This window comes from Pleurodeles waltl, chromosome 6 (assembly GCF_031143425.1).
Source record: "Pleurodeles waltl isolate 20211129_DDA chromosome 6, aPleWal1.hap1.20221129, whole genome shotgun sequence".
NCBI lineage: Eukaryota > Metazoa > Chordata > Amphibia > Caudata > Salamandridae > Pleurodeles > Pleurodeles waltl.
This window is the reverse complement of record NC_090445.1, coordinates 136,759,161-136,831,057: the sequence shown is the minus strand read 5'-3', so window position 1 is coordinate 136,831,057 and position 71,897 is coordinate 136,759,161. Positions and strand designations below refer to the sequence as shown.

Below are 71,897 nucleotides of genomic sequence, written 5' to 3'. Positions count from 1 at the left end.
TTCATGTGGTGCAACACAAGAGTTGAGTAAAATGATGTTTCCATCAACGAATGTCCACATGTGATCTGGTGTGTGTACACCTATACGTGACAGCTCACACCGTAGCATTGAGGTGTTCAATGCAGATAAGCAATGCAAAAGCAAACTCACCAGCTCAAACCACAGTTCAATTTGGTATTGTCACCCCTGTTGTCAGCTGCTAAACCTGGCTCCTTGAGTGTGCAGCAGACGATGTGGTCCTCGATCCAGGAGCTTGAGAAGGAAGTGACACCATACTAAATTTTCGGCATGAATTATATATGGACATACATACTTTACAGACACATCACTGATTATGTTGCAAACATTTTACACACTAAGTTCAGATGCTATGCAAAAGTGGGTATATCTGCTAATATCCTTCCACAAGAATTTGGTTATGGGTTATGATTTGGGATTCAACACCTTATGGCACGCTTACCTGATGAACGAATGTTAGTGGGTTTGACAGCTGCAGCCACGATGTCTCCCAAACCCATTGGATGGTGTCTTTGGGATTATTGAGGAGCTCCTGACAGCAGCTGTAATGTGACATACATGTCCATATTTAAGTGCAAGGTGTGATGGTAATTATTTTACATGTACATGTCATAGGCAGGGGCATAGCTTGGTCAGTATGATTGGGGGAGGGTGAGCTTAAGATGTCCTGACAATCAGGCTGGTACATCTTGTTAAAACACATATGAGCAGCAGGACATGACGGGGCTCAAATGGCAGAGGAAAGAAGGAGGTCTGTGTATTGTTAGACATACTCAAAATTCATTTTTTTTAACTAATAAACATTTTTTAAGTTTTTGTCAGTGTGGGTACGTAATAATTACAGGGGAAATCCAACAGACACTTTACATTAACCAACACAAAGCACTTGTACCCAACTATTCAGTAAAGAATACATTTTTATGGGGGTGTAACACCCCAAACACCCCCCTGGAGCTATTTCTATGGTCATAGGTATAGACCAGTGATCTGCAATTTATTGGCGGGGCTGCATGTGGCTCTCCTGACCTTCACATGTGGCCCCCTGGTCAACAGCAGCACTGGGCAGGTGTTGACTCAACACGGCAGTGACATCAACCAGATATCACATTTATAGGCAAATGTGTATGTGAGGGTTACTGATAGTTAAAGGAAAAAACTAACTAGGGTGTCCTGCACTGACTACCTTTGGATACACCTTCATTTTTAGGGGCATCATGCATCACTAGTATGATGTGGTCTCTTCAAAATTCTAAAGGGGTGTTCCTCAACATGCAGAACTGCTGTTTCACCTTTGCACATCAGACCTTGTCAGTGCTTTGCAGATTAATATGGCTCTGTATAATTGTCAGCCAAGATTTGGGTAACATTCATTCTTCCCCCCAAACCACCCCCCCAAGGACAAAAATGCCCATCATAGACAGGGAGATCAAACATTTGTGTTGTGCGCTTTTTGTATGGCCTGTATTTCTCCTACACATGGACAACAGCACACATTCTGAAGTCATGTATGTCAGGGTTCCCTTTTATGTGATTATGGAGGTAGCGAGGGCTGAGTGAAAATCAACAGTTGTCTAGGATCACACATTTTGGTCAAGTGGAGAGATGCTGGGATGATCCTGGCCTTTACTTGTGCAGTTTCGCCACCAGATATATAAGTTTCACTTCCTCTATACCCACCTTACCAGCCCCAACCACCCCCCTCCCCAAACGCAACCCTGCTGGCATCACTGCGGCCCTCATACACATCATTTACCATACATTTTGGGCCCTTGGATTATGTTAACAAGTATCCATGTAATGATCTTTCAAATCATTTGTTTCTACTCCTTTCCTTTTCATAATGGACAATATGAGCAATTAGGTAAGCGCTATACTCACTTACTATACATTATGAGTCATCCTTTTATTGGGCAACATGTTCTGAAGTGGCATACTGTTATGAGCTGAATGTGAGCATATGGAGATGACAGACATCAGTGATATTAGACACACACCACATACATCTGACATCTGGTCCACTTTTTAGGAGCATTTGGTAAAGTCATTATTATGTATACTTACCAGGGGCACACAGCCGCCCAGTAGCTACTGACCAGATTTCACATCTGTACGTGTAGCAGAGATCGCTGTGTGCTGTGGTTTTCTGGACAGCGTCACAGGGCCTACAATGATATGTGTGTTTTCGTTTTACATTCGAGTTGACACATTTGATGCACAGTGTTACCTAGTTCAGTTAGAAGGTTCCGGATTGTTGATAGATTCTATATATTATTTCTATGGGGTATCTGATCACAATATAGAGGTCTTGAACATCCCCTGGCCTTATTTACCTACCGGTTTGTGCTGGTGATATGGGTTGATGTGTCCCATGACTTTGCCTCCCTGCTGGGGCAGGGACCTCTGCTGCCTGCAGTGGGTGGCTGTACTCTGTCTGTATGTGGCAATAGAAGGGATAAGTCACCAGACATAACCAAAACATGTTGAGTGTGTGCAACTTGTCACACATTTACACACTTGCATCAACATGCCAAACGTAATGGTAAGTGAATAAGGAATGGTATCTACTGCCATTTACCAATGGTATGTGAATACACCAGCAGTGATGGGCCACTGTTTTGGACTGAGGAATTTGAAGTTGTCATTTCCATCACATAGGATTGTGAGACTTGTAGTGCAATGGACTAAATGAGACCCATGAGGGTCAGACTCACTATGCTATTTATACATTTTGGGGCAACATCCATAGCCACATATGTAGTGCATCACAGACAATTATCATTTAGTGTTACTGTTAGATTCATCACATATTACGGTGCACCACATTGAGGTCATCACTCACAGGCAGCCAATGGAGCAGGTGGGCGTGGATGGTGGTGAGGACATCCCTCTCAAGTGGGGTGAGAAGGAGGTGGGCTCCAGTTGATCCAGCAGCAAGATTTCCGGCCACATCTATCCTGCTGTACTTCTCTTTCACCCACCTCTTCTCATCCTGCTACTTCTTCTTGGGGTCTGTGACCATACGGACATCCACACCCAATGCAGTAACTGCAGTAGCCAAATGCTGCCATAGGGTTGCCTTCTGTGTGGCACTGCTGCTGTAGGGGGAGAGATCATGCAGTCTTTTGTTGTGCCTCACTATGACATTGAGTAGCATGGTGACCTCCTCCTCAGTATAATTCTTCTTCCTCCTCGAAGGTAGCATTTTGTCAGATGTTCCAGGCACAGGGCAGGCAGGTGCAGTGCCAGTGTGGAAAGACCAGAGCCTTAAATGTGTGCTGCTTTTATATGGTTTGTAGTGCAGGGGTACAGGTGGCATTAAGGGGGTCATTCCGACCCCGGCGGGCGGCTGAAGCCGCCCGCCTGGCGGGAACCGCCAGAAGACCGTACCGCGGTCAAATGACCGCGGCGGTCATTCTGACTTTCCCGCTGGGCCGGCGGGCGACCGCCAGAAGGCCGCCCGCCGGCCCAGCGGGAAAGCCCCTTCAACAATGAAGCCGGCTCCGAATGGAGCCGGCGGAGTTGAAGGGGTGCGACGGGTGCAGTGGCACCCGTCGCGATTTTCAGTGTCTGCTAGGCAGACACTGAAAATCATTATGGGGCCCTGTTAGGGGGCCCCTGCACTGCCCATGCCTGTGGCATGGGCAGTGCAGGGGCCCCCAGGGGCCCCACAACACCCATTCCCACCATCCTGTTCCTGGCGGTTTTTACCGCCAGGACCAGGATGGCGGGAAGGGGGTCGGAATCCCCATGGCGGTGCTGCGAGCAGCGCCGCCATGGAGGATTCTTTGGGGCAGGGGTAAACCGGCGGGAAACCGCCTGTTGCCCTTTTCTGACCGCGGCTTTACCGCCGCGGTCAGAATTGCCCATGAAGCACCGCCAGCCCGTTGGCGGTGCTTCCTCCGTCCCCGGCCCTGGCGGTCCATGACCGCCAGGATCGGAATGAGGCCCTAAGTGTCTGCATGTGTATGAACTTACAATTACTCTGCCCCGAGTGCGGAGATTCTGCCCTTAGTGCGGAGAATCTACCTTGAGTGCTGATGTAAAGATACTACTCGCAAATGCCCTTTGTGAATACCGAAAGTCATAAAGTTAGACTTTTGGTCAAAGTCTACCTTTGTGAATCAGGCCCTCAGGTGTTTAAGTTAAATCACAAGATTCAGGAGTTCAGTTGTTCCCAGTTCTCCTTAAAAAATTATTTGCCTCTGGATTTAGGACATACTGTCAAAGAAGAGGTATGGGATTTCACAGGAAAAGAAATGAGACTGATAAAAAGTGCAACCCTGTTAAGATTAATGTGAAACCCAATGTAGTTTTACCAAAAATTAGGCAATATAGACTTTCAAAAGAGGCAGAAGAAGTGATGAAGCCTCTCATTGAAAAATTATTGAACAAGGAATTTTGCTGGAAGTGCTTTGTAGTCCTTACAATTCTTATGTGGCAGGCATTAAAAAACAGAGGGGCACACAGAGAATAATGCTTTGAAAAAATATATAGTGATTCCATGTTGTCCATTGGTACTGAATGCTGCAGAAATTTTGTTCCAGATTCCAACAGATGCAGAATGGTGTAAAGTTACTAACTTATGTCAAGTGATCTCCATTCCTCTTCACAAGGACAGTCAATTTCATTTCACATTTTGGTTAGAAAATAAGGTTCTCATTTGGTGCTGAATTCCTCAGGGATAATCTGAAAGTCCTTCAATTTGTAGTCAGATTCTAAAGGAAGATTTGGAAAGTTTGCAGTTGCCCTATAATTCAGTCCTGGTGCAATACATAGATTACTTTTTAGTAACATCTAAGACAAAAGAAGATTGTAAACTTTACTACTGCACTACTGAATCACTTAGCTGACAATGGTCATAAGGTTACCCCTACAAAGATGCAGTACTGTAAAAAAAAAAGTGATTTATCTTGGTCATCACATTGAGAAACGGGCAAGGAAAATCTAAAAAATGGTTCTGCAATTTGGAAGACAACCAATACAGCCAAGACATAGATGAGGATGATCCAAGGAATTGTTGGCTACTGTTGCCAGTGGATTTCAAACTTTTCCTTGATTCCAAAGTCTTTAATAGTGATTTCAGAGACTCTCTACCATTTGATGACAATTTATTAGAAGCCTTGCGAGGTTTGAGGGAAACATAATGTAATGCATCAGCTCCTGAAATACTTTGTTATAATAAAGAGTTCTGCCTCTTCTGCCATGAGAAAGGTCGGTGTACATTGTCTATTTTGACCCATAAACAGGTGGGGGATCATGAGGGCAATGGCCTATATGTCAGATGTGCTGGATTACGAAGCTGTAGCTCTTCCTGGTTGTCTGAAAGCGGTTCCAGCTGTTTGCATTGCAAATTAGCAAAGTGAAAGAATTGTGATGTGACATATTATTTGTGTTTGTTGCAAATTCACTTGAGATTTTACTGAGCCATACTCAACTCAGCACACGAAAAACAGTCATCCTACCAATATAAGCAAGTCAAACTGGCAGCTTATAACATCTATATCAGAATGTGTAATTTTCTAAACTCTACAGCGCTGCTTCCTGTTTCTAACTGCAATTAAGACAAAAGCAAGAATGCTGATGATGATGATGATAAACCAGAGCACAACTGCATAAATGCCACTGAGTTAATTACCAAAGCCCGACTAGACATCAAAGAAATTCTCCTTGAAGTGGCTGATATAATTCTGTTTGTAGATGGTCCTTGTTTCAGAAACCATTGTGAAGCAATGTAGGCAGCCTTTGCAGTATGTTCCATTTCTTAAATTCTTGAAGCATCGGCATCACCTAATGTACCTTTAACACAAGTGACAGAGCTGATCGCATTAGTAAGAGCTTGTTACCTTGCAGAAAATTTGAATGTGATGATCTCTACAGACAGCCAGTATGGTTTGGGAGTGGTCCATGACTTTGGGCAGTTGTGGTCACAAAGGGGTTTTATGACCTCCTCTGGAACTCCCATCAGGAATGGTTCCTACATTCTTTATTTGTTGGAAGCCATACAACTATCAAAAAATTGCAGTGGTCAAGGGTACTGCCCATAGGGTTGAAAATATATGGTCACATTTGAAAATTAGAATGCTGATCAAATAGTGAGATACTGTGCACTTGAGAATGAAGCTGTAAGATTGAATGACCAAATTACGATTCAAGAGATAGGACAGAATGAATCAAGTGAGAGTTCTGTTGAAAATGCAGAAAATGTTAATTGTTCTTATTGAATCTAATACAGGCTTTTTTGAGTGAATTGAGGGGTCTTCAGGAGGAAATGCAAGAGAATGAGAAAAGAAGGTGGGAAATGTAGGGTTGCAAAAAGAATTACCAAAATGTGTGGCTCACTCCGAAGTACAAATATACCCTACCACACGCAGTTTTGAATTGCATGGCCAGATATTTTCATAGTCAGTCACATGCAGGAAGGCATGCTGTAGGAAGTTGGCTCTGTATATACTATTTCAAAGTAAGAAATAGTGTGCACAGAGTCCAAGGGTTCCCCTTAGAGGTACGATAGTGGCAAAAAGAGATAATTCCAATGCTCTATTTTGTGGTAAAGAGGTCGAGCAGTAGGCTTATCAGAGGGTAGTGTTAAGCATTTGTTGTACACACACAGGCAGTAAATGAGGAACACACACTAAGACTGATTCCAGGCCAATAGGTTTTTATATAGAAAAATATATTTTCTTAGTTTATTTTAAGAACCACAGGTTCAAGATTTACAAGTAATACTTCCAATGAAAGGTATGTCACTCAGGTATTCTAGGAACTTTGAATAATCACAATATCATGTACAGTTTTGACAAAAATGGCAATTAGCTATTTAAAAAGTGGACACTGCAAAAATCAACAGTTCCTGGGGGAGGTAAGTAATTGTTAAGTTCACAGGTAAGTAAAACACTTACAGGGTTCAAAGTTGGGTCCAAGATAGCCCACCGTTGGGGGTTCAAGGCAACCCCAAATTTACCACACCAGCAGCTCAGGGCCGGTCAGGTGCAGAGGCCAAAGTGGTGCCCAAAACACATAGACTTCAATGGAAATAGGGGTGGTCCGGTTCCAGTCTGCCAGCAGGTAAGTACCCGCGTCCTCGGAGGGCATACCAGGGGGGTTTTGTAGGGCACCGTGGGGGGGGGGACACAAGCAGGCACAGAAAGTACGCCCTCAGCGGCACAGGGGCGGCCGGGTGCAGAGTGCAAACAGGCGTCGGGTTTCAGATAGGAATCAATGGGGAGACCCGGGGGTCTCTTCAATGATGCAGGCAGGCACAGGGGGGGGCTCCTCGGGGTAGCCACCACCTGGGCTAGGCAGAGGGTCACCTGGGGTTTGCTCTTGCACTGGAGTTCGGTTCCTTCAGGTCCTGGGGGCTGCGGGAACAGTGCTGGTTCCAGGCGTCGGGTTCCTTGTTACAGGCAGTCGCGGTCAGGGGGAGGCTCTGGATTTCCTCTGCAGGCCTCGCTGTGGGGGTTCAGGGGGGTCAACTCTGGCTACTCATGGGCTCGCAGTCGACGGGGAATCCTCCCTGTAGTGTTAGTTTTCTGCAGGTCGAGCCGGGGGCGTCGGGTGCAGAGTGGAAAGTCTCACGCTTCCGGCTGGAAACGTGTGGTCTTTAAAAGTTGCTTCTTTGTTGCAGAAAGTTGCAATTTCTTGAACAGGGCTGCTGTTCTCGGGAGCTTCTTGGTCTTTTAGCTGCAGGGTAGTCCTCTGAGGCTTCAGAGGTCGCTGGACCTTGTAGGATGCGTCGCTGTTGCAGTTTTCTTCGAAGTAGGGAGACAGGCCGGTGGGGCTGGGGCCAAATCAGTTGTCGTCTCCGTCTTCAATGCAGGGCTTCATGTAACCAGTACTTCTTCTTCTTTAGGTTGCAAGAATCTGTCTTCTTTGGTTCTGGGAGCCCCTAAATACTGAATTTAGGGGTGTGTTTAGGTCTTGGAGGGCAGTAGCCAAAGCTACTGTCCTTGAGGGTGGCTACACCCTCTTTGTGCCTCCTCCCTGTGGGGAGGGGGGGCACATCCTTAATCCTATTGGGGGAATCCTCAAAAATCAAGATGGAGGATTTCTAAAGGCAGGGGTCACCTCAGCTCAGGACACCTTAGGGGCTGTCCTGACTGGTGGGTGACTCCTCCTTGTTTTTCTCATTATCTCCCCTGGACTTGCCGCCAAAAGTGGGGGCTGTGTCCAGGGGGCGGGCATCTCCACTAGCTGGAGTGCCCTGGGGCATTGTAGCATGAAGCCTGAGCCTTTGAGGCTCACTGCTAGGTGTTACAGTTCCTGCAGGGGGGGAGGTGTTAAGCACCTCCACCCAGAGCAGGGTTTTGTTCCTGTCCTCAGAGAGCACAAAGGCTCTCACCCCAGGGGGGTCAGAAACTCGTCTCTCAGCAGCAGGCTGACACAGTCCAGTCAGTCCTGCACTGAAGGATTGGGTTAAATACAGGGGGCATCTCTAAGATGCCCTCTGTGTGCATTTTTTTAATAAATCCAACACTGGCATCAGTGTGGGTTTCTTATTCTGAGAAGTTTGATAACAAACTTCCCAGTATTCAGTGTAGCCATTATGGAGCTGTGGAGTTCGTTTTGACAAACTCCCAGACCATATACTTAATATGGCCACACTGTACTTACAATGTCTAAGAATAGACTTAGACACTGTAGGGGCATATTGCTCATGCAGCTATGCCCTCACCTGTGGTATAGTGCACCCTGCCTTAGGGGAGTAAGGCCTGCTAGAGGGGTGACTTACCTATGCCACAGGCAGTATTTTGTGGGCATGGCATCCTGAGGGGGATGCCATGTCGACGTTGCCTTTTTCTCCCCACCAACACACACAATCTGCAATGGCAGTGTGCATGTGTTAGGTGAGGGGTCCCTTAGGGTGGCACAACATATTCTGCAGCCCTTAGGGACCTTCCCTGGTCACAGGGCCCTTGGTACCACTGGTACCTTTTACAAGGGACTTATCTCTGTGCTAGGGGTGTGCCAATTTTGGAAACAATGGTACGTTTTAGGTGAAAGAACACTGGTGCTGGGGCCTGGTTAGCAGGGTCCCAGCACACTTCTCAGTCAAGTCAGCATCAGTATCAGGCAAAAAGTGGGGGGTAACTGCAACAGGGAGCCATTTCCTTACACATGCCACAACCAGAACTTTTAATAAGTATTGGTTGAATTCTAAATTTAGAAATGTTGTAGACAATTTGTGTCAAAGGTGCCTCATTTGTCAGAGAACGGGAAAGAAGGCTATAGTGTTCTTGACCCACACTAGCAAATCAGAGGGCCCATTTTCAAGACTTCAAGCAGACTTCATAGAAATGTCCGTTTACAATGGCCTTAATCCTATTCTTGTGACTGTCAGTTTATTCTCTAAATGGGTTGAGGTCTTTCCCACTCAGAGGTCAGACAGCATGACAGTTTCCAAGCTTTGTTGAGAGAGGTGATACCTGTTTTAGCCTGATGACCTTTGTTGAGATGAATCATGATTCTCATTTAAATAATGAACATTTGAAATTGATTTGTCTAGCTCTCCATGCCAATCAAGGGTTCAGTTGAAGTTATTGTCCTAAACCATTTTGTATTGAGAAGAGGATGAATAGGACAATCAAAAACAAGGTTGCTAAAGAGTGTGCATTTACAAGTTTGAAGTTGCCAGATGCTCCTCCTCTTGCCCTGATGAGCATTGACAGTACTCAAGATTGGAAGTGCCCACAATTCACTTCATGAATTGTTAATGGGGAGAGCTATGAGACTGGCCTACATTCCACCACCTACACTTGTTTCAATGATTGATGACATCATACTAGATTACTTCAAAGGTATGGCTGATGTGGTGACATCTGCTTCTCATCAGTTGAATTTTTCAACAGCATCATCAAACGAAGCTTGGTACCATCCCTTGAATCAAGGAGATTGAGTTCTCATGAACAAACATGTCTGCATGAATTGTCTTGCAGACATGAACACTGGCAAGGCACTTTCCAAGCCATGTTTGTGACTAACACTGTTGTGAAGTGTGCCGGAGTCCCACCATTGATTCCACACTGCTCACATGAAGGAGTGAAGGCAGCAGATAAAGAGGTGGTGATAACAACCACTAATTCACAGAGTCATGCTCAGGTTTGCCCCATGGAGCTAGAGTAGGGTGAAGAAGTTTTTGAAACTGGTGAAATTGCTGATGAAAGTCTTCGTGAATATCCTGGTGAAGGCACCAGTACCAGTGGTCAGTTTCAGTTCGAGGGTTAGAGTGAAGAGCTGTTGCAAAGTCAATAGTGGCAGCAAGAAGAAATAGTCTCTCATCCGCCCATTGAAAGGACTAAGTTGAAAATTCAAGTTTCGATAACCTTCAGCATTAAAAAGCAGTTTCCAGTGAGTCAGGTTGCTGATGCTGATAGAAACCCAGTGAATGAAGAAGATTCAGCAGTAGCCACAAGTGAGGAGTGAGTGTTGAAATACCTAAGGCAATTAAGAGAACCTGCAAAAGAAAGCACGAGCAGAATGAAAAGTTAGTTTATCAAGGAAGAAACAAGCAATTGAAATAGAACAGTGAAAGTGAGTCTCCTGTTGCTAAAAAGCCAGCATGAAAGAGAGTTCCAAACAGAAAGTACACTTCACCTGAATGGCCGTATCTTGCATCTGCACCTGAAGAAGGTTTGTTTCTGTGTCCTTCCACCCTATTTAGAGTGGGCAAACACATGACCAGTTTTCACTGTCAGTCACTGCTGGGTAAAACTTGGGGGTACAGACAGTGAAAATTACAAAATTCCCCCTTGCCATTGGAGAAATATCCCATGTGAAGAGGGGTTGGAGGGGCATTGTTTTTTTTATTTTCCAAAACAAAATCCCAATATGTTTTGTTTTTTTGGGAAAATAAAAAACATGGTAAATTTGCCATGCAGCTCTTTCATGTTTGTGGAACTATTCGTCAAAATTAGGATGCATTGACAGAAACTGCTGTGATTGCAACTCCTATCAATGCTAGAGATGCTTGCTGGGCTCGCAGACACCTCAGAATTTGACAGGTGAGGACTCCGTGAGGTTGACGGAGTAAATTACTGCATCACCCGGATGGAGTAAAAGCCCATCTGCCAAAGTCTAAATCAGCCCATTAGTTGGCTTATTGTTGTGCCTTATTTCCCCAGTGGGATATGACTCCATAGAGGTTGAATTACCTAAAGTATATGATGAAGTTAGATCTAATAAATTGACACATATGGGAAGTTTAGTAAGTGGAGTTAATGACAATATGCATAGTAAAATTGTGGGTGAATATATGGACATAATGGGGTTAAGAATTTCTTGGAGTGTACTTTGCTCCTTTCTTCTGCAGGTGAAAATGCAACCTACTTACAGCTTCCTGTTTCTTGCAAATAGCATGCAATGTGTTTGTTGCCATATTTAATAAGCATCAGTTTTACCCCTTATCTGTTGGATTCCAACGTTCCACCGAAGAATCTTCCTGTTTTAAAATTTTAAAGATGGAGTAAAATACAGTACAGCGTGAATACAGTTGCGCAAACCAACTATAACACTAAACTGGAGTATGTGTGTAGTTTGAATAAAGAGGAGTGTAAACTTGTTAAAGAATATAATGAGGAAAAAGTGAAAATGTGGGAGATTGAAAAGATTAAAATAAGGTAAGAGAGCAGATTATGGCAAAGGAAGAATTTAGGCTTTCGAATTTGCATCCAAGATTGAGAATAGAGCATGAGTGAAAGGGTGAGTTGTGTATGGTACAATGTGAGCTGAAAGGAGTTAGTTCAATAGAATATGTAGGTAAGAGTGAGTGTGAAAGAAGTTATGTTGCTAATGGTAATTTTCTGGTTGACAAAGAAATAATTCTGAGAGGGTTTTGTTATGTGTGTAATAAGACTGCTTATTTCATCCTTCCTTGTAATAGGGTGGGTTTGTGTTATGTAGTTTTAATGTTTCTTATAGTCTATCATGTGAGTAAAATGAATGATTATGTTAGTTTAAAGAGACTGAAATGTGGCTTTGGGCAGATAGTATTAGATATGTTAGAAGCTATGATTCCATCTATAGGTATGGCTATGAATTATATTAAAATTAGAAGATTAGCTACATTTCTGGACTGGCTTGCTTCTAACACTGCTGGGACCATAACTCAGATTAATTCTGAACTAATAGCAATGCATGTAATGATTATGCAAAGCTGCTCAGCCCTAGGTATCCTTCTCATGAAGGGAAGGCAGTGGTTGTACAGTTTTGAAGGTTAGGAAGTGCAGTACCTTCCTACCCAGTAACAGCAGGGTTATTAACACCGATGTTCAAAATATACCTAATATGTCTTATAAGGTCCAAGCTTTGGAGATGCATGGCTTGTGGGAAACAGTAGGTTTCTGGGTTAGTGAGATACGAAAGGGGTTTAGCAAGGTTTGTGAATTATGGTTCGATAGTGCAGGAGTTGGTATGTTTAGGTTAGTTGATTTGTGAAATTGTTTTATTTCTCTTGTTCAAATTTTCTGAGTTGCTATTTCTAAATTGTGGTTATAAGGAGAAAAAAGGATTGTCAAAGAAGAAGGGTCACGGGATGGAGGATGCCAGAAATCATGTTTATCGTCAGCTGAAATTGATGGAAGAATGAGCTTGAGAGAAGTAGAAAGTGATGCAGACTGCATTATGATTGTTAGAATAGTTGGAATAATTGTAGGTTTTAGTGATTATAGAATACTAAGAGAGTGAAAGTTGTTGGGTTTTGTGCATTTATATTTTTGTGCATCATTTACTATGAGCAGAATGTAGTTTTACTCCTGATTTTACATGCATACACTGATATTGTGATATTGTCCTTGAAACAAATTTCATATGGCATGTAGAAGTGTGTTTTCTTAATTCAGGTTAACTAGGCCTCAATTTGGGCCTGTTAGACATCTTTATCAAAATTGATGTTTGCCCCTGTACATTTGACTGTTCGCTATTCCTGCAGTACACAGTTAAGCAGCCATGTTTCTTTTTCCCATTGACATTTTATTACTATTCTCAATTAAATCTTAGTAGCTTAGTCAGAATACTGCATCTTTCAAAAGGACATTCCACCAGCTCACTGTACCCTATACATCATCACAGCTTGAAGTTGTTCATGTAACCAGTCTGTCCTGCCAACTGTGATGACATTAGCATAGAGTGAGCAGAATCAATATCTGTGTAGTGGGATAGTGTTTAAGTGCTAAGGCTATATGACATTTCATACAACGGTGCTCTGATTTGCTAAGTATGTAATACTTTTGATCATACCATGATGATGTAGCAGTTTTAGTGATTAAATGTACAAAAATTGTGTACATCAACCCTCAATTTTTGGGGTGAGACAGATTCTTTCCTAAGGCATACAGCACATTCCTGTCTGTCTGCACTGGCACACAAATTGATGCCTGGCACCAATGCAGTGCCATTGAGCAAGATTGTCTGCATTGTTGGCACAACTGTTTTTGTGCAGTAAGGATCATCTTCCTGCACAAAAACAATCAATGGAGGTGTTTTCCTCTTTCTATGTGTGCTGCAAAATGCAATACTTGTAAAAAGAAGAAATACAGAGTGGGGAGACATAAGATTTTGACACATTCCCAGCTTTACAGATTTTTGTAAAAGTGACGCATTGGCAGCACAAGCCGCTTGCAAATATGTCCCCCTTTTTTTTTGATTGAAGACAATGGGCAAAGCCACTTTTCAGGGCTTTTCATGGCCTTGTAGATTTGGAACAAGGCAACGCAGCTCAAGTTGCTGTGTTGCCTTACTCTGCGCCGGGGTGGGGGTGTTCCCTGGGTGTTGCGATGGGTTTTCCCACGCAACACCCAAGGTTTTTGACGCATTCACAGATTAACAAGAATCTGTAAAGCTGGGAATGTTTCAAAGTTCTTATGGGGAGGCGGAACAAGGAGGAATATCTTTACTTCTCATTTTTTCACCTTTCTATGGGTCCTGCATCACACAAAAAAATAGGAAAACGCCTCCATTGATAGTTCATCGTTGGAACAACGCATACACCCTTGCTCCAGTGCTAGGGTGCCTGCGTTGGCACTAGGCACCAATTTGTGCGCCAGGGCATGCAGAAAGGACAGGAACGCTCAGTATGTCATAAATAAGGGGCATTCCTGCCCTTTTTTTTTTTTTTACAAACGGCAGCGCAGCATGAAGCCTTGCAGCACTGTCCTGCGCCAAAATTTGGTAAATAAGCCCCAATGTTCAATGGCTATATCCTCATTTAAACATGTCAACACAGGTTCTCGTAGGAGACTACAATTTTTTAAAGCAAAAAAGGAGTACGTTTGGCATAATGATACCTAAAACTGTGTCCTGTTCAGTGTGAGAAATAAAAACCCCAAATTTGTTTTTCTAAATATCCCTCCTTTCTGATTCCAGATATTGACAGAAATGACAGAGTATTTTGGGCATTAGTGGCTGCACAGACTAAGTGATACACACAAATGTAAGCACACCCTTGTGGGGTGAGTGAGCAGTCGAGTATGAGGGGACGGCGCCTTTAAGCATCGTGCACTTTCTGCAAACAAATATCATTGGCAGTTTTAGATGCGAATCCCAACCTACTCCTCCGGCTTTAACCGTGCGTTTAATTACGTTAAATACGTTAAATACGTTTGATTTCCAATAGAATGTGAGATCTTATGTGTCCCCTTTATCGGTCTCATGGAGCTGACGTCAGAAAAAGCGCATTCATTATGTTTTTTCCAGCAAAACAACTTCGGACTTCCTAAAGAAAGATATCCGCCCAGAAGGTGGAATTGAACCACTCTGTCGCTAAACAGCTACAGGTTTGAAGCCTGCACCCCAGACCACTGAGGTTCATCCGGGCAGATTTAAAGTCCTGTCCGAGACCTATATATATCACGAAAATACAAAATATTTCACTAATAGTACGAGTTCAATAAAGTAGTATGTAATCCATTCCTTTCATCTCTTTACTCACCCTGCTGCTAGCATATAAATTTGACCATTAGCTTTACTGCTTGAAGCCAACAGAGGATACTCCTCTTAATTTATGTAAATCAGACCAAAGCTTTCTGGGTACACGAGACTCGTCTGCTGCCAATGTGGCCAATGAGCAGCCACTAGGAGCACAACTTGTACTAGCAACGGTCACCCGATGTAACAGCACTTGAAAATGCTGATCACGACAAATAGAAACGAAACTGAAAAATCTGCTAGTGTTCTCTCTCACATCATACGCGCAGTCCTTTTTAGTCCTATGTTTTGGAAGTGGCCATTTGGAAAGATGTATGTTTAAAGAATCGAATTGTGTAACGAGCACCTTAATTTAAGCATCCCCATTAGTTCCTAGAGAAAATGGCATTTCATAGCGTTACTTGCTAAATAGGCAGAACCAGACTGGGTACCACCGTTGAAATGAGAGAATGGCAGCTGGGGGAGAGCATCTCAGGGGATCTGTAAAGTGTCAAAAGGGGGCACAGGAAACGGTGGGCGGGACTTTGAGAGAGTGACGTTTGAGAGATGATCTTGACTGTCAAAGACAGTTGGATGGAAATACAGGAGGGGCTATTTGTGTTCTAAACATATTGGGCTCAATGAAAGACTTCACGGCATATACCTTTAAACGTTTGGTGCCTTTTCTGGACATTTATAAGATTCAAAGGACTGTGATGGAAAGTATACAGCTATACTCAAACTGAGCCAGCCGCTCGGCAAGTAATCCTCTCACTGTAAATTTAAAGAACGAAAAAATAATAGGTGCTGTTAGTCCCTCTTCTGTGTTACCGGCCGCGCGGCTGTCATCAAATACCAACATTTAAAAGGCAAAGATAGTAACGCGCCTCGCTTATCATTCGCTCGTGAGCTTGTCCATCGTACTGGGCCTGCTCCTGAGTGGTTCAAATTTGAAAAAAAATCCATTGGGGACCAACTGTAAATTCCCCCCTCCCTCACTTCCTCTTTCGTCGGGTGGTAGCGGATTGGTCAGTTCGTATTTCGGAGTCTGCGTCTGATTCGTTCCTTTTCCCGTTAGGCGGTAGTCTATTGGCTTAGGACCGGGGGGGCGGGTTGTAGTTTGAAAGTTTTGAAAGAGGCTTCTGGCGCCCGCGCCTCATTCATCGGTCGGCTGTCATCAGCGCTAGCACTGGGCCAGTGCGTCTGCTTCTCGCCGCCCTCGGTTTCATCGTTCTTGCGTTAGTTTTCCACTCTTTGTTCGCGCCATGGAGGAATCTGGAGAGACCGTGCCCCTGCGGGTGAGTCTGAGCTAAAATAAATTGGGGATGTACAAGAGGTTTGGGGGTGATCTCGTTACCCCGGATGCATCTTCATTAGGGGACGCTTAATCTGTGACGTTAAGGTTCGGGTAGTTTTCCTAGAAAACGATACTCTGAGAGGGGCTGTGCGGTAGGGTTCATTATATGGCTCTCAGTGTTCTTTGTGGGGTTCGGCTCGGGGGTGCTGTGTGAGACAGTGACTTTGGTGGCCTAACACTGACATTTTGGCGGGAGGGGCCAAGCCTGGCCTGATGGTGTGTGCAAGCGACACCGAGGGCAAACCGTGGCTTTGGGTGCAGGCCTGCTAGTTAGGATGAGGTTGTAGGTCCGTCCCCGAGCGAGGCCAGTGGTGGTCATGTTTCAATTAGTCGAGGGGGGGCACAGTGTTTCTGGGGGGAGTTTTTTTCCGTTGAGATGTATGCGTGTTTCTGCGGACGAGGCTGCAGTGGGAGACGCGTGGCTATGCAGTGACTGACGTTAGTTGTGCTTCTTGTGAGACCGCGGAAAGGGATCTCTCAGCCGATGATGCTTCGGTGTGGGGTGCAGGTCTAAGCAGGCGAGGCTCCGGTGGGAATCATAGATCTCTGCATGTGACTGGTGTGGAGTGAATGTCTGCGGGTGAGGCTGCGGTGTGGGATGCGTGCCTGCCGATGAGATTGGGGTGCGGGGTACAGTGCCTGCCGATGAGATTGGGGTGCGGGGTACAGTGCCTGCCGATGAGATTGAGGTGCGGGGTACAGTGCCTGCCGATGAGATTGAGGTGCGGGGTACAGTGCCTGCCGATGAGATTGAGGTGCGGGGTACAGTGCCTGCCGATGAGATTGAGGTGCGGGGTACAGTGCCTGCCGGTGAGATTGGGGTGCAGTGTCTGCAGGGGAGGGGGTGTGGGGTGCAGTGTCTGCAGGGGAGGGGGTGTGGGGTGCAGTGTCTGCAGGGGAGGGGGTGTGGGGTGCAGTGTCTGCAGGGGAGGGGGTGTGGGTGCAGTGTCTGCAGGGGAGGGGGTGTGGGGTGCGGGGCTGCAGTTAGTGGGAGTACCTGTCTGTAGGTGAGACTGGTAGAAGATGCATCTGAGCTGAAAAGGCTGTTGGGAAGTTCCTCTGGGTACGAGGCTGTGAAGGAACATGCTTAGTTGCTGTGGACGCGGAGGATGGGCGTAAATGGCTACGGTGGATTTAATTTCTCTTTGGGTGTAATTTTGCTCCATCTTTGTATTTTCGGGTGCCTACATGGGTTGATACCTTGTTTTGAGATCCCTGGTTACCTCTGGCCCCGTGGGGGCGCTGGGAGGCCGTTAGTCTAGACGTCGAGCTGTGCATGAGTTGGGTAAGTGGGTGACTGGAGGCGCGTCATGGTCGCCATCCTCTTAATGTACTTACCAGTGAACGTCACTTCTGGATTTAGGCTGGTTCGTTGAGTAGTCGTTGGTTCTGGAATTTGATCTTCTTTTATGTAGCGCTTACTACCCCTGACGAGGTTGTAACGGCGCACTTGGTGGTCGTTCCTAGCCGATGATGCTCAGCACAGTGAGCGGTGGTAGTTGGCGCACCAAAACTACCGGTTCTTTAATTTTCTCACTGTCTAATTTTGAGAAGTGCTTGATGTTTTACTTTTCTAGAATGAAAAGTTTGGTTTTAATACGTGTAGTCGGTGCATTCAGCTTAACTGCACAAAACCGTCGTATTCGAGGTGCACTTTCCTAAGCTGTCTGCTTAACGTTGTAGCTAAAAGGGCATATTTCCCGATGGTGTATGAAAACGATTATTTTAACACTTAAGTTTAACAGTACGTCTATCTTGTTTTTAATCGATTTGAGTCGATTCCTTTAATAGATACACTTAACCGTATGTGTTTGCTATGTGTCTATTCTGTATCTTGAACAATTCAAAACTTTCACTAGTTGCCCAATTCACAAAGTCAAAGTATTAAATTATTGGTGAAATGTGCGACACGCGCTTGAAACATTCTGTTTCTATCGGGCAGCAGGCTTGCTGTTAGAAGTCACACGCTTTTTTGGTGTTCCCGGTTTAGCAAGTGTTTGACAGTGAAAATGACTCATGTATCGCCCTTGCTCTTTTTGAGCGTTTTACACTTGTTTTAACTTACATTTAGTTATAAGCAGGATTGCTAAATCCAAGCAATACGCTGTTGCAGTCTTCGAGTGTCATTGTAAGCATTGCACCTGAATCGTTCACACTGCCCCATGAGGTTTCTGGAGTAGATTACTTAATGCGCGTGCAAAACAGTGCTCAGACACATTACTTGTAGCGTGTTTCACTCATTTGTGTTTGCTTATATCTCAGGCAATTGAGAACACGCCCGTCCTGAAAGTGAAGAAAAGCAGTGATGCCGACAGGAGGTTATCTGTCGAAAGAATCTACCAGAAGAAGACGCAGTTGGAGCATATTTTGCTCCGACCGGACACGTACATTGGTTCTGTGGAACCGGTGACACAGGTAAGGGGTTGGAGGGGTCTTTACTGACAATATTCAGTAGCCCCCCTTAGATCAATTTACATCAAAACTATCAAAGGACTGTACTTAAAATTGTTCATGCTTACTTTGGGAACATTGGTGCCCACTTGTGAACACTGAGCTATGTAGATATATATTCGATAGCCGTCTCAAAGCCTCAAATATCCAATTCCCTGTCTGGAGGAACGGAACTCAATCTTTAAATTTCCTTTTTTTTCTTTCAGCAAATGTGGGTGTACGATGAATCTGTTGGGATGAACTGCAGAGATGTGACATTTGTTCCTGGGTTGTACAAAATTTTTGATGAAATTTTAGGTATGTTAAATGTGTACACATTATCCCACTAGAAAAACTAAAATTGCATATATCTATGATTAAATCATGAGATGTCAGAGGTGGGGGCAGAATACAGAAAATCGTGACTGCTTGTTTTTCAGCTTGAGCTACTAGATGGTTTGTCATGTTGTTGCTTACCAAGAGCATGAGCTTGAGTGTGCCCTTCGCTTGTCATTGGTTAGCTTTCATGTCACTTTCATTTGACTGTTTCTTATTCATGTCCTCGCTTGTCAGTCTTTTCGTCCCTCCCATGATAATGCCTCTTTACAACTCATGGCTGACATATGCGTCCACTGATTGTTTTCAAGCACTCCTTTTGTGTTGAGCACTCCACGAGTGTGTATTTTGTGGAGCTGTCTACCCGCGTGCTTCTCTCCCCTCTGATGCCCCCTCGCCCGTGTGCTCTCTAGACCTTCCCCCACCGGTGACGATTTCCTCACCGTTTTTACATTTCCATAAAGCAAAAAAAAAAACGGCGGTGACACGGGCTGTCGCGTCTGAAGGTTTATTATTGTTTTTAAGCTTTAACCACGCTGCACAACTTTTTCGAAGTTTATGCCGTAGGGCAGTCACAGTAGCTCTGACAAAGGCCGGGATTTGAGGGTGTGTGAAGCAGCTTTATATTGTGCAGTGTGTGTAGAACTGCACTGTGTACCTGTGTATACCCCAAGTGAGCATGCACCTTGCAGTGACTACCTGTCTGGTCCCGTTTATGTTCTTATTGAGTAGGGCCTGCCTGTTGCATTAAAGGCGCTAAGCATCTCTTCTCTTTCAGTGAACGCTGCTGATAACAAGCAGAGGGACAGCAGCATGACCTGCATCAAGATTGATATTGACCCGTAAGTAATCTTGCGCACTCCCTCTAAATCTGTCTTGTATCGCCCAAGTTAAAATACCTGAGGTCAGCTCAGGGTTTCATCCTTAAGCCTTGGGTGCAGCTAGTACTTGTGGGTAACAAAAATGGCTGTTGAAAGACCACTAGAAAGATGTAGTCGGTTGTTTTTATTATTTATTGACTTGTACGTAGGGCCACTGGAATTATGCAACAGGGGAGGACCAAGTTGTCAGGTTTGACTAAATTATGTAGCACTTTTTGGTCAAAGGTTTCACATATGTAGTACCAATTCAACATCCAAACACAGCAATACCCAACTGGAAGGTAACCAGGCATCCTTTGCATAGCGCTTCCACTGCGCGGCCAAATGGGTCACTCCACTTAAAGGTCTGATGGTCTGTCTCAGTGATATAAAAAGAGCATAGTGTTTTGTGCTATAATCTGAGCTTGTTTTACCGTCTCTATACAGACAGTCTTAGAATTTTGTTTCCAGGCGATAATGAGATGCAGTAGAGCGCCCACTTATCGTGGAAAATACATTGCCACTCACTTCCCATTGTGTCGGAAAGTTTAAAGCCTTGTAATTACCTTCATGACTGAAGGCATGACCTTTGCTGCCACCATGTGTCAATTGTTGGCATTGCAGGCATCCAAGCATTGATATGGTAATTCTTGGGTTTTTATAAACACACAAATCAAATCATTATCATTTATAAAGCGCGCTACTCACCCGTGCGGGTCTCAAGGCTATGCAGGTCTCTGTTCTGCTTATTTAAAAATAAAATAAAAACCTCTTGTCCTATTAGTGCTGGGTATAAACAAAGGTAGTGCGTCGTGTTCGAATACTTCGATGATTCTGTGTGAAGCTATCAGACCATCGAGCTCCCTGGGCTGGTCTAGTGGGTGTGTATATTTTTGTAGAACTAAACCTCGTGTCCTTTGACTGATGCATTTGTTTGCCATTTTTCAGAGGTAACAACACGATCAGCGTGTGGAATAATGGGAAAGGTATCCCAGTGGTAGAACATAAAGTGGAAAAGGTCTACGTACCTGCGCTCATATTTGGACAGCTATTAACTTCCAGTAACTATGATGACGACCAGAAGAAAGTTACAGGTAAGCCCTTTTGGCAAATGGTGTACGCAGTAGTTCGTGGCCAACATGACGCCTTTGACAATGTTTTTTTGCGAGGCGCTGGCTTTCATCTGTTTAATATAAAAGTAACCTGATTCAACGCTGGCGTGGTTTTCAGGTGGAAGAAACGGCTATGGAGCCAAATTGTGCAACATCTTCAGCAACAAATTTACAGTGGAGACTGCATGTCGGGAGTACAAGAAAACGTTCAAACAGGTACAGAGCAGTGTGTTTGAAACTAACTAAATGTAGTGTCCTGGACTACACCTTATTAGGCAGTATTTGCGTGCCCCCTGTTGGGTACGTCGTTAATACATTATGCCACACGCCTCTACAGTAAAATGGAAGCTGGTTATGTCAGTGCTGTTGCATCTTCTGAAACTTACTTTCGCTGCTTGTGTTCTTTGTTAGACTTGGACCAATAATATGTCAAATGCAGCGGATGCCAAGCTGAAGCACTTTGATGGCGATGATTACACCTGCATCACCTTCCAACCTGATCTGAGCAAATTCAAGATGGACATCCTGGATGCGGACATCGTGGCCCTAATGTCTCGTAGAGCTTATGACATTGCTGGCGCCGCCAAGGGTGTGAAAGTCTTCCTCAACGGCAAGAAGCTGCCGGTGAGTATTAAAGGAGGCCGCTCGAGTCGCGCTTTCTTTCTCCATTTGAGAACTGTATCCACAGCTCACTTGACCACTCGTTAATTTTTGTTCAACGGTGGAACTTGTTTTCTGGTCTGTTAGATGTACACTGCTTCTCCTGCATTGGGTCATTCAGAGATGTGCCCGTCTTGACTGACTACCTGTCAAGTTGTGAATTCCCAGAAAGATGATACTCAGCAGTATTAGATCATATTTCCTGCCGTGGGGCTTATTAGCCCATTATCTCGTCGTTTGCATTATGCGCTAGGACTGCTGCCAAACCATTTTATCCTAGGTTGTCTACTGTCGTGTGGGGAATCGTCCAGGTTCGGCCATTCTGCATTTTTATACTGGTGGCAGACACTGATGGTTAGTGTTTCATATCCTGTAAGTAAGTTACAATATATCCTCGCACAGCAGGCTTCTCGCCCTGTTGCACATAGTCATGTCAATGTTCCCACGACGGATCCCACATACTGCACTTATTTATGCAGCTTCTTGGTTTGTATAGTTACCTTTAGAGCAGTAGTTCCTGCCTAAGTCACTCTCGCGGGGCTTTTTTGCTCCTCCAGCGACGTGCAGGGTCCCTCTTGGCACCAACAAGCCCACTTCTGAGCATTAGGAGCTAATGGAGCCCACAACTTTCCATTATGTGAACAACTTTTGGGGGGTCTGGTTCAATGGAGCAATCCACCACCTTCCCTGCGTTTGTATTTGCCCTCAGCGTAGTGCAATTATTGGGCACTAAGTTCGCTTTTAGGGCCCAGGCATAGTCATATATCCGCAAGATTTGAACCAATCTTGTTTCATTTATCAGACTTTTGGGAGGTGAGTATTACGCCAGCATATAAGGGCATCTATCTCCTAACCATTGCTTAAGTAAGATACCATCACCTCAGCCATTCTGCAAAGGAGTTCATAACCAACGACCTGGACGGTGCCCTCTCCAGTTTCTAAATCTTGTAAAATTTGGTCATCAGTATTGACGTTAACTTTATCAGGATGTGTGACAGCACCAAATTCTCAATGTGCATTGTCGCAAAGATATGAGGGTTCACGCTTTGTGGGTTCTGAGTGACTTTAGTGTTCCAGGAGCTTCACTAATTGAAAATAGTTATTCTGAAAAATACTTATGTACCAGCTGCTGAAAGACAACGGAATGGACATGGAGCCCCTTTTATGCTGCCATCCAAGACTTGTTCGCCAGGGCTGCAATATGTGCCAGTCTTGCTAAAACCGAGAAGAGAGCAGCCTTTTCTGAGTTGCTTACCACTGATGGATATCCATAATTCTTTTGCTGTCTCTTTCCACTCCACCCCCTCAGGTCAATGGATTCCGTAGCTACGTGGAGATGTATGTGAAGGACAAGATAGATGAGACTGGCAACCCCCTGAAAGTTATCCATGAAGTAGTGAATGATCGGTGGGAGGTGTGCCTGACGATGAGCGAGAAGGGCTTCCAGCAGATCAGCTTTGTGAACAGCATCGCCACCACCAAGGTACCTCGTGTTTTCGCTAACGTTTGCCTCAATTTACCATTAGTCTAAATATAAAGTGAGCTCTCTAAACCGGTTTACATGTTGGAACCCAGCCTCGCCCCTCTTTGTGGTCTTCTAAAAGGTGATTAATTAACCAATGCCAAAGTAGAAGAATGTTGCAAAAAAACCTACAAATTGGTAACCACAGTAGTATTTGGTTGAACATATAGGTTTTTCCGTTTGTGCTCAGCGCTTTATTCTGAAACATGGCCACTTGTTTCCATTTCTTTCTGAGATGGACAAGGGGGCTCCATCGAAGGGAGTGGACAATGCTAAATTGCTGCTCTGCAGTAGTGATGATGCAGAGAGCCCCTCCAGTGTGCCAGGCATCTGGGTTTGACCTCGTTGCATGCTTTTAGGTGGTAACATTCTATTTTAACTAACTTTCTCCTCTTCAGGGCGGTCGGCACGTTGACTTCGTTGCTGACCAGATCATTGCCAAACTGATTGAAGTTGTGAAGAGGAAGAACAAAGGTGGCGTTGCAGTGAAGCCATTTCAGGTATGTCCCACTCACTGGTCACAGGTGAGGCTTCTGCCTCGCTGCATTAATGGAATTGACTGTGGGTGGTGGTGCTGCCTCCCAACCTCTCACACTTTCTCACAGCTTGGTTAAGTTTTTTTAAGTTGGTGCATAAATCTGTTTGAAAATGAATAGTAGGCCTATGTTTGGTGTTTCCCGATAGAAGACCTAACACATTTCCTACTCCTTTGCAGGTGAAGAACCACATGTGGATCTTTGTGAACTCCCTGATTGAAAACCCAACCTTTGACTCCCAGACCAAGGAGAACATGACTCTTCAAGCCAAAAGCTTTGGATCCAAGTGTCCATTGTCTGAAAAGTTTGTTAAAGCTGTAAGTGGAGTTTTCAGTTAACACTAAAATCAGTTCTTGATCATGTAATGAGCAGTGAGGCACCTGCTCAAAAAGTAGTTTTATTCGTACGGTCGCATTCCTCCCCATCTGCCTGAATATTCATGCTCATATGAACTTTACTTCTCTTTCGGCCTCTGTGGTCAGAGGATTAGTTTCCCTCTTCATGCTAAAATTTAAATTCATTCAACTAACTTTGGTTGTGAGCTGAAAGGGAAGTCTAGATGGATGGTGATTGTGGCTAGGGAACTTGTCTGTTTTTTCTCCCCTATGTCGAGCTGAGAGCATGAAAACCCTTTGACCAAGTAAAGTACTGTTTCGTTTTAGGCTGTTAGTTGCGGAATTGTTGAAAGCATCCTGAACTGGGTGAAGTTCAAAGCCCAGTCCCAGCTGAATAAGAAATGTTCTGCAGTGAAGCACACAAAAATCAAGGGCATTCCTAAGCTGGATGATGCCAACGATGCAGGTTAGTTTTGTTCAGTGCTGCGTGCAGGGCTATTACCTTTCTGCATTGAGATTCAGCAGTGGAGCTGGCGTGCGAGGCCCCACTGCATGTCTGAAGACAGCTACTAGTTTCCCTCGCACATGAGCACTAGAAAATAAGTTGGGACTGAGTTAGATATTTTCCAGTGTGTCTTGTGAGTTGTAATGGTTTGTGTGTCTGGGGGCAAGGGAGTTGCTGTATTAAAGTGAAATTAAGCACTTTTTAGGTTTGTTACTGGGTCTCTGTCCCTCAGCTTCAGAAAGTAACTACTTGCCTCCGAGTACAAGTTTAATGCCGTTTCTTTGTTAATCTATCCTTTGTAGGAAGCAAAAATTCCCAGCAGTGCACACTCATTCTGACTGAAGGAGACTCAGCCAAGACATTGGCTGTGTCTGGTCTTGGAGTAGTTGGAAGGGACAGATATGGTGTGTTCCCCTTAAGAGGAAAATTGCTCAACGTTCGTGAAGCTTCTCATAAACAGGTAGGTGACTTTTGTTTTTTTCGTTCAATCTTGATGTCTGGTTTGCGTACAGTAAATCTCAAACTTGCGAACCGCCCAGTCTGTGGGGCTTCTAGACATAGGAGTACCTTGGCTGTTTTTTAATGATTGTGATTGTACTAGCCTGCACCCGTACATTGTGCAGCACTCTGTATAAGTCACTTGTCTCTCCTTTTACAATCTGTCGCTAGTGCTAACTTTGCTCTAAATTGTCTCAAATAGGCCTAGATTGTAAGTCCTATCCCTCCTTGCTTAATGGCTGTATGATGGTCTGTGTGGCTCTGTTATGAGACGGTGTAGATTGTAACCTGCTCAAGGATGTATGGTGGTGCTCGCTTTGCACAATTAGGCCATGGACTTATGGGTACCAATTGTGAGGCCATTTCTCTTTCTGAATTATCCATAAACTAGATGGTTTCTTGGGGTTTGATGGTTCTCTTAAAATATTGGTCAATATGTGAAACAACTTCCCATAGTCCATTAGAGAATCAAACTTGCTCGCGGAGTCCTGCCTAGCGGTCTACTTCTCTCAGCACGCTTAGGCTTTCTCTCGCTCTCAATGCAGAGGTTCTTTACAGGGACATACAAGGTGTAGGAGTCACACGTCACCCAAACTGGTCGGCATTTTCTAAGATTCAGAACATAACCCCATGGTTAGCGTTGACTTTAATAAAGAGAACGTATTTCTGGGCAAGCAAACCCTTTTTAGCAGGAAAAGGAAGATGAGACTGCATTGGGAGACATAACTTTCTAATTTGTGCCATGCAGTTTGCATGCAGATCTGACAGTTCATAGCTCACTGTGCTAATTACAGTTGTAACTTAACTGCACAGTAACAGAAGAATCTGACAAAAGCAGTAATCCACTGTGCTAGGCACATACATATATATATATATATATATATATATATATATATATATATATATATATATATATATATATATATACTGTTCTTTGCATGATACACATTCTTTGCAGCAGGCATAACTAACCACCTGCTCTACCTTAGGTGAGTCAAAACTGCCACCTCTCCAGGTGGTGCATTAATCACCAGAGTTGTCTGGACAACGTTAGATTTGCCTAAAAGTTGCTGGATGTACAAGGAACTTTGCAGTGCCTTAAACTGCTGCACAAAGGAAGTAATAAACATAAAAACCCGCACATGCTTGTCAGACGGCCCCAGCTGGCCCAGGCTTGCAGACTCCCTGGGAATATGTCACAGACCCCAGGAGTTAGATGAATTATAGGAATTTGCTGTGAATGTGTCAATTTCTTTGTTTTCGATTGGTCATAAATGTGGTTGGTTTGCAGGGAACCCTTCACTGTTTCTGTACTTTTTCTGGTCCTTTCCCTTAAAATGACCTTTTTGTGTCTTTTTAGATCATGGAAAATGCTGAAATCAACAACATCATTAAGATAATGGGGCTTCAATACAAGAAAAAGTATGATGATGACGAGTCTCTGCGATCACTGCGTTACGGAAGACTGATGATCATGACCGATCAGGTGGGGCTTTACTCTGGAAATGAAGTTAAGGCATATTACACAGTTTATGGCCTTTAAGCCATATAATCTGGAAGTTCTGTGGGCTAGGATTCCCGGTTTCAAGAACAATTTGACTCAGTGAGCAGCCTTATGCTATGCTGTGAATGTCCAATTCCCACTTGAAATAACTAGTCCTCAGCCAACTGGGTACAGAGTAAGAGTCTGAAGGCAAAGCTGGAATTCCCTGTGCAGTTTAAAAAAACACAATTCAAAGCAGTGTTTTGGCAGATACTTTGCTTACATGTAAAGGGAATGTCTGCCCCCATGGCAGCAGCTTATTTTGAACTGTGCTGCAAACTGCAGAGGATGAAGTGTGGCTGGCATGATGGTCATTGAGTGAGATAGTAGACATGCATGATAGGATCATGCAGGAACAATGTTCTTGTAACTGGAATGGAAGTACTTCTGTACATTCAGAGTTTGTAAATCTTCGTTCTGCTGCATTTTGGTGCAACATGGAGATGCCGTCATTGCAAAGGTTTCCAGTGATCTAGTTCCAGGAACAATATTAGTTTAACGTTGGTGCTTTGGATGCCTTTTCTCATTAAATTAACTTACCTTGCAGGATCAAGATGGCTCTCACATCAAAGGTTTGCTGATTAATTTCATCCATCACAACTGGCCTTCTCTACTGCGACACAAGTTCCTCGAAGAGTTTATCACTCCCATTGTGAAGGTAACTATAACATATTCACATTTGCTTTTAGCTACACCTGTAGACCGATTGGATATAGTTTTAAGCATTATCAATGGGAAGCCTCATGCTAGAAGTGTATTTTAGTTATGCTAAGGAACTTAGTGACACCACACCTGTACCCATCATGCTATATGAACACCTTTTTATCCTGCCTCTTCTAGGTAGGTCAAATATGGAATCGGTCTGGAAGATGAGTGGGGGAGTTCCTGTGTAGTGAATATGTGCATGGGTTGATCTTTCAAATGAGTGGTGTTTGTAAGGTCCTAGGAATAGGTATGGTGTTAGTTGCAAGCGGCAAATCTAAGAAGATGCTCCCTTACATTGTGACAGCTAAAAAGTAAGATGCTGCTATTATGAGATTGGGGGGTTTAATGTTTGGGTTTGTTTTTTGCCGTAGGTTTCAAAAAACAAGAAAGAGTTGTCATTCTACAGTATCCCTGAATTTGAAGAGTGGAAGAACTCGACAGACTCCCATAAAAACTGGAAGATCAAGTACTACAAAGGTTTGTTATAAACCCTGTGTGGTAGTGCTCACGACGAGCCAAGTAAGCCATTTTTGTTCTGTTACTGCTATTTGGGGTATGCCCAGACATTGCATCAGTACTGATGTAATTTGGGGTAATTTACAGTTCTGGTCGAAGATCACAGGTGTATTGGTGAACTTATTTTATGTGCATTATGGTATTTTAATATGGTGCTAGCAGCATACATTGATTTGTTGGCCAGGTATTCTTTGCCCTTTGATACCAATATCTAGCACACCGTTGATGGTGCTTGGCTGCCACCTGGACTTTGCATGTAGATATTCTCCTGACAGTTTTTGGCTATTTAGCTAACAGCATACTAGACTGGTAGGGTCATACTTATACTCGGAAAGGAAAGTTCCAACATGAAGAATAACATTTGCAAAAACTGGACTTTGCTCAAAGGTAATCCTCTTGACATGGAGCCAAGAGCTGTAACTCACAATAAAATCCACTTTAAAAGTGCTCTTATCCAAGTTCCAGTTCAGTGTCTGGGGAGAGAAATGCCCTTGCTGCCTGAAAAGTTGCTCCATGTAAGTCTTGAACCTGTAAGAGAACCATAGAGCAGATATTTTTTCTTGCAGTCATCTTGAGCCCATAACAAGCATCACTACAGAGCTGTGTGCGGGTCATTGTAACTAGAAAATTGCACATGCAATTGATTCCTCTTAAACCCATAGGACTAAGATGCATCTACCAGCAGTAGATGTTCTAAATGTCAGTCCTGATGGTGAAAGTTAAACTAATGTCTGCAGTGAGGTGTGTGCAGTGATTTCTTGGTATCCTAATTGGACGTTTGGCCCCTAAGCAAGTGAATAGACCAGAACAAGTTTTTGTGGTAACACAAGGTAATGTTATCCTTTCTGAAGAGCACAGGACTGCATGGTGAATGCACCCAAAGAAAGTGTGATTCTCCTGTAAAGAATGTCACTAATGGTATCATCACTCAGTGATAACACAGCTCCATTGCCTGCAGTACTGAAGGCAAACAATACAAGTGTACCCTAAATTAAAAAGTGTGTGTATATGTGTGTGTGTGTGTGTATATATATATATATATATATATATATATATATATATATATATATATATATATATATATATAATATACACACACGTTGACCTCCTCAGTAAGTGTGTACACATAGTGAGCGTCATGATGAAACTATTGAACCAGCTATTACTAAACAAGTGATGTGCCATGGCCTGAGATGGGACTGTCGTGATTTGCCCAGAGCTTTCATGCGCATGTAAAGAAAATGCATTTCTACATGGAAATACCAAAATGGCATATGAGAGCCATGGTCCTCTTTTGAGCCTATTCGTGAAGGACCCTAATAGAGGTATTAAACTGCAACAGTAACATTTTTCTCACCCAGCTTGGTACGCAACTAGAGAGAATGCCGTGAGGAAGCCACAGGTGCATCGCGGCACACCAAACTATGACCTGTCATTCACTTGCCTCAGTGCCCACTCAGCATCTCATTAGACAATGCTTTTGTGCTCCCATTTCACTGCAAGCCTTAACAGAGGAGGCTTTCTTGCCAGATAACCCAGAGTCTCTTCCAGTGGCAGAATTTGCACTTGACAATACCTGACTGGTTACTTTACGTAGCGGCCCGTATCCTGCATCGGGCCTTACCCTCAGCACTGCAGTTTATTTCTGCACGAACTCATCCCTCCACCCCCAAAAATCCATTGTTCTACCTTACGTTTGCCAGCTCTTTACAGAGCAGCCTTGGGTTCTCTTCCTGGCAATACAAATGTATGGTGCCAGGTTCTGGAGGTTGTTCATGGAACCCCTACCATGTTACTAGTAGTTACGACACATGTAAAAGGAGTGGGCCTGGGAGAGAATTGACTTGCCCGTGACATGAAGTACTGCGGTGTGCATAGCTTAACCGAGCAAAAATTGGCTTTTTCAGGTTTGGGTACGAGCACATCTAAAGAGGCTAAAGAATACTTTGCCGATATGAGTCGGCATCGCATCCCATTCAAGTATGCGGGCCCCGAGGATGATGCTGCGATATCCTTGGTAATGTATTCTAATACTTCCTTTTCTACCCAGCCATTGTAGAGATTTTATAAACCATCTTCTTGCCCACTGAACAGGTTGTTGCTGAAATCTGGTTGTCATCCAGTTTGGTGACATTCAATGTCCTGGTATCCGATCTAGTTTTACTGCAGTTGGGTTGTACCATGAGTCAGATTTTCCAAATAATGATGCGCGTCAAACACATTTTAATTTAGAATGTATATGCTTACCCTAATAACTAAACAATATCGCAGCAAAACTGATATCTGCTTAACTTGATCCCTCCCGGCCCAAAATGTCCCGAATATGTGGTGTATACATTTTACTTTAAAAGCAGTCATCTATTTGGAGGTGGTAATGCTAGTTAAGGTACAGGTACCTCATCCAGTATGACTTCATGGAGTAGTTTACAAATGTCATACAGTAATTGTGGTACTGCCCACCTGACTGTTGATGGTGGCCAAGTTACTAGGTGGTACTGAAAGTGATCATTTTTACCCCTTCAGAGGTTTGTACCTTTACTTCCCACTCCAGCCCACAATACCCCATCTCATCCCAGTGACACTGTTTTACAAGACACTCCGACCCTCATAGCTGCAGACTGACTCCTGTTCAGTCGATACTTGAACTTTTGCTCAGACCAATGCAGATTGTTAGTTTAATATAGTTTCTACAAATTGAATGTGGTTTCCAGTGTTTTAATTGTCCTTTTTGGTCTTGTAGGCCTTTAGTAAGAAGCAGGTTGATGACCGCAAAGAATGGCTGACTAACTTCATGGTAGACCGCAGGCAGCGCAGGTTACTTGGCCTACCAGAGGTGAGTATTTTTATTTTAACCTTGTTTAGTATTTTGGGTTGTCCGCTGCTTTGCTCAGAATTCAAATGATGTAAGCAGGACCTTGATTGGCTTAAAACTTAAAACAAAGTCTTTTTTAACAGGATTACTTGTACGGATCAGCCACAAAGCAGCTGACTTACAATGAATTCATCAACAAGGAGCTGATCCTGTTCTCCAACTCTGACAACGAGCGCTCCATCCCATCGCTTGTGGACGGTGAGTTAATATCACCCTGGCAGCCTCTACGCCTAAGAGGAGCTTGAGTTTGGAAATTCATTTTGGAAATATTTGTTTTTTATGTCATCGATAACAGGCTTGAAGCCCGGGCAGAGGAAAGTTCTATTTACCTGCTTCAAAAGAAATGACAAGCGGGAGGTTAAGGTGGCTCAGCTGGCTGGTTCTGTGGCAGAGATGTCTGCTTATCACCATGGTGAGGTAAGTGAGAAACTGCCAAATCTGCAGGTAGATTGATTCACCTTTTGTCCCAGATATTGTTTCCATACCTTGGAATGAAGGAGACTCCCATTCTCGCCTACTCCTATCATGTAATTTCCCAAACATAAGTTGTTCGGGTGTAGTTAAAGCATGTTTTACCAAGCCAGATACCACTGTGGTAGTTATGATTGTTCACTGCCTGTGGATGCTTTCAAAGAAGTGCAGCTCACAGGATGGGGCCTAAACAACTCCAACCTGCATTGAATGGCTACAGAGCTTGAACTGGGATGGTTTGTAGCTAGTGCACAATGTGGTTGGTCCTAATCCTAAGTGACCACACTGCTCATGTGGCAAGAAAAGAAATCTTGAAGCAAGTGTGCTTCAGGTGTGGGTACAGCTACAAGTCACGATTGTCACTCTCAAGGGTGCCAGTCGACAGCTGCTTTTGCCATTCTCTGTGGTCTCTGCCACGCATTCATGGTGGTGGTGTTTTTTCCTTTCAGACTTCCCTGATGGCCACCATTATTAATTTGGCACAGAACTTTGTGGGTAGCAACAATATCAACCTTCTGCAGCCCATTGGTCAGTTTGGTACGCGGCTGCATGGTGGTAAAGATGCTGCCAGCCCCCGATATATCTTCACAATGCTCAGGTAAGTCTGCTTTTTATGGTCCATTTGAGCTTTTAAATCCACTTTTCATCACAGTCCTGAATACGGATCAATCTTTCTTTTGGTTTTCTACCACCATACTCTAGTAAATTAAACTGCTTGCTTGTTAGTGACCTTCTATGCAAGCTCTGAATGCCAGCTCATGCGGTTGTCCTTCTTGTAGTACTGTGGCCCGACTGCTGTTCCCAGCGATGGACGACAATGTTCTGAAGTTTATCCGTGATGATAATCAGCGGGTGGAGCCCGAGTGGTACATGCCCATCATTCCAATGGTGTTGGTTAATGGTGCTGAGGGTATTGGAACTGGCTGGGCATGTAGGATTCCCAACTATGATGTCCGCGAAGTCATAAACAATATCCGCCGAATGCTGGAAGGAGAGGAGCCTCTACTTATGGTGAGTTGGTGGTCTTCTCAGTCATGGGTGGAGCTGCTCTAAGATGGACAGACGCTTAGTTTTCTTTTGTTCTTTCATTAGCTTCCAAGCTACAAGAATTTCAAAGGGGTTATTCAAGAATTGGGTCCATCCCAGTACGTTGTGAATGGTGAAGTGGCAGTTATCGATGAAACAACAATTGAGATTTCGGAGCTTCCAGTCCGGACGTGGACTCAGGTAAGCATGCGCTGCTCTGCTTTCTTACTCTTGGCCAAAGACAATGGAATTAAAGTAGGTGAATTTGTCTGGCAATATGTCTCAAGGTTTGTTGTTTAGAGTTGAAGCATCTAGACACAAGTGGAAAGGAATGAGCTGCTAACTAGGTCCCAGGATACCTGATCGCTTTGCACAAGCAGACCAAGATATGTCAAAACACTGACCTAGATATTTAAGCATGACTATCTTTAACGTGAGAGTGGCTTAATAGACCATCTAAAACATGCAAGGACCCTAAACACAATCTACTAGAAAAAATGTTTACATGGTCAAACTTTCAGTAGGAGCACTTGGAGGCTAAAGTCAAAATGGTCTCCCAGGCAGTTTTCACATTTGGCAAATGTAAAACCAAATGGGTGGGCATAGCCATTACCAGAAGAGCAAACTTCAACCTTGCTTACAAATATGTGGATAAAGCATGAAGGTGGCTTTTGCTGAATGGGTCAATGTGTACTAGGTAAAACAAGCAGATAATTTGGCATTATTTCAGTCCTTTCTAATGGGTGCAAAAACTGAATGGAAGAGGGTCTTATAAATGCCTGATGGGGGAATTACACCTGCATAGGAAAGACCACCCTTACAGCTCTCAAATCTTACGCATGAATCCACAGGCGGCTGATAGATCATATCCATACACATTAATTGGGGGAGGTGGTGCACAGGACTTTTTTTCTTCTTTCAAAGCATCCCATGGTAGTGGGTAGGTTTAATTGGATAAGAAATCACCACCAGCACAGGCATGGTGAATTAATTAAATCATTTTTGGGGATCAGTTGGAAAGAAACAGTGAACCAAAAAAGTCCTAGTGCTAAGGAGCAATTCAGACTGACTTAAACCGAATATACAGAAGCAAAAATACTTTGAAGGAGGCGATTAAGCCAGGAAAATCCTTATAACCAATTTATAAACCGATCTATACCCAATTTAAAAACTACAGGGTTGCATAATATTTAAATGTTAAGCAGCTTTATATTAAACCAGTTCAAGAATACATAGTCTGCTAAATCTTACAGGTTTGCTTGGGACTAAATTGAAGAGTTAAAACCAATTTAGAAAGAAAGGTTGTGCCTGCAGTAAAAACCACCAGAACTGGATGGGCAAGCATCTTTGTGAACATGGTACCCTAGAGCTTCCAGCTTTTGCTGTGTATGCAGAAGGTGCCCATGGCCCAATCGTACGTGTTGCAGAGCAGTCTGGCTCCTAGCCCCATTGAGGTGAAGGAAGTGGACTAAGTGCATAGGGTCTGGAACAATGTGTTTAGCAGGGTTAGCCGCCTACACAAGCTGGTAACATGGCCCAGTATGTAGTACTGTCTTACAAGTGTTCCACTTGTGGTGTGGAGCTGTTTGAAATTTAAGTCTAGGGTGCCAAGTGGCTTAATGTGCTCTAAAAATCATTTGTGGCAGATGAGGATAAGTTTGACGTACCAAATGTGTAATTTGTGGAACTTACAGCAGCTTTTCCTCTTCAGCTTAGGTGGCAATGGGATGGCCCATTTGAAAGTAATGGGAGAATGTGCAAAGTCAATTATGCCCCCTTGCTTTTAAGTTGCAGTGATAGAATGTGAAGTGTTAAGATCTGTAATGTATTGAATGCAGATCTATAAGTACTTGGGTATCCGAGCACAGAACTACGTTGTGCCTATGAGAAGTTCAATGTGTGCAACACGTCTCCCCTTCATCTTCGCAGGCATACAAAGAGCAGGTGCTGGAGCCCATGATGAATGGTACTGACAAGACTCCGCCGCTTATCCAGGACTACAGGGAGTACCACACGGACACCACCGTGCGCTTCGTGATTACTATGACCGAGCAGAAGTTGGCTGAGGCAGAGGCTGCGGGGCTGCACAAGGTTTTCAAGCTACAGACGCCACTCACCTGTAACTCCATGGTACGATTCAGTTATACAAATCTTTTTACGTTGTGAATCCGCACAGCTGAACGGAATGGGTTGTGATGTACTCTAGGTTGGATACCTGAAGCAAGGTTTTCATTTCCTTTGAGCTGAGGACCAGGCCTTCGACAAGTTATTTTGCGTCCTTTTTAACAGATAATTTAGCATACTTGTGTATTTAGTCTGTAGTCAATGTGAAAGTACATTTGATTCCTTTTCAATTTTCAGTAAGCAGTGTTATTTCCAGTGCCACCAGAGGTTGACATGTGCATGTCCAATATTTTGCAATCTTTTTTTTATTGGTCACTTTCAGCTTGTACTCAAAGGCATCAGTCCTCCACAACCTCTTTTTAACTTGTCCCAATTGTGTCCCTAGTAATCAGACACTCTGAAACCTATTCAGTTTAAACCGCAGCAGGAATCTCATTAATGCAACCAGGTAACAATTGGCAAAAAGTTGTGGAGGTGGCAGTTTTGCACCTAGGGATGTTAAATATAGAGGTTCTGCAGGATAAATGTGTCAAAACGGGGGTGTTCAGTTCACATTTTTTATAATGAATGTTATGTGGATATATGAAGTTGTCACAATCCAGAAAATACCACGTTAAGTCTGGTTGGCAACAAGATGTCGCTTAACAAAGTGTCCTTCTTCACAGGTGCTGTTTGACCATGTTGGCTGCCTTAAAAAATATGAGAGCGTGATGGATATTCTGAAGGAGTTTTATGAACTCCGACTGCAGTACTATGGACTTAGGAAAGAGTGGCAGGTGGGAATGCTGACAGCAGAAGCGTCCAAGCTCACCAACCAGGCTCGCTTTATTTTGGAGAAAATAGAGGGCAAGGTTGTGATTGGTACGTAAAGAGGGGTAGGGCTACAACTTTTTCAGAACCATGCTGTCTTGATTAGGACTGTTTGAAAGCTTCAGTTCTTATGCTCTGTATTTAATTTGAATCTCTGCTGATTTGTTTTGAAATTCTCTCTGTGCTCCTCAAAACTTTGTGGCCAAAATTGTCTGAAGGCAGTGGGGAGTACAATGCCACACTGCTACCAAGGGAGCTAAAATGAATACCCTTCGGAAATGGGCCCTTTTTGAGAGACCCTCTACTTTTAGTTCATACTGGAGTGCTAGTGTTAAAGGTTTACTAGTGTGGGACATTTCTCACCAGTTTCAGTTGGGAATTTGGACTGAAGATGATTATGGTAAAGACTGACATACAGGCAGACCCATCTTACTCGGTAGTGATGTGGCTTTTTTGGCACTCCTAGAAGAGATGTGTGAACCAGAAGATTTGTCGTGAACTTTTTAGACTTGATACAGCTCTGCAGCTTGTTGCCAGTTTTTTTCCCGGTAGACTGTACCTGTAGCCGGACGTTTAGCTAGCTCCCCTTTATAACCATGCTTACCGGACTTTTTTTTGTTGCAGAAAATAAACCCAAGAAAGAGCTCATCCAGTTGCTGGTGGACCGAGGCTATGATTCTGATCCAGTGAAGACATGGAAACAATCTCAAGAAAAGGTGTGTGATGGTTTGCTTCGTGTTTAGGCGCATTAGTCTGTTGTGTGATCATGTCTATTATGAGTCCTGGGATTTAGTGACCATGCAGAGCACTCGGCCCTCCTATTGTCCAAGTTGTGTTAGGCAGTGGAATGAAAGTTGTCCATCAATGGTCGAGATGGTCTTGTTTGGATGTGATTCCCGTTATGTACCCCTTTTAGCTAGAGAAACAAGCTTGTCAAGTTGGCCCACAAAGTTGGATCAAGTACATTTCTTGTCTAGACACCTTTGCAATCTTGCTCTCGAATGTCAGACATACTAATCAGCTGAAAACGGTGCCCTAAACATACTCTGTTGCATGTTGCCTACAGGAAGAGGCTGGTGAAATGATTGAGGAGGAAGAAGGGGAGTCCACAGCCCCCACTTCTGGGCCAGATTTCAATTACCTGCTGAACATGCCGATGTGGTACCTGACAAAGGAAAAGAAAGATGAGCTCTGCAAACAGAGGGATACCAAGGTGAGCTGGAATATGTTTTGTGAAAACACTAGCTGTACCAATTTAGGGGTCGAGCGTAATGGAGAAATTCAGTTTACGCCATAGCATGTATGCATGTTCTCTAACCGTAGGTTCTATTCAATCCATCGATCTTCCTTCCACCAAATTATCTTGTGTGACTAAAAGTGATAGTTCTGTATGACAAATCCTTGCCTACAAATATCCATTTTTGTGCCATTTTATGGCACGGTCACCTGGACTAATCTTTCTATTTTTATTTTTCACTTACTGTGTCCATCTATTTTTTTCTTATTTTCCTATTTGATCTGATATTTTCCTAGTTAGATATACCAGATCACTGCTTTGAAGTTAGCATGTTACCACTTTAGCCACTTCAGTGGTCTCCAGCTTCTCAAATTAATCACTAATATTTGGAATTAATAAATGTTTAAACTGCTTGATTCCTTTAATGAGCTAAATATATGTACTTTACATGGCTTAGTAAACTTAACTTCTAGCTTTGTAGTTGGATCCTTTTAACTTATCTAGTCCATAGGTCTGCTTTATACGTGTGTAGATATATATATGTATATATTGCACCATCCTAAAGGTCCACCTTATGGCGCTCAGATTTCACGGGTGCAAACGTGAGGAAAGGACCATTCCTCCACAATCTCCAACACCAATTGCCAAACAATTGATTTGTTTGCTCTCCAGGAGAGTTTAATTACTTCTGTTCAAGAAAAATATAAAAAGACACCACCAAATACATACATATGGCTCCTAAATTAAAGCACTATTCGCTCATTGTTTTTAGATGGTTGAGCTGACTACACTGAAGAGTAAGACTCATGCCGACTTGTGGAAGGATGATCTTGTTGCTTTAATCAACGAGCTAGACGTAAGTATCTCGATTACATTGTCAGTTTGTCACTACTGTTCTGCATTCTGTTTGCACTGGGCTGTCAATGTTCTGAAGCATTCAGGGTTTAAACATATTTTAATAATATTATGCGCAATTAAACCATTTACACTTGTTTCTTGACATAAAACCATTGCTTCTGTAGTCTTGGGGCGACCATTCCATCATTTTTCTCAGTATTGGGTCTTGAACGGAGAAACTTACTCTGGCACAAACTGGCCCAAAGCCTTGACCTCATAGTAAAATACAGATGCCGTGCCGGCTCAGGTGCATTAGCAGCTGTCTAGTCTTTGAAGGATCTTCACTGTTGTGAGCTTTGTCTTTAAACACTCAACAGGTCGTGGAAGCCACAGAGCGCGCAGATGCTGCTGCTGGAATCCCCGTCAAGGGACAAAAGGGCAAAGCTAGCAAGCCGAGGAAAGCGCAGCTGGATGAAATCATGCCATCCCCACATGGAAGGAGAATTGTCCCCCGTGTCACCACCGCAATGAAAGTAGAGGCTACCAAGAAAGTCCGGAAGCGCATTAAGGTAGAGCAATGACTTGCCAAGTTTTCACTTCAGTGCGCTTTATAAACTCAACAGAATTGTTTCCAATTCAGGCTTGCTGAAGTCCATAACATGTAATTATTTATCGTGCTCTAGAAGAGAGTGTTAAATTGATAAACTGTCATGTTTTCCTTAATGCCAGTTGACAAAATGCATAATGTCTACGTTTTGCTTACCTTTAAGCTAGTCTGCTTAATATGGATCTTATTCGAAGTGTAGTTTTATGAAGTTTGCTATGGTTATTCCATGGGGACTTTTAAAAAGTGCTTTGCTACAAATTGTTTTCGACATGGATATACCTGCTCACGCAAAATGGCTTTTATGTGATCCGATGTACCTTTGTGGCTAAAAATGCAGAATCAATTCAAAACCGTGTATTCAATGATTCAGGGAAAAATGTAAAAGTCCGGTCCTTCAGAAAAGGTTTAACAGAATAGCACCTGTCCTCAAGGCACTTGCAACTAGCCTTGACTAGAACAATATGAATGTTGTGGTGTTTTTCCCAGGGAGAAGATGTTGCTGTCAAAATAGAGTTTGAGGAAGATGGGGACTCCCCTGAGCAACTTGAATCGCTAAACCTGGCTGAGAGGCTGGCTAAAAAAGAGAAACCTGAAAAAGGTAAGCACTATAAATGTACTGAGCTTTGGTCTTATTTGGTCCAATGCTGTTGAAGTACAGGTAACTGAGTTCTGCTCAGTCGCCTCTTTCTGGTCTGCAGGGCCTTGTGCTGCTCCATCAGGCCCCTTTAGTTAAAAACCTCAGCAAGCCCATGCTTTTTGACTTCTCATATTCACTTCATTTTGCAATTTGTGTTCATATTTGCCTTATGTAACGAATCAAATCAACTGGACCAAAGGGTTGTTTATTGTAAGTAGATAATGGATTTAATGTTCTATGTTTAGGTTCCAAGGGAGGTAAAGGGAAGAAACAAGCCGTGCTACCATTCAAACCGGTTAAAAAAGCAAAAAATCCCTGGTCTGGCTCTGACAGTGAAGGAGAAGCACAGGCTGATTCATCAGCTAGCCCCAAAAGACCACCACAAGCAAGTAAGACATGTTGATTTGGGATTTTATAACCTTTTTTTTTTTTTATTTAAAAAACTGGTTACTAAGCTTGGGTTTAACCTTCCACTGCTACCCTGTATCCTATAGGTAAACCCAGGAAGCTAATGGATCAAAATTCTAGTGCAAGTGATGCAGAGAATAGTAATCCAACGAAAAATAATTCTCAGGAACTCAGCGATGATGAGTTCAAGGTCATCTCGGACGACGAGAGTCCAGCTCCTAAACCCCCAGCGCCAAAACCTCAACCTAAGTGAGTATTGAATGTGAGAACTACTTCACTGCTAGATAGTCTAGTAACTATCTTTGCATAGGTATGTACTAACCTCAACTAAAGTCGTTGAAATGTAGGCCTGGGATGTGCCAGAACTTCACCTTCTATTAAATCATGCTCATTTGGTCTGAGGGCCATAGGATAATGTCTTGCATTCTATGTTTCTTTGCTTACTGCACTTATCTGCAAGTAAAATGTGTTTTTAAGACTGCAGCCTCCTTTCAGTAGTTATTGCAATAGCCAGTCCTTGCAACAATCTGAACAGTAATTATTACTAGGTGTCTTAATTTCGTATAAGCTTTAAATTGGTCCTTCGCCATCTTCTGGGGACTGAATGGCATGTGTTGCCATAAAGATTTATCGGCAAGCCTGTGGTCCAGATGCCAGGAACTAGTTGACTGTATGTCCAAGCCTTGCTGGATTGGTTGTTGTATGTTACTGCAGTTATCAGTGCTGCTCTTATCTGTACCATATTTAAATTTGCTGAATTATTTGTGGAGTATTAATTTGTTTGGAAAGTCTGGTTGCCGCAAGGGACTTCTGTGCATAGGCGTAGCTGCCACCAAGAATCCCTGAGTATAGCTTGATTGGCTGTGGTGAAACAAAGATGGGTGTTGGGGAAGCAGGGGCGCAATGGGGCCTTACTCAGTTTTACCTTACAAGTGCCATAGCGGAAGGGACTTTCTCCCACACAACCAATTCTTACTTTGATTGTTCATTACCCAGTGCTTGGTAATGGTGCTATACCCATCGTACAGTCTGGTAAAACTGCTGCCAGCATTTCAGCGGAACACTTGAGGACCCCATCCGTAAATGTTATTGACTGCAAGGTCAATAGATTATTTGGAAAGCTATCTGTTAACATTTTCTACAGTAGGTTTATCTTGCAACAGGGTGGGAGGAGGCGGCAAGGCATCGTGGTAATAAACATTGGCATATTTTATTTTGTAGGAAAACTGAAAAGTTAAAATCAACCAAAACTCTTGGCAGCCTGAAGTCTTCAATGAGCACATCTGGTACGTAGATCTAAAGAGTTGGATTTATAATCATTCGTGAGCAGACGGCAATTGATAGTGCTTGGTGGACTGTCCAAGATCTCTTGGTTCTGCTTCACTTTCCCAACACTGTGAGCAGGCTAGTGAAACTCCCACCGAAGTTCCAAAATGTGGAGACCCCCCTATGCCACAGTAGCGATGCTATGGAACAGAAGGACTGGGGTATGGGCAGGAGAAAAGTCGAGGCCTAAATGAGCGAAGCATGATGTAGACTTTGGTATTGCAATATGAGTAATGAAAATATGAGTAGGGTGTACCCAATAGATCTTGAAACCAAGAAAAAGAAGCGGAAACAAGGGAATGTTTATTTACATGAAGCAAATTAATCAAGGCACTTGCGTTGCCGGTGTACCATTCATTTGGGAATATCTGAGGTATCCATTCATAACACTTCTCCAGGGCAGATTTCCTGTAGTAGGTTTTCCTCTAGAACCACACACATCCCATGAACTGTTTTCAAAGTCCTCACAAGGGTTTTGGGTAAATATGCAAAATGTGGCAGCAATTAGTGTGTGATTCAAACTTTGGTATCTGACAATTACACTCTTGATCTTACCCAGTTGATGTCATGGACAGTGATGACAAAGCAAGTGGAACGTCTAGTTCTGTTGTCCCTGCTGCCAAGCCAGTTGCTGAGAAACCACCCCCTAAAAAGCGAGCTCCTCCCAAGAAAGCGGCCAGTACAGACGGTAATCTTCTTCAAATTGTATTTTGCACTTGCTAGTAAATGAAAAACCTGGCTATTGCACCAATCTGATTATTCTCGTATGTGGTTAATATTTTTCAGGTGCAGACAAGCAGCAACCATCTATAATGGATGCACTATGCAAACCAAAGGCAAGTAAGGCGAAACCCTCCAAAACGATGTCGCTGGACACGGGGATGCAAAAGCCAGCGCCAAAGAAAAAAGCTGAAAAACCCCGGAAGCGGAAAAACTTCGACGGTTCAACTTCAGATTCCGATTCGGATTTTGGAGTGAAAAAGAAGACAACTGCTGTTAAGGTCAGTATGTTTATTTACACAGTTGTGTAGTCTTGCACGCTTCACCTGCAATATGCTTGTTGCTGCTGGTTAGCATGTTCATGAACCAGGCTCATTTTGACTCTCAAACAGTGTAATGATCGGCATCTTTTAGAATAGCCATTTTTTCCCACTTTCACCATTTCTTAGCAAGTTTGACCTCTGATAACAAAGAAGCTGACTTCTGAAGTAGTGTGAATAATCCATAGACTGCAATCGATTTATCACTCCATCAGCAGATATTGAAGATGATTTAGTTTACTCTGATCACTGATTAAATCACATTGCAAGTGGCCCATTTTGGATGCTTCATCCTTTTTGGATTCGGAGTTTGAGGTTGGCTCAGCAATAGATTAATGGGTGACGGCTTCAAACCTACATCCTAGGGTGAGGTGCATGGCTTAGTGGGTGCTTTTGTGAGATTTACTCTTCTAGATCTTGCCTAGTTCTGCCACACTGCTGGGATTAGTGTCTGCCTTGGCCAGCTGACTGTGGAGCAAAACCTCAAGGGAATGACAAATTTATGGTCTTTATTTTTAGAGGTTCTGTTTGTGCTAAATGTAAGATCAGGTGTTTCTATGGGACTACTGCAATTGGTGTCTACTGCACATAAAAGCTTTACTAAAGGTATCCTTCCTCATGTATACTTGTGAATAGCGCCTAGTTTCATCATGATTGCTAACAATTGTTACTCCCTGTTTCTCTTCTCCAGAAAAGCAAAACCCATGCCGATGACAGTTTTCACGTGCTCCTCAATTCAGACTCTGACTCGTGCGCGCACACGCCTGCTCCAGCTGCGCGCACAATGCCTGGACGCGCCAAGAAGCCAATTCGTTATGCCTTTGATTCAGAGTACGAGACCGATAATGAAGATATGTTCTGTTAGATGTATTCCTTTGTTCGTACATTACAAATACTTTGACTTTTACGTGGTTAAAGCGAACTGGCATTCATTCGTTGCTGGATAGACCTCCCTCATCAATGGACTGAATCACCAGGATATTGTGCGAGTTTTATGCAGGTAGTGCACGTTTTTAGCTTGCCAACAACTGCAATCTATAGGGTCCTCCAATCGGAATGACCAAGTGGATCCTTAAATTATCGATTTTATGGTAGCCTGTTTTATAGTGCATTTTAATTCCCTAAATTCCAGTCGAGCTCTAATGCAGAAATGAACTTTCATCTCAGTGTAGTCGAGCTTGAACTAGAAGCTGTGGAGCAGTTTACAATGAAGGATTCACACATTCTTGTGTGCTGTCCCAGAATTAGGAAGGGGAATACCGGTGTCAGTGAGCTTTGGTGGAGTGAAATTAATTTTCGAGGTACACTGCTGAGCAACAAAACTGGATTATTTGTTGCATGCCAATCAATCCATCCATCCTTAGTGATGCTGGTCTTTTTAAAGACTTGCTTACCCAGTGTAAAGAATCCGAATAGTGTTCAGGCGCCTACATTCCTCTGAGTGGCATGTGTACTGATCTTGCGTGTCCTTTCCAGCGGAGATGGGGCTCAGGTTTACAATTGAGTCCTGGACACTTTCATATATTTTTCTCACTGTTGGCATTTCTGACAGATGCCTTGGGTGTTTGATGGCTCGGCTGTTTGATGGCTTTGTATCTTGAGGAGCACATTTGACTAACATCATGTGTCCTGTAACCATGGTGCAGTTTGCATCCTAAGAGCATCTGCAGAGCCCCACCTGGTCAGCTACAATATAATTTGTGCTGTCCAGGTTTTTAACCCCACTGAAAAACGGAGCGTTGTAAACTTTCTAAGTTATTACCTACATTCTTCTTCCACTGCACTACTGCTTCTGTGCTGAATCCCTATTGGGAAGTGTTATTGTGTCTATGAAGCTGCAATGTACAGGATACGTTCTTCAGCTTTTGAGTCACTGGTAGCCACCCTCCGCATTCCATAGCAGGACTCACGATTGCAAATGTATTCAAGTGTCAAAGCCAGGAGGCAATTAGTACAGAAGCAGCTGCTCTGTAGAATCGAAGTAAACTGCGAATAGATCCATATAAACTGTTTTTGCTCTTCTGCCCCGGACTGATTTTTTTTTTTTTCCTCTAGCAGTACTGGATCTGTGTAGTTCAATTTAAGGTTCTCTACATGGTTGAGAACGTGGCAGCATAATGAAGATCTGGAAACTGGTTTCATAAATTAGGAAGCAGGGCTGTCAGTTGCCTAGGTATTTAGTTACAGCACCTACGGGAAGTTCCCTTGAGCACAGCTATGCTCTTGGTCTTTTAGAAGTTCATCTCTGGCGCCTGCTTTGTAAAATATGCTTTTGCGAAGTCTGTTTCTCAGTATCATTGTTGTCTGTCTGCCTGTAAATATTTTCTCTGTTTCTTACTTTGTATAATATTTCTGAACCTTTTCATACATCTGCTTTTTGTAATAAATGGTTTTACACTGATTGACTGGTCTGTTTAATGACACTATTGTGACCACCACCTGATGGATGTTTACTGCAGGTTCCTTATCTACAGGTACTGCAACAATGTAAGACTGGATTACAAATGTCAGCTTGAGCCATCGGTTTAAAATGTGGTGCTAGAGTGGGGTCCTTGAAGCTGTTGACTCCATGAACAGTTCCTTTTCTGAACTTATGGTTTCAGAATATATGTAATAACAATGTGTTTGCAGGTGACCTTGTTATTACCCCGTCTGAGTTAACGTTTTAATTCTGATGACCTGGTTTCTTGGGCACCAGGAGACTGGGCCTTTACACTGCGGGTCCACACCTGGCTTTGTAGATGCTTGTTAGAACCGAAGACCAGTCTTATACAACCACTGACCACTCGGGCCAGACTTTTGTCACCTGATTGGCTGATCCAATCAGATGGTCTGCTACTGTTAAATTCTGGGTGCCTCTCCAATCATGAAGCCCATCTGTCATGCTCACTGCGTGTACAAGACATGTATAGGATAAGTTACTGGGCTTCAGGAGAGGCTGTTGGTATCAGTCCGGGCTATTCTCCAGAGGAATTTTAATTAACTCCAGACCAGGAGGCACTGACCATCTTTCCCAGCAGAATTAGGGCAGCTAAACACAGATAAGAGCAAGTGTCTACCCTAGCCCCCCCAAGCTTCTCCAAGGAATAGGGAGGGGAAATGGAGCTGAAATGTCAAGCAGGACAGCTCGTCACACATTCAACACAATGGCCCACCTCACCATCCTCTCCTAGGAAACCTACTGGCTCTCAAACACACACCCAGGTAGACAAAGGCAACAGGACCACAGGCAAAGAAGACTGCAGAGACTTGATCAGGAGAGTGGCTAATAGCTCCACCAAAGGTACAAGGATACAGGTATTCCTGACTAGATTATTTGCTGCCACCACTGTCAGTCTGCCACTGCCTTAGTAGGGAGGCCAGTAGCCACTCTGTGAAAATAGGGGTACACTATGCATGCCCACCTTGACCTCAGAGCCAAGCTTTAGGGTCTCAGTCCATGTAAACAGAGATCCTCCGAGCAGGTCATGTTCACTGAGGTAGGGATCCAGAAACCATACAGTAACTTAAGTGCCTTGCCTGTAGATCACCATAAGGCAGGGGAAGCACACTCACCAGAGACATAGGTCTCACCATCCCATCATGGTCTTATTGCACATTAATTATGTTGGAATACTCCCGGGGAGCCATACTAGAACCAGAAAACCTTTCTAGCTAAGCTACCGTGCAGTTCTACATTGTCTTGATACATCCTGGAAATTATAGAGCAGAACCATATAGAAGTGTCACTCTTGCGCACCGACATTTGTTCAGCCTATTCCAACACTGATCTGGAGCGCCACCCTCAATGCTCATGTTTCAAACCACGCTGCAACAAAAAAGGTAAGTGCCTAATCTGCATAAGGCATTTGTCTGGTGCTTAGCCCAGGAAATGTCTTAGACGTGTAGCAAGTATGACCACATGCACCCCAAGGTGATTCGGGACCATGAAATGAAACTATGCTGCAGAATGTAAGTAGTTGCAGCCCATGCATAGGTAAGGGGTCTGCTGCCGCGAATCAGGCTCAACCCCATTCTACTACACTATCCATACAGAGGGCATCATGTCAGTCTCCCTCCAGGTCTCCGGTTGTGGAGTTGATTCTACAATTAATTCCAGTGTGCCCTGAATTTCCTTGGCTATCGACAATGCTGTAGTCAACTTACACCTTCAAGATGTCCATGATGTAGATATTTAGAGGTCTTTTGGTGCACCTAAAGGCCCTAAGGATCCATAGGGTCCTCCACTCTTGTTACCATCGGCAGTGGGGTGCAGCTGGTGAGGGCGGGGGAGACTGATCATGCTGGCCCTGATACTACGGATTGTATGTAAAGTGCAGTTAGCACCACTGTGGTGTTGCTACCATGCACTCTGCAGGATTTTATGGGGATGTATAGCCCTCTTATGGATATGCCTTTTGATGGTTCATGCCTGTTCGCTGAGATAGCGGATTGTCTTGGAATGCTTCCAGCAATGTAAAGCACTGCATGCTCCCTGGGTATTTTCAACCCCCCTCACAAATGAAGAAATTACGAGGTTACTTTTATGGGTGTGAAGTGGGTCGGGGGGATTTGGGTGGGCAAGCTGGTGTATAGGCAAGAGCAATCATCTTGGGAACATGTATCGTGTAGGTCAACAAGTGCACCAGTCGATCAGAAGTGGGGACGGAGCTTAACACCATGCTGCAAGGACACGGACAGTGCGAGGATCCCCTGCCCTCTTTAGGCACCACACTACCAGTCTTGCGCCTGTTGAATCCTGTGAACATGGTGATCCAGGAGGTGCCATCTGAAGCCGGAGGGGACAGTCATCGCAAGTGGTGCTGATCACTGCCCAGGCGCAGCATCCTTGCTCCCTCAAAATGGTGGCCATGCACTGTTAGCGGGCCCTGTCGGAAGAGGTGCCTGCTTGGATCACACAGCCCAGTAGGTCTGGAGATGCTCTCCCCAGCCCTTAGAGGACGGGGGCTGGCTTGGTCTCTAGGCAGGGCCTGCTTTGCTTGTGCAGCTACCACCCCTTCCCCCCATTTGGGTCCTTAAGTTGATAAGCAAAGCTGCCGGTTGGAGCTGCATTACTGTGGACGGCAGGGGACTGGGGGGGGGCGGGGGAGAACTAGATGGAGGAAGATTCACCCATCGGGGAGACTTCATCACTTGGTCTGGTACCTTTGCAGAGAGCCGGGGGCCCCTAGCTTTGTAGTTGTTGTGCAGCCACTAGAAAGGACATCCCCAATTTTCCATTGACCTTGCTGGAGGCCTAGCAAAAAGACTGCCACAGACCTAGCCCAGTGTCTAATCTTGTATCACCCATGGGTGAGGAACCTGCCCTGTTACTGCCTGGGCCCCTTCCACCATGGGGGCGTGAACATTTTATTATGAGGAAGCAGTAGTTAATGTTTGTATGGCATTGAGCACATTTTAACCTAATTCTGAATGTTGCTGTGTGGTTCCTCCCGTACCCCTCTGGGCACCCAGATAGTGCCGTATGGCTGTGGCTACTATTTGATGGCACTTCTCAGAGTTGCTGATGCTTGGTGCGGTGGGGGATTTCACTATGGTGCGCATGGATACTGGATTGATGATTGTTGGGCAGCTCCTTGATGGCTTAAGACCATCAATGGACACCACTGGTGGACATCTGGGGCCTTTTGCCCTCCTAGTGTGTTGTTGTGGCCTCCCCCCCCCCCCCCCCCCCCAACAAACACAAAATATTGCTGGCCTCTAACAATCAGTTCAACCTAGCAGATCTGCTGGCTGAGCTACTTTGGCTCAGTGCCTTTCCTTGGTGCCCTAAGGCCCTTGATGGTGGCTGGTGCTATGGTCACCTGAGACCTTCTGGTACTATCTCCTGCCAGCATCTGAACAGTAGCATCGCAAGCTGATTGTGGAGGCCTGATCATCCTAGTAGAGATTGTTTTTATATACCTGCTTGGGTGCATTGGACATACAAAACAAGGAGGATGCACCCACAAGCACCTCCCATGAGATGCAAGTGGAGATGCATCCTCTCTTGATAGAAAGTTTGATAAACTCCTGACTGCGTTCAATGACTGGGGAATGCTTGGTGGGGAGGATGGATTCCATATCAGTAGCACTCAGCCTTATCTGTGAGTAGTCCAGGAAGCTGTCAGAGGATCACTGCATTGGAGTTGGTCCCAGCACAGTCGCTGGCAGCAGCTGTGTAGTCTACAGATTGTTGCCTCACTGAACGAGAAGCCCAAATGAGGCTATTGGCCGGGCGATCCGGAGAGCAGGGCTTGCGTGAATATCTGAGTAGTGGGTCTCCCAGAATGCATCATGGGAAACTCCTTGTTGGTCTTTCTTGAGACTGGCTCCAGGTAGTTGTGGCCCAAAGGGCCTATCCAAATATTGTGCCCTGGAAATGGGCTCACCATGTGCTTGTGCAGCTCCTCGCCCAGTGATAGCTCACCTTCACTTCCGTGATAGAGATGACCACCTTTTGCAGCAGGCCCACGCACGTAGGCTGTTTGTGGTGGAAACTGCCAATGTCTCCTTGTTCCCTGGTTTTATCCTCCAGGTACAGACCTGGAGAACATATTTCCTTGCATTCAAAAAGAAGCTGCGTGACCTGGGCTTGCTCTATGCCCGGCCGAGAGTCCAGACAGGATTGAGTGCACTTCACAGATCTGACAGCAGCTTGGGACTGCGTGGAGTCATGTGATCAAGGTGTACTGTCCGCCTGGAGATACCAGAAGCCCCTGAGACCCCGGCAGCAGAGATCCCGCTGCAGACAGCTGAACGGGCCCACCAAGTTGCAAGCAGCTTTGAAACGGACAAGGGCAGTGCAGACTTGCATCCCTCCAGGTGAGGCGGATTCCCTGCAATGGGCATAATCAACCGGTCGTAGTTCCACTACCAACTTTGTGGTGGCAGGTCTGGAGAATATACTACCAGGGGGTACCCCATGCAAGGCAGAAGATCTTGTCTGATAGACATCTAATGGGCACTCCCTGAGGTGCAGCATGGGCCGAGGGGAGCTCGTTGGAAGAGGGGGTGCACATACCGTCCCATTACTATGGGCTGTTCATTTTCTTCTCTTTCTACCTCTGGAGTTGGTTGTTTATTCCCCCACTGATACTCTGTTATGAAATTAGTTGGTCCCACAGTTGGAATTTAGTTGGCTTCTTAGGGGGCCCTGTGTTACTAATTGCTTGGGCAGGATGTTGTATGTCGCAGTCCCAGGAGGGTGCTGGGGGGGTTTGTGGTTTTGACTTGTTGGGATTTTTCTAAAAATCATATTTATTTCATGGGGTACATATGACACTGAATAATTTGTGCTTAGTATGAGCGACCCAGAATGATTGGTGGAGCCCAGAGAACCTCATGGTAACCCAGATAAGACTGATCACATGGAACGTGCAGGGCCCATCCTCCCTGTCCAAACAATGTTTTAAATTATTTTAGGCGCAGGGGGGTTCCGCTGTGTTCCTGCTGGAAACTCGCCTTACTTGCCTACGAGGGCTTGGACTTGTGGACGCGATAAAGGGGTCAGTTATATGCCACCACTTACTCGGCCTTTGCACAGGGAGCACTTGTTTGGATCCAACCTGTGGTGCCCTTTCAGTTACACTGAGCAATAAAGGACCCCCACGCTCTGTATTGAATATTTATGGCCTGAATGTGGACCAGCCGGCCTTTTTAGATAGCCTGGCCCATTTATCACTTATAAGGACTTATCTGATTATGGGAGAGGGAGTTTCATTGTGATGCCAATCTGGACTTAGCTATATGGCACTGGTGCATAAACTGGCGGAAGCTGCCCGCTCCTGGGCTGCCAATGGGACCTCATTGATTGCCAGAGAGCGCAGAACCCAGATACCCATAAATACTCCTACTGATCAGACCTACACACTTAGAAGTATGGCTCAACACGGTTTATTGTTGTGGGGGTGTTGTATGGGAAGGTGGTTAACACCGAATGCCTAGTGAAGACGTTCTCTGACCACTCCCCTTTGCTGTCTCTTTTTCACAAGGTCTCCACCAAGGGCGAGGGTTCCCATCTGGCGCTTGGATCTTGCAACACACTATGATCAGGCCCTCCTGGTCTCAGGACAAGCAAGTGTCTAGATATTTGCTTGATAATGCAGGGCTGGCTTTCTGGCTAGGGGTGGAATGGGAGGCCATAAAGACAGTAGGATTATGGGGTTTCTGTATCTCTGGTAAGATCGGGGTCTGAGCTCAGCTGCACTCTGACCTGCAGGAGGCAGTTCCTATTGGTCTTCCCTGAGACCTAGAGGTGTCTCTGGTGGGTAGGGAGTGCATCTTAGAGGAACAATAAACTACTTGCCTCTGTAAAAATGCTGGTGGCACTTTAATTATAAAGCCTACATGACAAGGACCCATGCTGAAAGAGAAGTCAGGCAAAATGCTTGCCTGGCATTTGCAGAGCGAGGTAAGAAGGCGTACTATACTCCAGGTGAGGGAACTCTCTGGATGTGATGTCTGTACGAAGGAGAGGTTTAATACTACATTCCTCCATTATTATAGGGGCTTGTACTTCACTGGAACTGGGGTCAGGGAGGTTGATATGCTTAACTACATCGCTGACTCTTCGCCAGTGGCCTTGGACCTGGGAGTGGTGGCGAACTTGAGCGCTATTACAGAATATGAAGTCCGAGGCGTGATTAAAGCGATGGCAGGGTTAAGGTCCTAGGCTCGATGTGCTCTTCATAGAACTTTCTGCTGTGTATGCCTCGGATCTCCCTAGATTGGTGACCCTGCTTAACCGCTCCTGGGGTTCCCCCCCCCCCCTCACCGCGTGAGGCCTCCATCAGATCCTTGCCTAAGGAAGACAAGACCCACTTCTCTAGGACTCGGATTACCTCCCTCAATGCTTAGTACAGAGTATAAGATGCTGAGCAAGATACTCGCAAACCGGTTGCTACCACGTATCTGCTTTCTGGTCCAGCTTGACAAAACCGGCTTTATCCCTACTCTGCACCATGCCTAGCATCCATCAGCTGCTGCTCGCCCTGGAGCAGCCCGAGCAGCTCCCACCAGACTCCCTAGTCATGTCCACAGATAACAGGAAAGCATTTGACTCGCTACGGTGGGAGCTCCTTTGATGCTACTTTACTTGGCATGGGCGTTGTGGATTGCTGTTTACGTGGACTCCTCTTCTTTACACATGCCTGCTGGCTCGGGTTCGTACAGGTTAGTTGATCTCCGAGGTGTACCTAGAGGAGCAGGGTTTAAAAATGATTGTTCCGTCATGTTTAAATTCGGTTTTAAAAATGATCTCCCAGTCATCTTTTCTTTAAAAAAAACATATTTACTTTAGTAAAAAAAGGTTTCAATATAGCCTTCCACCATTTTTAGGTCAAGCATAGCAACGCGCAAGCGCTGCTTTTCCAACGTGTTATCTATTTGGTCTTTTAGCCACGCCCACTGCACGACCATCAATATTGCTGTTCAGGGCCTTGCCTTTCAAAAATCCTTTATCAGTGTAAATGCTTTAAGTTTGGTCCTCCTTGGGGCGGTTTGGTTACCGCCTTGGCCATCGACCCTGTTACATGTCTAATTGCACTTTTGCCGATACGTTTGAATGTGAGCAAACTTATTTTTCCTTTTGTGCCAGTTGCACTGACATTAATCTCCACAGACCTTCGCAGATCAAAACAGTTATACTTCAATACAGTGCCACCTAGTGATTAGTGTAAGAACAGCTTTTACACATAAATTCCCATTATCTCGTTCAAAATAAAATGTAGAAATACATTCTGCAGTGTGTTTTAATTTATTAGACACTATCTTATTCGTACCTGATAACATCTTAGATTTTGATGTAGTGGCATGTGTGGTAATGCCATTAGTTGTTTAGCAACTCTCGTTAAAATGAATGCCCTTATAGTGGCTTTGTCGTTAAATTTTGTTATGAAGACTTCTCGTTTTATAGCCTTCATTTTAAATGGCATTTCCTTCGCTATTGCCACTACTTGCCCTGGATCTAGGACAGTTTGCTCGGAGGATACGGCAAAGGGTCCATCATCGAAGCTTATCCCTATGTATTATAGCCTTTATCTTTCATTATACGCAGATGACGTGCTCCTATTCATGAGGCGAGGATTCATATCGGTAAGGACCAGTGAATGGCACTGACTGCGTTGAGTCGCTTCTTGAGGTTAGAGGTTAACTGGAGTAAATCCTGTGTTTACCCTCTCTGAGAAGGTTGTGAAGCGACCAGGCCCATACCGACTGCCCGACCTTACTTTAGGGGCAGGCGTCCATTCGCTATTTGGAGGTGGTCATATATCGTACAGTGGGTTTGCTCTGAGGGCAATCTGAACCTTGAGACACTTGGGCCGATATTTATACTTTTTTTGCGCCGCATTTGCGTCATTTTTTGACGCAAAATCGGCGCAAACTTTTTTGTATTTTGTAAGTTTGCGCCGATTTTGCGTAAAAAATGACGCAAATGCGGCGAAAAAAAGTATAAGTATGGGCCTTGGTGGTTTGGACTTCATTTCCCGTGTCCGTGGGCAGCAGAGTAGCAATTCCTAGGATGGCAGTATTGGCCTGTCTACTCTGCATTTTTGCTGCCCTCCCCATCAAGATCCCACAGAAGTTCCTCTGTGGCATTGTATTGGGAACTTTCCCGTGTGGCACTGAAGACACTGCGATTGCTGGTGGATTGGGGGGGGTATAAGGCAGGGGTGGATTCTGCCAGTGCTGGATTTTGAACTTTACTACTTAGCAGCACAACTGCAGGGGTTGCTCGCTGGAGGGCCGTCACATGGGACGGAGTGTGATGTGAGTGTGGCCCACCTTCCAAGGAGCTCTTAACCAGGATTTTGTTGAAACCTAGACCCAAATCCCAGGTCCGCAGTGGACTAGGGCACTGCAACTATCACTCATTAACATGTCCTACTCCCCTAAACTGCCACTGCTGGTTACCCGACAGTTGGGGTGGTTTGTTTGGGACTCAGCCGTTGGAAGGAACTAGGGATCACTATCTAGGGCGATTTATTTGTCGGGGTGAGCCCTGCCCTTTCATGGAATTGCAGGAGATGTACGACCTGTCAGTGGGATATTTTTCACTCCATGGATCTCTGCTGCATGGGGCGCGTGAGTGGTGGAGTCGAGGCGTGGCGGAACTGCCAGGACACAAGTGCCAGTGTTACATCTTTCTCATACAAGGTCAGACAAAGGCTCTAAAGAGCACTGTTGAAGGAAGCACAACTGGACCTGATGTGTTTGAGACAGCACTTGGAGGACGACTTTTGGATGCTGCTGACTGCCCAGGCCTGGAGAGTGGTGCTGGAATTCACCCCCAAAGTACCAACGAATGCCCGCTTCTAGCTCATTCAGTTCTATTACCTTCATAGGACATACCTCACTCCTCGATGCCTTCATGCAATGGTCCCAGGCTCAACATCGGTGCGTCCTCGTCTGCTTAGTGGAGGATGCAGAATTTTTTCACATGGTCTGGTCTTGCCCATCGTTGTCATGATATTGGTTCACCGTTCTCCAGGCTGCTTGCTGTGCCACCTAATGGAGCTTTGAGCTCACCCACAATTGGGTTTACTGGGCCTCCATGCCTGTAGTGCGGCCCGAAGGTGACCGATTCATAGGCTTGGCAATCTTTCTTGTCGACCACTGAACATGAGGTGGAAGTCGCCCAGAGATCCTGATGCATCTAGATGCGGATTGGAGGTGGTGAAATGGGCGGACTGTGAGGGAGGTGACATGGAGAGGAGAGGGGTACACAGGATTCCGATCTTGCCTAAGCGAGATGGTATACTGGTGGCATGCCCTAGATTGGGCATAGATGGGAAGATTGTAGAGCAGAAACTTGTGAGAAAAGGCTGACCCTACAAACTAGCCCTCGTACAGTACCAGTGGCATACCCTAGATTGGGTATTGATGGAAGGACTGTAGAGCAGGAACTTGTGAGGAAAGGCTCCAAACCTACAGTCCAGCCCTTAAACAGTTCAGAGCTTGATGGTCTGATTGCCGAGATTAAATGCATAGACTAATACCTGTGGTGGTTGTGGGCGAGCGTGGGACTGGGCAGTTGAGTTATTCCTATGGCTGAGCCCCAGGTAATTTAGCTCTATTGCTGCCCCCTACCAGATGCATGCTTACCTGTCCAAGGTTCTCTTGTGGCCCACTACCTTGTTACATACCAATGCTGCTGATTCTTCCGTTGCCTTTTGTACCCTGTGTTGGTTTGTGATAGTTTGCTCAAATGCAAATAATACAAAATATTTTAAAAGAAACAAGGGTACCAGTTATCCCAGACCCCTTCCCCTGTGGCAACAGTCACCAAGCTTCTTTAGATTGCTATTAGTGATGCACAAATTCCCTGTAGCAGAGGGGTTCCAGCGCTTTTTCCCATGGTGGCGATCCATCACATTGAACAGATAGGCCCTTTAAATAGTGCAGCATGGCTATGTCCTAACTTTTATTCTGGTCCACTCAATCCCCATGCCAACTTTGATTGAGGCTGCTCTTCACACTACTTATTCCTCTCACAAACCTCCTGACACCGACATGGTGCCTTGTTCAAGGGACTTTGTTAATAGATTATCCTTTTGGACATATTCAGATAGTAGCATGTATGATACTGGAGATTAATTTGATCATCCCTACCTTGAGACAATTGGTATCAGTACCTCCAAGGTGCCAGTGGACTGGACACTTGTCCAGACATTGGCATTCTTTCTCCTCTGGGCCCTACGCCTGAGATGCTTGCTTCATTTGCCATGGTGATGTGGAGAGCTGCTGAAGTTTTGGATCTAGGACTCCCCATCCAGGAAGTGAAAGCTATTTCAACTGAGGTTCTTCAACTGGGGCAGATAAGTTCTGAGCCCTTACTTCACCCTAATGAGGCACTCACCAACACTCTCTTGGGAACCTGTACTGAGCCTTATTCAGACTCCCCGGTCAACTACCAGATTCCCATCATTGTTCTGTTCCTGTGGATCATACCTTTCTGACCCAGCAGCCCTCACCAGAGAGCTGTGGGCAGAGCCATTGGCACCATTGTTGCCTCCACAGACCTACTTGGATGTGGTCCACTGAATTTTCACATCTACAGGCTAGCCTGATGGACATGCCATTTGACTGCTGCGGTCTGTTTGGGGACAAGGCAGATTCTGCTCTGGAACATTTTAATGAGAGCAGGGCCATAGTGCTCTCCCTGGGCCTGTCTGGCCTCACCGACCGCACCCACAGAATTGCCCCCTTTGTGGCTGTGGTAGGGGCTTTTCAAAATCTCCCAACACCTGGCCAGTGGCTCAGTAATCCCCCAGCCCTTTTGTGGCTGCTGTACCGACAGATCTTGTGGACAACAAGGGAAACGTGCAGCCCAGTTGTTCATCTCCCCAGCTGCTGCAGTCTACACCTCTTTAGTCTGTCCTTAGTGACACACAGTTACCCTGTCCGAGGCAGGATCCAGCATTTTCTGCCAGGGTTACAAGACTACCTCTGACACGTGAGTGTTGCAGATCGTCCAGAGGGGTTACATATTACCGCTTCTTTGTGTCCTGTCACCATTCCAACACCCAGAGAACAGCTGATAGAGGACCACCTGTCCCTTTTACAAGAGGAAGTGCAGCTTTTGACTGAAGGAACCACAGAGTGCTGACTCCAAAAGTAGGTCGAGTTTGGTATTCCTGTGATTTTTCTGGTGCCAAAAAAGGACACAGCCCTCCGCCCTATTTTAGACCTCTCAACCTACTTCCACAGGGAAAATTTCAAAATGCTCACCTTGACACATCTTTTCTGCCCTCAACTCTGGAGACTGGGTTGTAGCATTGGACCTGCGTTATTTTTACATCTTTGTCCTGCAGGATCACCAGTGTTATCTGCAGTTCACAGTGGGCCAGGAGCACTTCCAGTTCATGGTGCTCCTCTTTGGCCTCCCAGCACCACTCAGCTGTCGCAAAACTGATGGCAGTGGTCGCACCTCACCTTCAGAGGTCTGGGCTTCTAGTCTTCCGCCACCTTGGCGACTGGCTACTAAATGCTCTTGTCCCAGGCAGTCATTAACTACCTTCAGACTACAGTGAATTTATAATCCCAATAATTTCCCACCACTTTGGTGAAACTGAATCCAAGTGAGGGGAAATGTTTGCCGAATGTGTCTTATACTAGCTTGGCCCTATGATCTGTTAATGCCAACTGTTTGTTTGGATGCTTCTCACATCCCTTGTGTTGTTCGGTGCCACACGTCCATGTTCTCTCTCATGTACCCAAAGACTTTTGCCCTCCACTTTCTCAGGCATCCAAAATGGTCATGATTCTGATTTGTTGTGTCTTAGACACCAGTGATTCCAATGGGTGGGCCATAGGCACTAGCATTGCCATTCGCCTCCATGTGTGGCTGCACTCTACTGGGTTCTTGGGTGGTGTCCACTCATCCTAGATGGACATATCCTTTGATGGGGCTTGCCTGTTCAGCGAAAAAGCTGATTCCGCTCTCCATCGCTTTAAGGAGAGCTGGGCTACCGTTTGTTCTCTGGGTTTTTCTGTCCACGACTACAGTTCCACTGTTCCATTCAAGGCTTTGGCCGATATGCCTTTCCCTTACCACCAACCCATCCATTTCCCAGAGGAAACCCAAATGTTTAGTGTTAGAGGCCGTGGTGTCCACTGCCCCTGCAGCAAGCCCAGCATGCTGCCTAGCCGACTGCAGCCCCTGAGGTCCCACGTGCCCTTGCAGGGACACAGCCACCTAACGATGCACTATTATTTCTTTCTTCTCTGCCGCACCTTCCACCTTCCCCCAGTGACTGACAGATTAGTATCTCTATTTTACAGCAGGAAGTGCAAGCCCTTTTGGCCAAAGAGGCTGTTGAGGGTGTTGGGGCCAGTATTAGTTTTTTTTTTAGCCTATTCTATGTCTGTGCCCTCTACACCTTCCTTCAAAGGAGAATGCTCACCCTTGTTCAGATCCTTCCTGCCCTCTACGCTGGAGACTGGATAGTGGCGTAGGACCTGTAGGATGCCTATTTCCATATGCTCCTCCTGACGGCTCATCAGTGCTGCCTGCTGTTTGTGGTAGGAGAGGAGCATTTTCGGTTTGCTATGCTCCCCTTTGGTCTCACAGCACCATGCGAGTACTCACAAAAGTGGTGGCAGCACACTTTTGGGTGCCAGCCTTCCCCCTACCTTGACGAAAGCTTGTTGAAGGCAGGTTCCCCCCAGGCAGTCATTAACCACCTCCAGGCTTTAGCAAACCTGTCATCTTTGGCTTGTTGATAGTGAACCCTAGTCACACCAGACTTCTTTTCAGATGCTTCCCTTCATCTAAGCTATTCTGGACACAGATCGGTTTCATGCCTTTCCCCCAGGAGAGTCCAAGACATTCAGACTATAATTCCAGTCAGTCAATATAACATTATTTCAGCCACCAGGGCCATAAACATACAAATAAAATACACAATAAATGAGTAAACGTACATTAGCAACAGAACTGGTTCTTACTACATGTAGTTACAGCAAGTTACAATACAGTAAAATGTCGGGAACCTGTACAGAAGGAAAATTATTTAACACTAACATTGTCTATAAGATTGCAACTCTTGGAACCTGCAAAAAAAAAAAAAAAAGATTTGATATAAAATGTATCAAAATTAAAACCATAACATTATAAAACAACATGAGGTGATCAACTTAATCAACAGAGCCTTCCTTCGAAGTATCCACATTATACCCAGAAACTTGGCTACTGGAATAGCAAATATTGGACTATATTCTGTCCTCAGGATGCAAAGAGCAGCAGAATAGCGGTGAACACCCAGACGTCTGCATGTTGAAGCAAGCCAGGTTTTACGAGGGCGAGCATAACCTGGGCAAGCAAAGAATACATATGTGACGCTCTCCAAGGCAAGGGAACAAATGGGTCAAACATCGATAGCCCTACCACTTAGCTGTAAAGACTCTCAGGCGAAGAGTGCCTGCTCTAAGCTGGAAGTATAGCTTCGTATCTATAAGAACAATCACCTGGTCGCAGTATGACTCCTGCTTACTTAAAAATTTTAAATCAAGGAACTCACCAACTAATTCAGAGGACTCAGCCTTTTTGAAGTCACCAACTGCAACAGCTGCCCAATAGGATGACTTCAGGGAATGTACAGATGGAAAACTGGTTGTAGCAGGGTGTTCTCAGAGAACTGACATCCAAAGTTGCAAGCCAGGAGACTTTATTAAATCGATTAGCAGCCAGTACATCCTGAAGAGCTGTTGCATCATGTGATAGTTCAGGCGTGGTCCATAATCGGTGCTAATATAAAAGGGGACGTAACCTGGCTTTATCAGCTAGACGGCTAAGTCCCAAATCCAAGCATAGTAGGTGCAAGAGGGTGCTTGGAGGGAGAGAGGCTAAGTTGCGGAAGCATTTGTTTTCTCACTGATGAGCAGCTGGATATTGGGGAAACCCCATACCTCTGCCCCATACAAAATGGACCCCACTTTGGCCACCTATATACAAAGTGCTGGTATAATGGGTTTGGTATATAAAGTGCAATATTCTTTATCTAACGCCTCTGAAAGCTGTTCAAGCTTTAAAGTGGCTTTGTTTACATGAGCTTTCCAGGACATACTCCTACTAAGCAAAACCCACAAATAAGTCAAGGAATCCACTGTTTCAAGTGGGGCCCTCCCTAGGACGATATTCTTCCTAACTGACTTATGGGTATTAAATGACATCAGCTTAGTTTTGGTAGTGTTGATCTCCAGACCCCGGGCAAGGCAAAACGAGGAAGGAGCTTCTGAAGCTCGCTTGGGGTTTCAGAGATCAAAAGCATGTTGTCAGCAAAAAGTAAAATTGGGGTTTTAATACGAGCCACCACCGGGACATCCGCTTCAACCTGGGCTAGAAAGGAAACAATATCATTAATGAGCAAGGGAAAAAGCCTGGAGGCCAATACACAACCCTGAAGTACTTCTTTGAGGACTGGGATCTTGTCAGACAGTTCATCCTGCTTCCCCCACCTAACACGGGCAAAATTATTCTCATGAAGACGTACTAGAAAGGATAAAAGGTTCTGGGGCATTTTTGTTGTAGTCATGACTCGACATAAGGTGGATCTTGGGACCAAATCAATGGCAGATCTGAGGTCGACAAAGACAACATAGAGGTTGCCTTTGCCGATAAAAACAGTATGCCAATAAATCAGTGAAAGGCGAAAATTCTGAACAATAATTGAAATTTTGGGCAGGGGAAGCCTGCTTGAAAGGGGCTGAGGATATCCCTCTCATACATTCAATCCTGGATCTTGGCAAGGATTCATCGGCAGAAGGCTTTTTGGACACAGTCAATTAGGCTTAGTGGCCTATAGTTATTAGGATGTGATCTATCGCCTTTTTTTATGAACAGGTATTACAGTAGGGCCTTTCCTTGGCTCCGGAATGGGGGCCCCACCCGCAATGGCGATGGATAAAATGTAACAAGCCCAAGGCTCAATATCGGACAAGAAAACATCTGCAGGCACACTGTCCAGTCCTGCAGCTCTACCCCTAGCAGCAGCTGGCAGGACTTCAGCCAAATCCAGATTATCAAATGGGGGGCAAGAGGGAGGGTAAGGCTGGTATTTCCTCCATAATGTCAAAGGGAGTTCATGCTGGTGCATCTGAGTATAGATTAATAAAGTGCTCAACCCACACAGAGGGAGCAACGTTATTACCAGGTCTCTGAGGGACTATAGGGCCATTACGAGATATTAACTGCCAGAACAGAGCAAAGTCTCTAGCTGCACATGCATCTTTAACAGCATGCTATCTCTGAACCTCCCGGTTCTTTTTGGCATTATTGATTTCCTTTTTATAGATTCTCCTAGCTAGAGGAATTTGAGTCTTGACTCTAGCTGTAATGGTTCTAGCTAGAGACCGTTGGGCTTTACGACACTTGTTATACCATAAACCGGTCTTCGGGGAGCCACGTTTTTTGATCAATTGCTGGAGCAATAAAATGCCCTGTTATGTGTTCAAAAAAACTTCATGATTTCAAATCATGTCTGCAGGAACAGCAAAGGCTTCTCACTCCATTCCTGACATGACAACATTAAGATCAGCATCCAGGGATGCTAAAATATCCGGTTGGACTGCTACATAAATACACTTCAAATGACTCCTATCGAAGAACAATACAGTATCCCCCGTGGAAACAGGTGAAACAGGATCTGTATTATTATTCTCAAAAAGTGCCTGCATGAGCATAGAAACGGGACTCTGATCACTTTCCTTCCAAGGATGCTTATATTGATTAAAAGAGGCTATAGCCTGAGATCGACTAAAAAATATTCAATCCTACTAGAATGAAAAAGGTTTTTGAAAAGTATGGTGCGCTTCATAATCTAACTTTGTGCGACCGTTGCACACCTAAGCCAAAACTCAATTGTTAGTGCCTTCAGTTGGTGAGCCACCTGCGACCACTCACGAACTGGCGGGATATGTAATTGAGGTACAGCCCAAAGCTCATCTTCATTTGGTGGAAATGTGGTGTTAAAATCAGCTGCTACTATTAGTTTTAGATTAACAAGATGTTGGTCGAGATGTTTTAAGAGAGCTTGAAGGGTGCCATAGGTTGCCCTCCTTTCTAGTCTAGTTCCTTTCACATAAACATTACACAGGATTACCCTGGGGTTAGTCCTGCTTCTAAGTTCCATTGCAAGTATATCAGGAGAGTTGGTGTGTAGTTGGTGGATTTGAGAATTTATAAATGTCTTGATCCAGATAACCAGACCACCAGATGGCCTCACCCTCGATCTTGAGATAGTAGATATAGAAAAATTACGATAACCACATCTGTTGATTGGATCCAGAGACCATGTCTCTTGGAAGAAACAAACAACATAGTCATCCACAAAGGTTTTCCAATCAGGTAGCATTAATTTAGATGTAAGACTCGCCACATTCCAAGGAATGAGGGACATTTTTGTTAAATCAGACTTTGAGAAAGAAGAATTTGTGAAATTCAGAGCCAGCAAGACTCGAGGCTACTGTACTACATGCGTTCTGAGGCTCACAATTTATAATAAAATTCGGCGATGTAAGAGGGGTACAAAAAGAAGATTGAGGGTCTGCTCCTCTTGTCCCCTGGAATACCTGTGTGATCAAATGGAAAAATCTGTCGGCAGAGAGTTTTAATATGAACTATCGAGAGTCAATCAATTGCACCAAGAGATGATGGGTTGGCAGACATTAGCTGGTTAAGATGATTATCCGTGTGGTATCCTAGGATATTTGAACTGGATATTAGAAGAGCTTGGGAGGCATGTCCTAGCATCAAGGGCTATCTGGTTATCAGCCAAGACCCTACTACATATGGTCAATTCTATCCTGTCATAATTAGAGTCAGTGGAACCTAATCTTTTAACACAAATATTATCATCCCAGGTAACAGAATGACACCCCTAACGCGCTGTATCCAATGGAACGCTTTGTGTTTAATGGACTCCTCCCCTTCTTCAGTAGCTTGGGGACGTAACTTGGGGATATTGGTCAACAAAACAATGTCAGGGGACGAACTAGGGGATGTAGAAGTGTTAAAAATCCTGCTGTGGTCCATCCACCCTTTGGGTCTGGGCGCTGACATGTGTAGTAGAATCAACATATTGTCACGAGTGAGAGATACTGTGAGTGGCAATGTTTTGCATATTCCCTGGGTCAGCTCTAAACACAGACTTGGGTAAGGAGAGCACATGTCTTTCAGACTGAGTGGCGGGGGCCCTGTTTTAATAGGGCCCAGCTGTGTGGAAGGAAAAGGGGCCAAAGGCCTTGGGGGAGGGGGAGAGAGTGGAAGTGGGAGAGGGTAAGGAAGGTGTTATTAAAGGGGCGCAGTTAGAACCTGTCAACTGGCTCACTATGCTGGTCAGAGAAGAAACCAATAGCTTTATTGCTCCCACCACATTCTTCAAATGTTGTAAAAGAGAAGTGGGAATAAAATCTCTCGCAGGGATAGAGCTAGGTGCCAATGACTCGTCAATGTGACGAGAAAGGTTGTTGCTAGTTGGTGCATAATTAGGTTCCTCCTAAAAAGTTGGATCTGACAGCGTGGCGAAACGATTCGTACAAGTAAGAGTGGAAGCCCCGCCAGGAGAGACTAGAGATGGGGAAACGTGCAGGATGCAATTTGAGCATTGGTTGTGAGTTCCTGCCTCTGGTTCATGGATCTATTAAACATCCCAGGAATAATCTTCTGAATCTGTGCAGCAGTTGTAGGTGGAGAGCTGGGATGAGGCACAAATGGATCAGAAACTAAAACCTGTTCACACTCAGACAATAAATTGTCTATTCTATTTAAAACGCAGTTGCCCCCAGCAGTTTGACAGTTTTTCTTTTTTTTCCGTTGCCCCTAACCCTCCCTACAAAGCCTTCCTCTTCCCCATAGTCAAAAATCAAAACATGGCCGTAAAACAGCTTGTCTTTACCAAAAGTCAGTGATGGTCTCGTATTTATAGTCTCGTAGCCAGCGCCAGTCCCGCCAGCATCCAGATATAATGGACGGGCACGAGAGGAAAAAAAAGTAGCAAGCAAAAGTACCTTAGAATGGGGCAAATGTTGGAGTGTGCCCTAGCCCAGCCACCGATGGGCGTGGACGGGCCTACCCTTGGCCCGGGCTTCACCTGTGCAGCAGGTCTGCAGCGCCAGAAATAGAACAGAGGAGATGAGGCACAGGTGCTTTGCACTAGATGGATTGTGGGACATGCAGCCCCCAGCAGCAGCTGGCACTCCCACGGCTATCCCAAACTATAGCACGCCCGTTGACAAGTGTCCTTAACTTTAGCGAGGTGATGCAAGGCTCCATGCAGTAGACACTGGGCAGGTAAGCAGAAAAGGAAAACTCAGCCCCTACAAGGCTATCTAACCGGCAAGCGGGCTATAATTCCAGTCTTTCAGCCTCGGCTTGCAAGATTCTAGCAGGTCTCCTCCGCAACCTTTACTTTGACTTTTAGCCACTGGAACCCCGACTGGGCCCTCGAGGAACTGGCAATCTGCATCCACGATGAAGACTCTGCTTGCAACATTGTTTCCACGGCTCCTTCCAGCTTCTGCAACATTTCCCCGGCTGTGCATCCTCTCAGGGTGGCAAGTCTTCAGTATGCACGAGAAGTAAGAAGGAATCTCCCTTGGAGTGAAGGAGTCACTCCCCTGTATCCGCAGGCACCAACTGCAACAACGACAGGCTGCGTGGATTGCCTCTCATCCTGAGCTGCATGGATCCTGCATCATGGGTGGTGGCCTGGAGCAATCCTCTCAGCCAGCTGTCCAATGTGGTGGAGGCAAGCCCTTGCCTTCCCACTCAGTACAGTGCCCCTGTGCACCGCATCTCTTGCAGCTACCAAGGCTTGTTGGCATCTCCTCCAAAGGATCTTCAGGCTCTGTGTAGCCCCAGCACTCTTCCCTGAGACGCACAGCCCTCTGTGTTCTTCTCCTGCGGCATGTGACCCTTCTCCAGTTGTGCTGTGTGGGCTTCTCTACAACTCCTGGTTCATCTTCCAGTGGGTCTCCTGTGGGGGCTGCCTTTTCTTCTGTGGACTCGCTGCCTTGTTGAGGGTTCCCTTAGGACTCCCCCATGAGGTGATTGCTCCTGGACCTTGTTGGTCCCCAGCGGCTCCACTTTTGCTTCATCGCGACTTCTGCCTTTGCCAAGGCTTGTTGGTGGCTTTTCCATGCCACTGACTGACTGCAATCTTCCATTTGGCGTGGGACATCTACTGCATCCTCCAGGAACTCTTCACTGGCTCCAGGGCTGCATTGCTGACCATTTAGGTCCCACCGTCGACCAACTCCTGCAACCACAGACGGGTAGGTAGTTGCTCCTGCCACTACCGGACAGTCCTGCAACTTCTGGATGTGGTCCCCTTCTTCCACAGGTCTTTGTCTTCAGGAATCCACTGCTGGTTTCTTGCAGTCTTGTCTGGGTGTTGCATTATCTACTTTTTAGTCCTTTTGGGTGGTTTGGGAAAAATCCAGTAACTTACTCATTTCTTTCTGGTCGCTGAGGGGCACTGTGGCACTTACCTTTGGGGTTTCCTAGTTCCCACAGCTCCCCTCTACACATTCCACTTACCTAGGTGGACGTCCTGCTTTCACATTCCAGTTTTTAGTATATGGTTTGCGCTTCCCCTAGGATCACTATTGTCTGTTGCAATTGCACTATTTTCTACTGCTTTTTCTGTCTATTCCTAATTACTAGTGTACATATCTAGTGTGTTACTTACCTTCTTTTGGAGGTTTGCCTCTCTAGTACATTTTAGTAGTTGTGTCACTAAACTAAAGTAACTTTATTTTTGTAACACTGTGTGTTTTCTTTCATGTGTGTAAGTGCTGTGTGACTACAGTGGTATTGAATGAGCTTTGCATGTCTCTTAGATAAGCCTTGGCTGCTTATCCACAGCTACCTCTGGAGAGCCTGGATTCTAGACACTGCCTACACCACACTAAGAGGAGATACCTGGTATAAGGTGTAAGTACCTTAGGTACCCACCACACACCAGCTTCCTACAATCATGCTCTGTATTAAGATCTGCTATAAATTGGCAAAAATGCAGCCTCTAGAAGGCTTCTATGCTCATTTCACCACAGCCAAGGCTCCTACCACTACATTGGCACTTACAGTGCATGCCCTGGACATTTGCCAGGCAGTTAGATGGGCATACTTCTATACTTTCACAAAGCAAGTACTGTCTGGAGAGCTAAGTCCATTGAGATGGGCATTTTGCCTGTCAGTTTTACAGAACATTTTGGTTGGAGCCAGCTCAAACCTACTACCAGAAAGCTAGTGCTTTGGTATTTGTTCAAAAGGTGAGGAATCTGAGGTTAGAAGTCTCTATCAGACTAACAAAATAGTTACCAATATTAACCCTCTTTCTGGTAAAGGCTATCTAACCACAGATTACCCACTGATCTTCCCCATTTTGTTAATTGGACTTTCCTTTCCACCTAAAGAGCCCCCAATATTGAATTACTGCATACTGGTCACAACTATCTGATTTAGTGGTCGCAGGGAGGTCAAAGCAACTGATTAGTGGCTTCCGGGGCAGGATGGCGACTGAGCCACTGGTGTGCAATAGTAGTGCTTATGATTCTCCGTATTCAGTTTGATGCCTGGGGGGTTAGACAGGCTGAGACAGAAAGAGCATTACCAACAGTAAGTAACTTGTTCACCCGTACTGCAGTGCCACAGACATTACTCATGGTTCAAGGTAGGACAGGAGCATTTTCAGTTTGCAGTGCTCCCTTTCAGCTTCAGTAGCCTTCAGATGCTCATGAAAGTGATGGCCACTAGCCTTCTTAGTAGGTTTGATATACAAGTTATCCCCTACCTCAACGACTGGATGTTGACCATGTTTGTGGTCACAATCAATGACCAAAAGTCACACCTGACTCCTTTGCAGAGGCAGCTTTTCATTGGAGCGGTCCTGGATACAGTATATTTCAGGTCCTGGCCTCTGTTGCAGTGAATCTTGGACATGCAGGTTATGACACTGATATTTCAGGCTCGGGCCTGAATCTCGGTGGTGGCTAGTGGACCGCTACAGGCCCTTCCAATGGAAGCTTGACTCCAGTACAACTTGCTGGAATTCTGAGACATTTGATTTGCTTTGAAAGTTTTTGTACCATCTATGAATTGGAGGCTGGTGCAGGTTTTCATAGAAAACACTACTGCCATGTGGTATTGCAACAATCTGGGCACAGTGGGATCCTGGTTCATCTGCTAGAAGGCTCTGAGTCTCTTGAGTTGGTAGGAGTGTTATGGCATCTTCATGATCATGAACCACCTGGCTGGGTCCTAAATGGCAGAGCAGTCAAATTCAGCAAACTGCATCTGTCAGACTACAAATGGTGACTACGCCCTGAGGTGATGCAGGGCATCTTATGGCTGAGATTAGAACCCTGGTTAGATCCTTTTTCCACCATCAAAGACACATAGGCCCTCATTACAACTTTGACGGGCGGCGGAGGCCGCCCGCCAAAGTTGCGCCGCAGGAATACCGCACCTGAGTTTCTGAGTTTCCCGCTGGGCGGGCGGGTGGCCGCCTTAAGGCCGCCCGCCAGCCCAGCGGGAAACAACCTTCCCACGAGGACGCCGGCTCGGAATCGAGCCGGCGGAGTGGGAAGGTGCGACGGGTGCTACTGCACCCGTCGCGTATTTCACTGTCTGCTATGCAGACAGTGAAATACAAGCGGGGCCCTCTTACGGGGGCCCCTGCAGTGCCCATGCCATTGGCATGGGCACTGCAGGGGCCCCCAGGGGCCCCGCGACACCCCCTACCGCTATCCTGTTCCTGGCGGGCGAACCGCCAGGAACAGGATGGCGGTAGGGGGTGTCAGAATCCCCAAGCCTTGGAGGATTCCAACGGGCAGCGGTAAACCGGCGGGAGACCGCCGGTTTTCCTGCACTGACCGCGGCCAAAGCGCTGCGGTCAGAATGCCCTGCGGGGCACCGCCGGGCTGTCGGCGGTGCTCCCGCCAACCGCGAGCCTGGCGGTCACAGACCGCCAGGCTCGTAATGAGGGCCATGGTGTCAAACATTTTTGTATTGGAGTTTCCGCAAGAGCACTCACTAGGAGATTCACTCCAGTTCGACTGGAACTAGTGTACCCAGCTAGTGAGAAAACCTGAGGCCTTGTCTGTGCAACAACCATACACATCTTTCTATCCGGGCAAATAGGTCCTCCAAACATACAGCAGTATTCCTGCCCAAGATGGGAACACACTTCCACATGGGCAGGCCATCACTTTGTCAGCTTTCTATGCTCCTGTCTGAACCATTCAAGGAAGAATAACTTAATCACATTGCCCCCAGGAGGGCCCTTAGTTTTTTCATAGATCAGACTAGGGTTCACTGACTGGGCAACCAACATTCTTTTTGTTTCTCTAGAGCTAAAAAGAGAAAGGTGGTGCAAAAGAGAACTATTTTTTAATGAATTATTATGCATTAAAATCTGTTATGGGCTGGCAAAGAGGAATCCCCATTAATGCTTGTACGTGCATTCCACCAGGGCAAAGGCTGTTACTACTGTGCTGGAGTGCGGTGTGCCAGTTCGAGATTGACAGGCTGCTGCATGGGCATCCCTGCAGATGTTCACAAAGCACCACTGCCTGGACGATCACGTCTAGAGGAATAGGCACTTCCTCAATCTGTCCTTCAGAATTTCCTGGTTTTGCCCAGTTTACAGGTCCTATATCTGGGAAAGTGGTCTCTGGCATCTACTCACTCTATTCTGTAGTTAGAAGTCTCTATCAGAAGAAAAAGTTACTTATCTATTGTAATGCTTTTTCTGGTAGAGACTCCTAACTGCAGATTCTTCACTGATCCACCGCCCGTTCTGTTCTGTGGAATGGTCTCATACAGTCTTAGTAAGACCGAAATCTGATAGTCTGCTCACAGCCATACTACAAATTCAAGAGCTTCACATTTTACAGCACGGACAGAGACCACAAAGAAAATGACATTAGAGAATGTAGGTGGCGCATATATGGGAGCCCAATGTCATAACAGGGCTAGACTGATCTGACACAAAGCTGCATGAGGGAATTGCTAACAAAAGTTTCCACATCTGGTTCAACTGACAAGGGCAGGAATCTGAGGTTATATAGTTTCTACCAGACAAGACATTAGCAAAGGTAAGTAGCTTGTTCTTCTGGGCATGAACACCTGTCCTCTGACTAGGCTGACATTTAGGGAGGACTGCCTATCTCAGTACTGAAATCTAAACCTCCATGCATGAAGTTTGAGTGGTGAAAGGTATCTGCAATTGCTTTGCTGTCAGAAGTGGTGGATGTCATCCTTGCCTCCATATGCCCTTTCACAAAGTCCATTTGTGCCAGTTGGCGGCATAAGTTTGTGGCTTGCTGTGATAAATGCAAGATTGAAACTTCACAATCAAAGCTGTCTTTCGTCTTTGGCCCACCAAGGCCTTGCAAATGGTCTTTATTTAAATCACCTCTTGTAATGAGGTTTATAAAAAGCTTGACACGTTTCCTCCTAAACAGTTTGTGATACCATAGTGGGAACCTAATTTGGTCCTAATGTTTCTCATTTTCAAGTTGATGCATAGCTGCTCAGTATGTTTAACTCTCTTCTTTATTGAGATAACTTTAACTCATTGCAGGAATGTGCTTCAGGCAGTGTCAGTGCATCCCATTATTTTTGCTTTTGCAAACAAAGTAGTGTTGAGAACTTGTCGGGGGGGCGGCTCTCCTGTATAAAATTGTGACTCCATTTCATGGTGAGCAAACTAGCACCCTATCTACATTCTTAGCTGTGCCTCACCCCTTGAAAGAGGTGAGGATTTATTGACTGGTACCGAAAGGGACTTTAAGCTTTTATATTGCTCTTACCAAGGAGCAGCGTGGATGATCAATTTTCTGTGGTGCTCTGTGAGGGTGAAGAAAGGAAAGGGTGTGCAGAAGCAGGCCTTGTAAAGGTGGATCATCCTCTGCATTAAGATTGGATATGCACTTGCCAAGAAGCAGCCACCGAAGGTCTGAACCCATTCCACCAGGGCTTAGGCTGCTACCACTTGACTGGCAAATGCCTGTCACCGGCCATGCTGAGAAGTCGGTGTTCGCAAAGCACTACTTCCTTGACATTCAGTTGTGGTTGGAAGAACATTTCGCTTGCTCAATCCTGTAAGACTTTTTGGTCTGAGTTCACTCAACAGACTCTCCTCCTCAGGAGGTACTGCTTTAGTATCCATTCGAAGGTGAGAAATCTGTGGTTCAAAGTATCTATTGTAAGATTAAGTTACTTACCTTTTACTGTAGACTCGTCACTGCCCTGCCTAGCTCCCCGTTTTGTGCAGTATCCTTTTTTTAAATTTACTTAACATCGAAAGGTTACAAGTTTGGAATCGGCACACCGGTATTACCAATTGTGTGTGCTCTGTCTGAAGGTGTAGGAAGACACCAGCAAGAAACGGGCCACCAGAAAAAGCATTACTGAAGGTAAGTAACTTGTTTAGCTCAGTCACTGGCTTTTGAACCTGCACCAGTCATACTTTCATTACCTGAGGTACCCCCGCAGTCTGTTTTAAACAATACCAAACACACACCTGGACAACGACTTCTCTATGAATTTAACGGTGATAAGGCTTCTGGAAGGTGCACATCAACTCTCTGGTGGACTGTGTACCCGAACACACTGAACACACTATGGCCTTTGGCCATGCAATGTTTACTGCACATTATGAAAGTTGTGGCAGTGTATGTGAAAGTAAGTTGTGCAGAGTGTAAAATAGAGCAATGGGACTTCAACTTGAATACTGTGCACAATCCTTTTTCTTCAGTATCGGAGGAAACTTATGATCGGCCAAGGCTACTGTCAATAGTATATTTTTTTAAACCAGCACTATTAGGAAAACTGGGTCGCTCTACTTGCATGCCAAGCTTAGTCTCAATTTGAAAATGAGTCTTAGTTTGAACCATTCCTTCCACCCCTCACCCTCATCATCCCAATATGTGCTTAATATATTCTGCCTGCTGGTTAGCCATGCTTTAAGATAACATGCAAGACTCAGTAGGCTTGTGCCTCAACCAGTCAAGAGCTGGAGTCTTTGGATTATCTGATCTCACACTGGTAACCATATCAGTAGAAATTCTCTACCCCCCCCCCAACCTGCCATACTGAGATAAGAGTTCTACTAATTGCCTTCCACTTCTTCAAAGGCCACAAACCTAAACTCAAAATATCCATTTCTTTCAGTTTCTCTCTATTTCCAGTTTGTGGGTAGCAGTAGCTGGCAGTATCAATTTCCAGACATTGTTTTTATGGATACCCTTTGATATTGCTCCCATGACGTGTGTGTGTGTGTGTCCCTATCTGCTTTGAAAGTGTTCAAAAATATTGGTTATTTTACAAAATATTTTGTTTTCTCTCACTTACCACCTCTGTCAATCCATATTTGTCCCCCTCGCCACTGCCCCTTTAGCCCCTCATCTGAACAAATAGAAGTACGCGAAGGGTGAAAACGCAGCAGAGTGCCCTTTCACTGCAGAGGCTGCAAAACATTGGGCCGAAATCAAGAAAAGTGGCGCTGCATCACATGCAGCGCCACTTTTCTCTCACTGCCACTGCTCCCCCCTAATGCTACCATGTATGCGCCGTAGTTATCGTATGGTGCACCATAGTGGTATTAGGAACAATAGCGTCAGAATTTTTGACGCTATTGTGGTGCTTTGCTCCACCAGCGTCAAAACTTTTGACGCCAGTGAAGCAAAGTGCATGAAGGGCCATTGATTACAATTGGTGCATCCTTGATGGCAAAATTTCTTTGCGGACTTCCTTGCTAGGAATACCCCCTTTGCATACATTATGCATGGCGCATGCATAATGTGGTGCAAAGTGGCGCATTACATGCATTGCGCCACTTTGTACATATGGCGCAATGATTTTGCAAGTCTAACATCACATTAGCTTAAACAAAATGATCCTAATGTGGCGCTAGGCCTTCTTAAATTTCTAGATTATTGGGCTAAGAAGAGCACAAAGCGCCTAAGAGATGTGTGAGCCTAAACATTGTTGTACTGTCTAGACCTGCAGCCTGTCACCAGGAGTCAACTTGTCCCACTGCCCCCGGAGGCACAAAGTGACATGGGTGGCATTAGACAGCTAATGATCTGAGGGAAAAGTCTCAGGATCCGTCTGGTGCCTTGTATATCAATAACTTGGTTTTTCATTGAGTGCTTCTTACTGCACTCCTGCTGTGTTTTTTAGCACTGTGAGTAACAGGCCAGGCGTCTGCTGGAAGGAGAGCATTTACCACAAAAAGTATGGCTAAAGACAAATAACTTATTCTGATGGACAGTTCTAACGCGGTTTCTCCAACACTGTACATTTCAGAGATTCAAATGGTGAATTATTCTTCGTCGTCTGGCTAAGGACCCCCAATATTAGGGGCAGATTTATGGAAAGTGGCGCTGCACCAAGTGCAGCGCTAATTTCCCTGCGCCCCTTAGCACTCCCTTCCACTACCATGTTTGCGCCGTATTTAGAATATGGCGCACCATGGTGCAGGTTAGGGGGCAATAGTGTTATTTTTTATGACGCTATTGATGTACTCTGCAGGAGTAGTGCCAAAATATTGGTACTCCTGCAGAGTACATAGGGGCCTGTTCTAAAGAATGGAAGCCACCTTTTAACTCCTACACTTGAGAAGGTGTTAAAAGTGCTGTAATATATGGCGCAAGGAAATCTCATAGATTTCCAAGCACCATTTTACCGGTTCCCCTAGGAGGAGAACGCCCCCCTTGCATACATTAAGTCTGGCACAGGCATAATGTAGCGCAAAGGAATACAGAATGGAGCAATGCATTGCGCCACTCTGTAAAAACGGCATGGGGATTTTGGCCTCGTAGGGCCACATTAACGTCAAAAGAAATAACGTTAATGTGGCACAAGATGGTGCTAGGGGCCTATAAATATCACCCTTAGTGTTAACGTAGCAGTGTACCATTACACTCAATAACACCGAAATAGCCATGGACTGCTTACATCATGTTAATATCATTCTGTGCCATAAATTGTCAGTCTTCATTCAGTCTTTTAGAGTTTTTGTGGAAAATGTTTTACATTAAATACAGTGCATGTGCACCTTATTGCTTGCATTTATTGCACTTATGCACCTTAAAACGTGGGCTGTAATATAAGCTTCAAGACGGCTAAAACCTTAGTATAACTTCGCATGTGTAAAAATTTAACTAAACCTCCATCCAGTTAGCTTTGTTGCACCTTGCACATTTTGGCTGAATGTTTTAGTAAGGATAGCCTAGTCCTGAGCCTGCTCCTGGGGATTATACTTCTGTCTTTTCCGCTAAGGTCATCTTACATTCTTTCCCATAGAACAGCTTGACACCTGCTTGTTAGTACATATCCGTAAGTTTAGTTATCACATGCTCTCAACACATTCACTTGTATTGAAAAAAAGTGCATAGATGTTGCACTGAAATGTATGGAATTTAGCATTACATACTGCAACTGATCAAATGGGAAGCTCAAGTCCATTGACTAGACAATTGATTTGCTTATCTTCAATGTTCGCTGACTTTTTTCTATTAAAAATGTGAAATTTCTTTCGATAATCCCAAGTGTTTTTTTTTTTTTTTAAATGTCACATTTTTTTGGATTCTGACTTAGATGCAGGCAGTGCTATACGAATCAACAACACAGATCTTACTATTACCACATGTATCTGATACAGACTTCTTGTTGCAGATTCCTTACATTAGAATTTCCCCTTGGCATCAGCCTGGACCCGGAGATTTTTCTCAAGCAGTATCCCTGAGCGGTGTCAGGTGGTGTCAGTTGGCTCTGCCGTTGGCGTCATGAGTGCCAGACATGACTTTGCAGATCTTGTATAGGCGTGCCAGCCAGCGCTGATCCAAAGAAGATCTACCCCTCATTTGCTTTATGACTGGTCGTTTTTTACTTTTTGTCAAAGATTTTTGAGTATCTACAATCCTGGTGTGTTGAGGATGTTGTTGCGTAAGACCCGGTTCAAACCCTACGAATCCCCTCATCGGGCATTGTCCGTGACTGATCCACACCTCATTTGCTTGCAGTTTTTGGAGCGCGATTACAACCCAAAGTCATGCTCCAAGTGTCAGGCCATAAATCTAAAAGCTTTGAAGGAGCGGTTCCTAAACTCCTTGCGGCCCGGTGCTTGGCTCTGTGTTGCTCCCGATCACTTAATTTGCCCTATTCTTCGTCGTACCACTCAAAG

The 71,897-nt window shown here is 44.9% G+C and overlaps 1 protein-coding gene and 1 non-coding gene across 2 annotated transcripts; one reads left to right on the top strand and one right to left on the bottom strand.

Moving 5' to 3' along the window:
• Nucleotides 1-14,737: 14,737 nt before the first annotated feature.
• TRNASTOP-UCA (transfer RNA opal suppressor (anticodon UCA)) lies at nt 14,738-14,824 on the bottom strand. Its single transcript has one exon. It is a non-coding gene; the product is annotated as a tRNA-Sec (tRNA).
• A 1,234-nt stretch (nt 14,825-16,058) lies between these two features.
• TOP2A (DNA topoisomerase II alpha) lies at nt 16,059-43,624 on the top strand. The gene is made up of 35 exons (XM_069237592.1): nt 16,059-16,211; nt 18,533-18,685; nt 18,928-19,018; nt 19,815-19,878; nt 20,845-20,990; nt 21,127-21,224; nt 21,420-21,632; nt 22,978-23,151; nt 23,589-23,690; nt 23,906-24,043; nt 24,389-24,527; nt 24,869-25,026; nt 26,425-26,550; nt 27,155-27,265; nt 27,684-27,789; nt 29,736-29,845; nt 30,569-30,661; nt 30,784-30,898; nt 30,996-31,117; nt 31,621-31,769; nt 31,951-32,182; nt 32,264-32,398; nt 34,127-34,327; nt 34,987-35,182; nt 35,756-35,847; nt 36,198-36,344; nt 37,141-37,224; nt 37,583-37,774; nt 38,299-38,410; nt 38,695-38,838; nt 38,944-39,106; nt 40,079-40,143; nt 40,743-40,871; nt 40,970-41,184; nt 41,915-43,624. The coding sequence occupies exons 1-35, from the start codon at nt 16,179-16,181 to the stop codon at nt 42,086-42,088; spliced, it is 4,722 nt and encodes a 1,573-aa protein (XP_069093693.1). The 5' UTR covers nt 16,059-16,178; the 3' UTR covers nt 42,089-43,624.
• Nucleotides 43,625-71,897: the final 28,273 nt, after the last annotated feature.

Excerpts from the sequence above, each read along its gene's own strand:
- TOP2A (XM_069237592.1), top strand. The coding sequence starts at position 16,179 with ATGGAGGAATCTGGAGAGACCGTGCCCCTGCGG. Across the intron at positions 30,899-30,995 it reads CATCCCATCGCTTGTGGACG|GCTTGAAGCCCGGGCAGAGG; the intron begins GTGAGTTAATAT and ends CATCGATAACAG. Across the intron at positions 35,848-36,197 it reads GGAAACAATCTCAAGAAAAG|GAAGAGGCTGGTGAAATGAT; the intron begins GTGTGTGATGGT and ends TGTTGCCTACAG.